Raw genomic sequence first — 66,191 nt, 5'->3', positions numbered from 1 at the left:
CCCACAGTCCCCAGCAGGCTGGTGCTGGCAGGGGTCGGCCAGCTGCCAGCTGAGCACGAGGGCCAGCTGAATGTGGAGCAGGTACCACAGGCGCGTCCTGCTCTGAGTCGAAGTGCTGTGGCAGGACAGCGTCTCCAGCCGCCCAGGGAGGAACCGAGCACCTCCTGGGGCAAAGCTCCGAGGAGGCAGCAGCTGAATGCAGCAGCTGCAGATGGTCAGGGCGCTCCGGATGATGACCCCTGGATGCTCCTGAAAGAACAAGAGGAACGTAAGAAATGTGTCATCTGTCAAGACCAAACCAAGACAGTCCTGCTTCTGCCCTGCAGGCACCTGTGCCTGTGTCAGGAGTGCACAGAAGTTCTCCTGCAGCAGGCCATCTACCAGCGCAACTGCCCGCTGTGCCGCCAGATGATCCTCCAGACGCTCAATGTGTACTTGTGAGCCCAAGGTGTGGGTGGCTTGGGTCATTTTCCCAGGAGGTCAAGGGCACCCCTGTCTGCCTCTTGCCGGGAAGCAGAACTTCCCAGAGCTGCCTTGAGCAGCTTCCAAAGAACTAAGGATGGTGCTGAAAGGGCAAAAGGCTGTTGGGGGGTGTCTGCTAGCCGCATTTGCTACGTAACTAGATTGTAGCTCTTGCTAGCAAGCACAATAACTGATCTCTGCAGCAGGCTGAAAGAGTTACCTTTTTTTGTTGACAACTTTTGCTGTTTAAGGGCCCGTTGCCTCAAGCCTGCAGCAGTCTGAGATCCAAAGTGGAGTGCAGAAAGATGCTCTTGTCCCTCCTAGCCAAAGCTGATGGAAAGGTTAAAGGCTGTGCCCTCTTGGGAATCATGGTGGTGCAAGGCAAGGGAGGGTTTTTCCCAAGGTCTGACCAGAAAACTACCTGGCATACTGCATTCAGGCCTCTGTTTCCTCCTCCCACCACCTAAGAGGGGGAGCTCCCTGGGAAGGGAGAAGTGTGCCCCTTTTGCAAGGCCCTAGGAGACCAATGAGCGCACTTGAGCTTTTTAGACTGTGCTTCCAGAGGGCTGAGCCTGGCTCTCAGCTGGAGAAGAGCAGGGTTTCTGGGGTACCTCAGTATCTCAGCCACTGTGGCTTTGGTTTTTGAGCTTCCTATTCCCCTTCCCAGGACAAAGAGGAGCTGAGATGAACGTGGGCTCCCTGCAGGCCAGCTGACTGCAGAGCTCAGTGCTGCTGCCGCTTCCACGCATCACCTATGCAAGACTAGCAAGCACACATCAGGTTTCTCACATGGGGAGGCTGGAGAGAGTTACTCTTTCTGCAGGGGCAGTGGTGCTGCTTGGGGAACCTAAGGGGTGGCTGGCCGGCCAGTGCTCACAGCCCTGGCAGCAGCAGCACATGTCTGAGCCAATGCTGGAGAATCCTCTCTAGGCAATACACATTTTCTTCAGGCTCAGCGTGCCATGGAACTGGGAGGTTCACACTAGTGCTTGCTTGCTGCTTCCCAGGCTGGGCTGGCAAGAGGGAATAACTCTTTGGGAAGAGAGGGGACACCCCAAAGCTCCTGGGAGCCCACTAAGACATTCCAGCTCCAGGCACAAGTTCTGCATATCTGTGCTGCCGATCTGCAGTTGTGTGCATGGAGCAGTGCCAGGACCACGGCTATCTTTGATTAGGGCAGGGTTACACTGCTGTTCTATCTTACTGTGTCAGAAATGTAGCTAGTTTTATTTAAAAAGTGTCCCCTGAAGTCTGAGGGCATTCCATCCTGGCTGGGGAGGCCAGAGGTGGCTCTTCCCAGCTTGGTCAACCAGCACCATTCCAAGAAATTACTGGGCTGCGAGAGGGCCTTACACTAAACAGCTTTTCCTTTTCCAGCTGCTTGCCTGAGGTCAGCCATGCGCCACAGCCAATTTTGGCTGGAGCCAGACTGGAAAGAGTCTTGACTCCTGGACTGCAAGCCAAGAGCCTGAGGGTGGCTGGCATGGTCTTCCTTCTCTATTCTCCTTCTTGATTAGTGATTTGAGCCAAAACAGAGGCAGCAGAGAGGCCAGGCCATGCTGGGAGACGCCTCTGCGCTGGAAACCTGAGCTGTGGCAAGATACTATCTTGCTGGAGAGCGGCTTTGCTCCGGGAGGCACTGCAGGGGCTGGTTGCCCCCCTGTTTGCTGCGGGCTGGAGGGACTCCCTGGGCCAAGCTGGGCTCCTGAGCACTAATGGGTGTTAGGAGGGCCTGGCCCCAGGGCTGTCAGCTGCTTCCGTCTCGCTTTGCAGGGATGCAAAGTTCCCTGCCCAAGCCCTGTTACTCAGCCTCTTGACCCTGTGCCTCCCCAGACACACACCACCCACGTTAATGTTTTCTCTCCAGCCACCTCTCCTGTGGCTGCAGCCAGTGACACTTGCAGTTGAGTAGCCAAACCTTTGCCAGAGCAGCAAATATGGCCCCACAGGCTGTGTTCCCCAGGGTCCAGCTTGTTGCAGGCACTTGCAGAGGTCCTGCAAGAGGAGTCAGGGAGCTGCACCCTTCCCTGGGTGTGCCTCTGGAGACACCTGGGAGCAGGATCATGGCCACGCTGCAGGCCATGTTTGGTTGGGACCAGCTCATGGATCTTGGGTGCAATGTTTCCTACGTGAATTACAGGGGGGAACGTCACCTCCCCAGGACTGCAGTTTCTTCCCTCAAACCCTTTTTCTATTATAGCAGTCATGCTTATTGTTTTAGGGTCTGTTTGTTTGCTGCCTGTTTATAAAAAAAAGAGGAAGCTTTGCCTTAAGTTTAACTCTTTGCACTATGGACTAGATACTGAGCAGATTAAAATTCCCTTTACCAAAAGCTGCCTGCTGCCTCATTCTTGGGAAGGGTTTTCTCTGGAGGGATGGGGTCTCCTCTGCCCCTGGGCTCCAGAGGAAGCCAGTCCATCACTCCCCACCAGGGGTCACAGCTGGAAGGCCACCACCACCAGCAAGCTAGGTGGTACTTGTCTGCAGGTGCTTGCACCCAGAAAAGCAGTGCTGTGGAATACCCTGGAGCCAGGCTGCTGCACAAGAAAAGCCTGGCACCCAGGAGATGAATCTACACCTGAAGACACAGTGGGTGGGCTTTCCAGGGCTGGCATCCCCCCAGCCCCTGCTCTGCTAACCCACAGCAAGAGAGAAGGTGGTTGTGGATATGCCGATGCACGGGGGCAGAGAGTGCAGCTTGCAAGGCACCAGTGCTAATGTCTGCATCTTGCCTGGAGATGCGTTTGGTGCCGCACCCTTTTCTGGTGCGGAGCAGCTGGGGTAGCTCTTGCTGGCAAGGGCCCAGGACTGGTGGGCATCTTCTCTCTACTCCTAACTCAGGTCACTTTGAGCTGTTTAGCACGGAGAGAAGCAACAGCTGCTTCGCAGAAGGGCTTGTACATACAGCTTCACCTCTTTTCAAGAGCAGTTCCTCTCTGTACTGGAGCGAAGGGATTCGTTCTCAGGTTCTCCGGAGCTGGAGCTCCCCAGGGCCTGAGCAGCCCAAAGCAGAGGGATTAGTATTTCCCAGGCTGGCAGGAACATGCACAGGGACATGTAATCCCTGCTTCCACATGACCTCGGCACCTCGATGTCCTGCTGCTCGCGATGGAGGGTGTTGGCAAGCCTTACTGTCCCAGGTAGGGAGGCAGCACCCAAAGCACTAGGAGTTGTGGAGCAGCAGGCAGCACAGGGCTCTGTCTTGCCTCGCAGAAAGGCTGTGGCAGGCTCAGCCGTGCTGGGCTACTGGTGAGCAGATGCATTTGCTGCACAATGAGTTACTCCCTGGCCATGATCTGAGCTCCTGGCAGGTTGCTGCGTGCTTTTAAACACCCTTTGCTTCTCTAGCATCCTTGTAAATGGTGTGGAAAAATGTTTTGGGACCCTGATGGGCAGAGACCCCAGGAGTTCTGGCTCACCCTGCCCTGAACTCACCTGCCTTGGCAGGGCCACGCCAACAAACTAGCTAATTTTAACCAGGATGAAAACCACAGTGGGGAGAGGGGGGGCTGCTAGGAGGCCAGAAAGAGACGGGCATCTGCTGCAGGAGTGCAGCTCTGCCAGCCACAGTGCAGGCACGGGAAGGAGGGCCATGCCGGCAGCCCGCCCAAGCCCTGTGGGAGTCTGGCTGCAGATGGGTGACAACTGGGGAAACTGAGGTACTCCTCAGCCTTCCTCTCTCTCTCTCCCAGGGTGTGTAAGCCGAGGCAGGCTGGACACCCCGGAGGAGGCTGCAGAGCTGCCCTGGGGCAGGGGTGCTGGGCCAGCAGGGGAACGTCTGCCATTCCCTGCAGGGGCAGGGTACTCCCAGCCCACCACCCCCTCAGCCAGACCCAGTGGGGGACTGAGAGGGTGTTCAGCCATCTCAGGCCACTACGGCCGAGCCTGCCAAGAGAGGACAGGATGTGAAGGACACAGCCTTCCCCCGGGAGCCATCCTGCACACACTTGGCTCACTCGCTGGCTGAGCAGCCAGCAATTACGGGAGGAAAATGCAACCACCTCCTAGCTAATGGGCAATGCATAGGGACCCCGAGACCGATGGTCAGCCATGCCAGACGTGCCTGCTCTGGCACTGTGGCTTTTGGTGCAGGGCTGCACTGCCTGGGGAGGATGGATGTCCAGCAGCAGCAATGCTCACAGACCAGCCCAGGGCATGAGATCTGGCGTCCCCGGGGGTACTCCCTGCTCCAGAGCTTGCTTTGGAGCCTCACGCATGAGCTGAGTGGGCTGGTCTCAGCCCATCACAACGCCAAGACACTTCTCCCTTTCTAGAGGAGGGAGGATCATGAGGCTGCTAGGTTACTCCAGTTTAGGAGCACTGGGGTGGTTGGGGCTGACAGCTTGCTGAAACCAGGGGCCCCCATGCCCTGGGAAAATCCCCGGGATCCCTTTGTCAGCCCAGCTGCAACACCCCAGCCCTAACAAGCCGCTAGTCCCAGCCTGGGGACAAGAGCCATCGTCTGCCAGACAGCAGGGAGCTGGCATGACAGACACTCGCTGCAGATGCGCAGCAGCATGAGCAGCTAATGATACCAGGCCGCCAGGGAGGGAGCAGGTGACGATCAGCAGCCGAACCGCGGGGGGCCTTTGGGCTGCTCCTGGGCACCAGCTTTGCTCCCTCATTAGCAGCTTGGCACAGGGAGCCACATTGGCTCCCTGAACACAGCAACAATCCCAGCACCTCAGAGGCACAGTGCTGAGCGTGGCAAGGCCTCGGGGACGCAGAGCGGCTGAGGCTGGCAGGGACCTCGAGATCATCCAGTCCCCTGCTCAGGCAGGGGCAGCTAAAGCAGGTTGCGCAGCACTGCGGCCAGTCGGGTTCTGAATATCTCTGTGGGTGGAGACTCTACTACTTCTCTGAGCAGTCTGTGCCAGGGTTTGATCATCTTCACAGTAGAAGGTGGGCAGCCCTTTGCTGGACTCTCTCCAGTATGTCCATGTCTTATATTGGGGAGCCCAACACTGCACCTAGCACTGCAGCTGTGCCTGATCGGTGCTGAACAGAGGGGAAGGATCACCTCCCTTGAGCTGCTGGCAATGCTCCTCTTAAGGAGGCTGGTGGCCTTCCTTGCCATGAGGGCACACTGCTGGCTTGTAGTAGCCTTGCTGCCTGCCAGGATCCCCAGGACCTTCTCTGGGAAGCTGCTTTCCAGTCAGTTAGCCACCAGTGTGTGCTGGTGGGTGGGGTTATTCTTTTCCAGGTGCAGGACTTGGCATTTCCTTTTGCTGAACTGGCCCTAGCCCCATCCCTGCGTGCTCAGACAGGCTCCTTATTCCTACTAGGTCAACACAGATAACCCGCCACCTCCAATTCCTGCTTGTTGGGATGAACTGCTTGAGTCTGGAGGAGCTGATCCTTGGTCCTTTTGGATACCCCTTCTCACCAGGACATGGGATTGTCCCAAGCAGATCCCCGAAGAGGCCAGTGTCTGCATTCCTGAAATCCAGGGTTGTGGTCCTGCTTTTTGTCTTTCCTCCTTCTTTCAGAATCCTGAGCTTCCCTGGCCAGTCCTTCCCTGACTGTGAGGCCCAGCAGAGCAGCTCTCCTCAATCACCCATGCCAACAAGGTGTTGTCAACAAGCTCCAGAAGCCTCCTGGGCTGCTTGTGCTCTGCTAGGCTGTCCCTCCAGCAGATATTGGGGGCATTCCAGTTGCCCATAAGAACCAGAGCCTGCTGACATGAGGGTTCTTCCAGATGCCTGAAGAAGGCAAGCTGTGTGCTGATCTGGTAGCATGTAGCAGACACCCACACGGCTGCCTGCTAACCCTGACCCATCACCCACCCCTCAGCTGCCACATCAGCCATCATCTCCAAGAAGCTGCAACCTTGTAAGTGCTCACAGCCCACTAGTTCCTCCCGTCTGCACCCCATGCTGCTTGCATTAGTGGCCCCACACACTTGCCCGCTTCCCAGCGGGCCATGAGAGCTTGTCCACAACGCTGTCCTGCAGGCACTGCCCTATCTGTGCCCCTGTGATGAAGTGACCCCACTTCAGTCCTGTTTTGTTGGTAACAGAGTTCCTGCTGTTCACATGCCCCGAGCCCTTTGTTTGCCCACCCCATCCCCACTTGAGTGAGGATTTTCCCCTCCCTTGCCGTTCCAAGTTTAAAGCTCTCCTTACCAGGTCAGCTGGCCTGCTAGCAGAGGTCACCTGAAGATGACTGGAGAGTGCTCCCTGCACCTCTCATCAGCAACGAGGGCACTGAATATACACCATAACAGCAAGCTTTTGGGTGGAGCAGAAGACATCCTCTTGCTGCCAGGAGTCACCAGGACAACCTTCACCATTGAGGGTGTTTCCACTTTTGAACCTGGCAGGTGCGTGCTCTGCCACCATAGTGGAAAGTTTGAGCTCTTGTAGGGTCTCAGAGATGATCCAGTTGATCTCTTTCATGCCCTCTCCAATGCCACGCAGCCTGCTGACCTCCTCCAGCAGCTCCTCCACTTGGCAGCACAGCTCCAAGACGTGTACAACTGCACACTTCTTGCGGGCTGTCAGCCAGGTGCAGCAGCCCCAGCAAGAGGCCCCAAGCACCCTCTGCAGCTCAGGGCTGGCCAGGCTGTGTCCTCCAGCATTGCAGGAAGAGTTGCTCCAATAGCTGCTGGGAACTGTGACCTTCATGTGCCAAGGACATGTGTGCTGCTCTGAGAAGAGGTGCTGGCAGTTTTTTGTTTTTTTTTTAAAAAAACCACCAAACCCACACAACCCCCCCCAAAACAGCTTACCTTTCTGCACAAACTGCTGCCTCCATCAGCTGCACTACAGTACCTGTGAGCTAAGCCTGGCTCTTATATAGGCTTCTGCCTTACACTGTCTAAGGGATGCTGGCCCCTCCCTAACCTGGGCTCAGCTGGAGCAGGGGCTTCAAGCACTCCTTCCTCAGAGGCAGCTGGCAGACCTCATCAGAATCAGCTGGAGCTTACTAGAAACTTGCCAGAAGTCAAGGTCTCCTGTGGCTCTCCTTCCCTTATCCTTGTCATTTCCTTATCCTCTTCCTCATCCTCCCCAGGTGGCAGCAGGCACACCCCCATGTTCCCCAGAGGGTTCCCAGCAGTCCCCCAATGGTCCCTGACAAAGTGTCCAGAAGACCAAGAGCATCTCAAAGAAAGCAGAGCCCAGAAACTGCTGTGCCAAGTGCTATGACTGTTAGCTGTGCTCCCCCACACCATGATAGGGACCAGAGGATGCTCCCAGCCCCCCCAACCTCTCATAGCCTTATCTCAAGAAAAGTAATTTTCCTCCTCCCGGAATAGACAGCGCCAGCCATCGATCTGCTCTGCGGCATTGTCTGCCCCCGGCCAGCTCCGCTTACAGAAAAGGCCATCGTCAACCCAAACAGACGCTTCCGCTGTAACCCAATCCTGCAGCTGGGGCTGGGAAGAGGAGCCTGCAAGGTGGCTAGCAGAGCCCCTCAGCACCCCAGGGGGGAGCGAGGCTTCACTCCTGGTCCCAGCACCTCCACAGGCCCTATGGGTTGGGGGTGGCTCTTGGTGCTGCTGGACTGTGCATCCCCCCCCCCCCCCAAGACCCACACAGCCAGGCAGGTTGCAGAGTGACATGCCCTTGGCCTCAGGTCCCTGCATGGTCCCCAGTCCTAGGGTGGGGAGCTGTGGGGCTGTGGGCAGCCCCCATGGCTGCTGCCAGGGTGCCCCAGCTCCCAGCCAAGGCAGGTGAGCAGGGCCACAGGATTTGGTCATCCCAGATGGGCTTGGCCACGGTCCTGGGGGCTCCACACAGCACTGCCTGGGGGGAGCTGGGGCAGAGGAGAGGTGGCTGGCCGGCCGCGTAAGGGGGGTCCTGGGCTGGTGATGGCCTGCGAGGTCCCGCTGGCGTGGCCAGGAGAAGAGCCCAGCCCAGCTGCCACCCCACGGCCGGGCAGAGCAGCCCGCTCCAGCAGCAGGGCCCGTTAAGGAGCTCGGCCCCGGGCCAAAAGCCCCCTCCCTGGCTGGTTCCCGCAGGGACCTATTTTGGGCAGGAATGAGGAAGCTCTTCATTCCCCTGCTAAAAATAGGGACCTTTCTCAGGGGCGGGTCACGGCGTTCACACTGGAGCGGGGGGGGGGGGCGGTGTCAGGCAGGAAGGGGTTCCCGCAAGCCCCGTCCCGGGAGCGCGGGGCCAGCACTACACCCCCGGGCCGGGGTCCCCGCCTCGCCCCGGGCAAGCCCGCTCCCACCGGGGTGGCCCTCGCGGCCACGGGACCCTCACGCCCAGCAAAGCGTCGGTCCTCTCCGTGAGCGTTATGTGCGTGTGTGGAGCGGGGGGGGGGGACGGACTGTCGCAGCGGCGTGCGCCCTCGCTAAGGGACGCCGATGCCTCCATCTAGTGGCTCCCGCTGGCCCTGCCGCCGCGGCGGAGACCCGGGACCGTGTCCCCCCCCCCCAGGCACAGCCCCGCCGGCCCCCTTCGCTGCTCCCGCGGGTCCCCAGCACCCGCGCAGCCCTGCTCCGCCGGCAGCAGCCTCCCCAGAGGGGTGCCGGCACCCCAGCGAGCCCGGCGCGGGTCCGGGTTCCCCCCCCCACCCCCGCCGCCCCGAGGAGCCGGCGGGACCTGGCACACACGCAGCAGGCACACGCGTGGCTGAGGAGCCCTTTATTGAGGGTACGGCCGAGGACCCCTTTAGTGAGGGTGAAGGAGGAGGGGGAGGCGGCGGGGCGGCCGGAGGGCAGGGAAGCGGGGCTGACGGGAAAGGCAGCCGGTAGCCCCGGGGCGTGCCAGGGCCGCGGCGGGACGGGCCCCTTGCCGTGCCAGCGGCCGGGTAGCCCGGGCTCGCCCCGCGCGTGGGAAGAAGCTGGCAGCGCGGGCCGGGGCTCCGTGCCCGTGCCAGCAGGGCTACGCCGCGGCCATGGCGAGTCACATCCGACAGCCGGGGGATCGCGGCTCCCTGGCGCGGGCGTCTTGCCCCAGAGCCGGGTGCCCGAGATAAGACTTGGCTCTTACGCAGCGCTGCTGAAGGGCTGCTCCCCGCCACCCCTGGGGCGGCAGAGGGGCCGCGTTCCTGCCCTGCGTGGGGCGGCAGCGGCGGAGCAGGGCGGGGGTGCCGGTGTCCCGGCTCCCGAGCGGCCGGACCCTGGCACCGCTCTCCCCGGGGCGCCGGTGGCTGGGAAGGGGCACGCGCCCTGGCCCCCCGCCGCAGCCGAGGGCAGCCTCAGGCGAAGACGGCGGAGTTTTGCCAGTAGGAGTAGACAAGGAAGCCGGTGAAGGTGCTGTCTGTCTTGACGCTGGCGTAGAAGCCGATGTAGTCCCCCACGCCCACCTGCACCCACACCTCGTCCTCGGGCTCCAGGCGGACCAAGGTGCCCCCCGAGAGCGAGGTGGGCTTGGGCCAGTTCCCGTAGTACTGGAAGAAGGAGGCGACGGACTGGCCGTTCTTCATGATGTCGAACTGGAGGCTGGCGCGGTAGACGGTGGCGTGGACGGCGAAGTAGTAGAGGCCGGGCACCTCGCAGGTGAACTTGCCCGTGGTGGGGTCGTAGTGGCCCTGCTCGTTGATGAGCACGACGTCGAAGCGGATGGGCTGATCGGCCAGCGGCGGGCTGCGAGACTCGGAGCGCTTGGCACTGAAGGCCGAGCGGGGGGCCACCGCGCACTCGCCCTGCGCCCCCTTCTCACCGTGCAGGCCATCCACGCCGGGGCTGCCCACCTCCCCGCGGGGACCGGGCGCTCCTGGGGCAGGCGGGAGGGGGACGGGGTTACCTCTAAGCCGTCGCCACCACCACAGCCCGCCGCCATCCAAGCCTCCCCCAGGCCCTCTGCCCAGCCCCAGTCCCACCAGGATTGCAAGCCTTCCACAGGACGCAGGTGGTGAATACCCACCACGGCCAGTGCTCTGCCTGGGGAAGCAGCACAAGTGGGGAAGGCTAGGTGCGCGTGATAAGTGGGCACAGTGACAAGAGAAATCCCCACGGGCTGGGAGAAACCCCAGCCCAGGAGCCAGGATGGGGACGATGCAGCCATATTCCAGGGACAGCTTGGGGGGCCCTCCTAAAGCGGGGGGTGGAAGAGAAGGATGGCAGTGGGGATGGGCAGAAATGCAGCTTTGCCAGTGGCGGGGAGCCGCTGCCTGTTGCAGGAGCACAGGGTCACCACAGACAGGACCGGAGGGGCGGTGGTGGCATGAAAGGGGCACTTTTGCACGATTCGCTCTTGGTTTGGCAATGTGGGGCTGTGCCAGCATGCAGGGCTCACCCCCTGACATGAGGGCATTCCCCACAGGCAGGGAAGAGCAGGTTCCCCTCCCCAGCCGGGATGTCTCCTTTCTTACCAGGAGGGCCCATCTCGCCCTTCTCTCCCGGCATCCCCATCGCCCCGTCCCGGCCATCTCGTCCATCTCTGCCTGGCAGACCCTGGGCCCCATGCAGGCCCGGGGTCCCTGGGATGCCCGGCTGCCCTGAGCACAGCCCAGGGATCTTGTTGTCTTCAATCTGCAATGAGCTGGTGATGAACCCGAGGAGGAAGAGGAGGAAGAACTGCTTCATCTCGTCTGCCGTGGAGGGGCTGGAAGGGGGCAGAGAAGGGTAACGGCTCTGGGGACCTCAGCGAAGAGGGCTGGGAAACATGCTTGCGGTGCTCAGCAGGGAGCGGGTGCGAGGGGTCAGCGGGGGACTGTTCCTCCCTTCTTTCCCCCTTTGCCTTTTCGGTTGCTCCCTACAGCAAGGCCTGACCGCTGGCCGCACCTGCCGCAGCATCCCCGTCGCCGGCTGTGCCGCCGCATCGTCCCGCAGCCCACCGGCGCGCCCCGCGGCGGGAGGGTTCGTGGGAGCGCTGGGGCCGGGGAGCTGGGGGGGAGCCGCGGCACGTGTGGGAGGCAGTAGCTCTGTGCGTGCGGTTGGGGGCTGTTCGGGGTGGGAGCTGCCACGTTGGCGGCGTGCCCGGCGATGGGTGTGCGTGGGGGTGCCGGCAGGGCACTGTTGGGGTGTCGGCTGGAGGGCAGCGGGTGAGCGGCAAGGCGGGCGTGGGGTGGGATTGTTGCGTCCAGGCAGCGCGCGGCCGGGCGGCAGCTCGGGGAGCGTGGGGCTGCGTCGTGGCCCAGCCCTTGGCAGCATCCCTGCTGCCGGCGGCTCCGCTCCACGCCCGGCCGAGTCCCTGGGGCACAGCTGTCTGGGGCTGCAGCATCCTCAGCAGTGCCGGACCACCCCGGTGCTGGGGACCACCCTGCTGCCCGGGCTGCCCCCAGCCCTTCCCACATCAGCACAGCGAGAGCGGAGCCCCGCGGCTGGCGCTGGCCCCCTCCCTGTGGCCTTGCCCCAGCAAAGCCGCTCTCTTCCCCCTCCTGGACGCGACGGCTGCAACAAAGAGGAAAAGGAGGAGAGAAGTGTCTCTCCTCCGCCCAGGCGCTGGAGCCAGGACCCCGGCGAGTCCCAGCTCCCCCCAGCGTGGGGCAGACAGAGCGGGGTAGCCCCACTCACTGCGATCCTGCGGCTCCTGCCCCGGCGCCTCGCTGCTCTCCGGCGTGGAAGGGCTGCGGCTCTTCCTGACCACTTCGCTCTGACGAAGGCCCTAGGAAAGGCAGCCTCTCCACCCCCCCCCTCCTCCTCACGTCTCTCCTCCCAAACTCCAAAGGAAATCAAGGGCCTTGGGAGCCAAAAGCTACAAGACAAGGGGAAAAAGAAAAATAATCCCATGGTGTCAGAAGTGCTGTAAGCAGGGGGAAGGGAGAGCGAGACAAACAGCCTGGCAAAGGGAGAGGAGGCACGGGCTGCAAGCCACCTCGGCTGAACACGTCTGGGCACCCGGGCAGCAGGACGGAGGGAAGGGAAATGGGAGGAAACAGGCAGCAGAGTGAAAGCGGAACAAGAGAAAGGCCGAGGGAGGGAAACCCGGCAAAGGCAGGCAGGGTTGGAGGAGCAGAAGGGAGAGGGGAGCCCTCGGGGCACGCAGGTCCCTTGACTGGCAGCCTCGGGGCTGTCCCTGGCAGCAGGGCTGAGGCAAGGGGTACAGCGGGGCGCACGCAGGCTAGCAGTGCCAGCCCCAGGAGCACCCACGGGGAGCTGCAGGAGCCAGCCGGGGGGTGCCGACGTAGGGCCCAGGGGCAGCGTGTGGGGCTGAGCGGGCAGGGATGTGCCAGGCAGCAGCAGGCAGGTGGAAGCGCAGGCAGAGCAGCACTGCGGCCATGCCGGGAAGCAGGGCTAGCCCTAGGTGACTGCGAGGCACGCGGCAAAGCTGGGACTGTGCCGGGGTTTCGAAGGCTTTCGAAGGCGCTCCTAGCTTGCCTTTAACTCGTTCCAGCATCGAGTGCGTCCAAGGGACACAGTCAGATGCCGGGCGGTGGGGCGGTCCTGTGGCTGGGGGGCAGTCCCCGTGCCCCGCAGCCAGCTTGCAGCAGCTGGGACATAGATGGAGCAAAGGAGCCGGGTGGGCTTGAGCTGCGAGGGCAGAGCGGTGCTGACCTGAGTGGGTCCTGCTCCCAGTAACCCCAGCCAGGCAGGGGCCTTTCCCATGCGCTCAGGGCGGCTGAGGGCAGTGGGAAGCATGGCAGCGCTGCTGGCTTTCTCCTCCCTGTGCAGGTGCCCGCAGCAGAGCGGGTGACATTGCCGGCTGAGCATTCCTGGCCCGGATGACCAGGGCCAGCCTGCGTGCTGGCAGGGAGCTGCCTGGCTTCTCTCTCCCAAGGTGTGAAGGGACTGTTATTTTTGGCCAGCTGCGAGCTGGTTTGTGGCCGCAGGATGTTGCCAGGCCTGTGGCCATCAGGGTGGCCTGAAGCCAGCACAGCCAGCTCAGGAGCAGGGCCACAGCCTTTGCTAGGGCAGCATCCCCTCCCTGCACCATCGGACTGTAAGCCTCACCCCCTCTGAGATCCATCCATCTCCCTGGGGCCCTTCAAGCCCCCCAGCCCACCGGGGGTACAGCCAGCAGCCCGTTCCCCCCTGCAGACAGGCAGTCTCAGCTGTGCCCCTCCATTCCTGCTCAGACTCCCCACCCCAGCCCTGGCTCCCCTCCTTTGGCCCATGCCTCATTTTCCACTGGGATCTGGCAGGACCCACACACAGACCCTCCTCAAATAAGCCACCTGCTCCATCAGGTTTGTCAGCTGCTCACGCTGTTTATTCTGCTGGCTTCAGGGCTGCGGGACATGGGCAGCCCTGGGCTCTTCTGCCTGCAGCCTGGTTCACCTTGGCCCAGCCTTGCTCCATTTGGGGAGCATTAACCCCTCCCCTGCTAGGCTAGCAACTGCCTGAGGGCTGTGAGAAAGAGGCCATGCACAGCCTGGAGAGGCTGAAAGAGAGAAGTGGGCTGGGAACTATGCACAGCTCTGGCCAGCACGCCCAGGGTTGGCTAAGGATGGGGAGGCAGCGCTCAACTCTTTTGCCACCGTCCTGCTGCTTGGCGGGGGGACTTTGTGTGCTATTCCCAGCACAGCCCCAACCTGTGGGCACAGCCTCTCCAGCGCAAGCCTTTCCCTGTAGCAAGGCTGGGAAGGGGCACCGGCTCTCTAAGGACTTGGTCCTGTGAGGGAGCCCCTGGCATCTGGGCACTGAGCTGAGCGCTGAGCAGAGGGGCAGGCGAGGAGCCAGGCAATGGGGTGCTGCTGATGGGGGCCTCCGCAGCAGCTGGGTATTTGCAACAGGAGGAGGATGGGATGGACATTTGGGGTGGAGGAGCAGCTCTGGGCAGGCTGCTTCAGCCCCTGCTCCTCTTCTCTTGCTGGGTCAGGGCTGGAAGCACTCTACGGGGTCGTTGGAGTCGGGCAGGATGTTGCAGTTGATGGGCCAGAGGATGCCGAGGAGGCCAAGGGACTGCTGGCACCGCAGCTCGGCAGCCAGGCACACGGCTCGGCAGGGCTGCAGGACACCCCCATCTGGGGTGCACTTGGGCACGAAGAGGCTGCAGATGAGGAGGCGGAGGTGCTGGTAGCAGGCGAGCTCCATCAGTGTCTGTGGGAGAGTGGCAGTGAGCATGGCACCGTGTGGTGTGGTGTGGTGTGGTGTGGTGCGGGCAGACCCACGTGCAGCCCCCAGGCAGCTCACCTGGTAGTCCTGCAGCACCTCGGCAGCTCCCTCCTGGTCCGGGATGGCCAGCCAGATGTTGGGGAAGGAGGTGGCATTGTAGCCTAGCCCCAGGCACATCTCCACATCCACAGGCTCACAGACAGACCCTACCACAGGGTGAGGTGCTTCACTTATAGCAGGAGGGATGCCCATGGGGCAGCTGCCAGCATGTCTCCCATGTCAGGTGGGCTCGGGGGGGCAGGGGGTGAGTGCTGAGTGGAGCACCAGAAGGTGGCACTCACCAAAGGCCGGGTAGGAGACACCAGTGCAGTTCAGCTCATCGGTGCCGTCAGGGCAGTCATGCCAGCCATCACACACAGAATCCAGCGCCTGGCACTCGCCATTTCCACAGGAGAACTCTGCGGGGCTACAGGTCTCTGTAAAACAAGAGGGGCCAGCGTGGCAAGGCAGGGGCTCGGGCATGGGCACGGGCAGACAGGAGGCTGGCCGTGGCCTCGGTCGTGCCGATGGTGGGTGGCCTCCCTGCTGGGAGTCAGCCTGTTTCCATGCTGACCACTCCTGTCTCCGCTCTTCTTGGTCACTGGCTGGGGGACATCCAGGTGAGGGGTTGAGAGCAGACACAGCTGATACGTGACCATCGCTGGCCCAGCTTAGGGAGATCCCAAATTCCCTGAGTTTTTTTGGGGCAGCCCTCAGGTGATGGATCGTGCCAGGGTGCAGGTGAGCCTTTCCAGGGCACATCCCCATGGCTGGGATCAATAGGGTTATAGGGTAATTCAGGTGAGAAAGGACCCCAGCGGCCTGTAGCCCAACCTACTGCTCCAGGCAGGGTCAGCTATGGAGCGAGAGTGGTTTTTTCTAGGGCTTTATCCAGTCTGGCCTTGAAAACCCCCAAGGATAGTTACTGCACAGCCCCTCTGGGCAGCCTGCGCCCCTTGCTTGGGTACCTACTCTCTGTGGCATTGTGGGCTTGGTAGGTGGCGAAGAACCCGTTGTCTGCTACTCCCTCGTCCGCCACGAAGAGGACAGTCATGACATGGCGTGAGGAGGTCAGGGTGGGTGGCAGCTGGTGGCCGCAGAACCTGCCGGGGTTGTGGGGAGCAGGATGGCGTCAAGGTGGGCAGCGGGGCCGAACAGCACCTCCCCAAACCCTCTCCTCCGGTGGGTCCTCCTCACCAGCCTGCCCCGTGCCTCAGTTTCTCCAGCTGAGCCACGGGATCCCAATGCACCCAGACTGGTGCAGCAGGGCCAGAGAGATCAGGGGTGTGCCTGTACCTGCCCATGAGGCTGGCAGCCCCCGTGCCTGCGCTGTCGTGCACCTCCACGAAGTCGAAGCTGCAGTCCTCGTGTGACTCCAGGCTGAAGTTGTGGAAGTGTAGGTCGATGACGTGGCCCACGGGCACTGAGATCTGCCAGAGGCACAGCTGCAGGGCAGGGGGCAGCCGGCAACACCTATGAAGCCGGGCAGGGGCACCCCCAGCTCTCCCTGGTGGGGGGTGTTGCCTTCCTCCCTGCCCGCCCTCGCCCTCACCCTCACCCTGCTCCCGCCTCCGTCTCGCTGGCATCCCTTCTCTCACCTGCTGGTGTGGGTATGGCTGGGGATGGCTCGGGGTGGAGAAGTGCCCCTCCAAGGTGGTCAGCGGCCCCCCGCACTCTGCAGGGACACACACACATGCAGCTTTACACCCTGCCCCTTTCCCTTCACCCCACCTCCCTGCTCGCCCGCCCCTGCCTCCCACTGCCCGTCACCGTGCCCTCTGGCCAGGTGCCACGGGGGCTGCAGGCGGCGGGACTGGCCCACCTTTGTGTTTCAGGCTGCAGTTGGCCTCATCGCTCTTGTCCGCGCAGTCGTGGAAGCCGTCGCAGACGAAGCCCAGGTGGAGGCAGAGCCCCTGGTCACAAAAGTGCTCATCCCAGGCACAGCTCTCTGCAGCGCAGGCAGAGATGGCCAGGCTGGCGGTGGTGTCCCACCAGGCACCCCCCCCCCGCCCCAGTGCCCCGGGCGTTATGGGAGACCGCCCTGGCACTACCCACTGCCTGCCTGCAGCGAGGAGTCCTGGCTGTGCCCGGGGGCGGGGGTACTCACTCTCACTGGGAGCCACGGCGCGGTAGCGGGCGCTGAAGCCTGGGGCGCCCACGCTGCTGTCGGAGACAAAGGTGACGCGCAGGTGGTTGGAGTTGGTGTTGAAGGTCGGAGGGGCCACGTTGCCGCAAAACCTGGGGGCACAACAAGGGGCGACAGTGCTCACTCCCGGAGATGGTGCCCCCTCCCTACTGCACCGCCACAAAGCCCGGGTGCGAGGGGCCCTACCTGGATGGGCCCCCCCGAGCCGGGGCAGGATCCGTGCCCCCGGCGCCCTGCTCTTCGTAGAGCTCCACGCGGTCAAACAGGCAGGAGGCGGTGCCCTCCACGCTGAACGTCTCCATCTTCAGCTGGATGGCGAGGCCGGGGCCCACCTCGATGCGCCAGATGCAGAGCGCGTTGGGTGGGTAGGGGCCAGGGTAGTTGGGAGAGCTGAAGGAGCCCTCGGGGCCCCGCAAGGTCCCGCCGCAGGCTGCACGGGGCAACAGTGTGGGCATGAGCTAGTACTGCGGGGCACCACTGTCCGGGCACACTACTCCACTTGGGACTTACCCGGTGCTGCCGTGCCGGCTGTAGGCAGCCAGCTCTGGGTTGGAGCGGCAGCTGTCTTGGGGGCCGGGGGGTCCCTTCGGATGGGTGCTGTAGTGATGGCGGCAGCGCCACGGGCGGGCAGGGCTGCGGCTGGAGCGCCGGGTGGCTGCGGGGATGTCAGCTCTGTGCCCAGGGAAGAGCAGGGACAGCTCAGCCCCAGCAGGGAGAAACGGCTGCAGTGCAGGGAGGGGGTTTAGGAAGCCCGGCCAGCCCCACGTCCTGCGCTCCCACCCTACCCCATACGTGTGCAGGTCCCAGGGGGATCCCACATAGCTCTCAGAGGGCGCAGTGACCTTGCCACATCCCAGGGAGGTGGAGATCCCCCTTGCTCCTGTGCATGGGAGCACTCCCTCCCCACGATGGGCAGACCCTGGGAGGTCCTGTGTAGGATGGATGCCCTCACTGTGCCCCCCTCCTCCTCTGAGCTGGTTCTGTGTCCCCCACCCCACGGTCACAGCCCGTCCCCCATCCCTCCCTGCTTGGGCACTCACGGTGGATGACAATGCCCAGCAGGAGGGCGATGAGGAAGAGGAGGATGGCACTCATCAGAGCCACGCAGAGCCAGGTGAACTTGCAGTCGGTGCGGTACCGCCAGCCTGCCTGGCCCCAGAGCTGCCGGCCTGTGGGAGGGTGAGGAAAGCGGGCAGAGCCGGGGTGCTGCTAGCCATACCCCTACCCTGCCACCTCCCTGCACAGCCGGCTGACCCCTGGCTGGGCACATCCTGACCTCTTGTCCCCGGGGTGTTAGTGGGTCTCCTAAGCGGCCCCAGAGCCCAGCGGGGAACTTGCCCCACCACCCCGCTCCCAGACCCACAGCTGCTCCTGGCAGCCCCACAGACAGGGGCGTGCGTACAAACCCCCAAGCTGGTACCGAGGCCGTCCCGGGGCGATGCAGAGCTGGTCCCATCTTCATCCGGCGGGTTCTCGGTGCTTAGCGCTGCCTGGGGCTCCTCGCCCTCGAAGACAGGATTGCAGAACTCAGTCTGCAGGAGAGCAAGCGTGGGTGGCACCACGGGGAGTACGCCGCGGGGACCCGTGGGTGTCTAGGCGGGGACCCCTAAGTGGCACCCACACCCCCAGCCCTACCTTGCTGTGGTCCAGAGCCTCAGGGCAAAGCGTGATTTCGGTGAAGTCTTTCATGGCAGCGGGCGATTCCCAGCGCAGCCTGGCTAAAAGCCTCCCCGGTGTGCTCTGCCCCCCAGCACAGCCGCCTGCCCCACCACCTGCCCGTCCCCAGCTGCCCCCATTGGTGCCGGGGCGGCGTGGGGACCCCCGCTCCAGGCACCGGGGCAGAGGCGGTGGCAGCGCCAGCTGTGCCTACACGTGCCACCCCAGCACCGGACCCCCAGGAGCCCCGAGGGCCATGCCTGCGGCACCGTGAATGCGGGGAGCCCCGGGAGACCTGCGGCCCCAGTCCCTTCTGCAGGCCCCTTCCCCCTCGCCTGTTAATCCAGCTCAGCTGAGGATGCCGAGGTCAGGCTCTGGCACAGAGAACCAGCGTCTTAAAGGGGAAGGTGTGCTTGCACCCGTCCCGCCGGGAGCCCGTCCCGCCAGGGACCCTGCTTTTGGGTGCATGGCGGCACCGCTGGTTTGCCTGCTTCTTCCGGGCTCCCCACCGGCACAGGGCGGCACTGAAGGGGCTGCGCTGGGGAGCCCGGGCTGAACGTGTCCTTCCTTCCCTTGTGCCTCCCCAGCACTGGGCATCTGCGCCCCACCACCTGCACTCCCGCTGCCCCTTAATGCCTCGCTGCCCGTCTCCATCCCTAAGCAGGGGAGAAAGGGGCCATTGTTCAGGGGCTTTGCGGGGAGAGCACAGGCACTGGGGAGCTCCGCAGGGCTGGAGTAGGAGGAAAGGCTCCCTCTGCCTCCGGGCCCCGCAGGTTGCTGGAGGAGAGGGACTGCTGCCTGCACTCATGTCTCCCTTGTTCCTGGCAAGCCCCGGGGCACGGCTGCTCCTGGGCCTCTGGAGCCAGGCACGGGCAGGCTGCTCCGGCACCGGTGGCGGTTTCCCTCCCGCTGCTGGAGCCACAGTCCTTCGTCTGCGCACCCAGAGACAAGCACACGTACACAGCGCTCTGTTCAAGCTAAAATTTATTCCTGCACGAGTCTCCCTTGTACGAGACACTTCCCACCCATCTTGCTTACACAGTAAACAAGCCACCTGCCAAGCAGCAACGCTGCCCCAGTCCGGTACCTGCCGCGGGCAGCCCCTCCATCCTGGCCTGCCCTCCCCTGAGCCCCGCCGGGATGCCCCAGGCTGGGCGGGATGCTCATGGCGCGAGAGTGCTCAGCCTGTGCCCGCAGGGCCAGTGAGGGCGAAGCAGGACGGGTTGCTGGGTGGGATGTAGCTGCCTTGCGGGCTGGGGCTGGGATTGTGCTGGGTCAGGCCCATCTCTCCTCCCATTGCACCTCAGGCAAGGCAGGACGGGGAGGAGAATAAATTAGAGAAAAGGCTAAAAAGGCCACTGGCATTTGCTAGCTGGAGGATAGAGCAGCAGGGCGGATGGGGACGCGCATCCCCGGGCACCCAGGGGGGCTCCTGATCGCAGGAAGAAAAAAGCCCCAATTGCAGATGGTCCCGGAAAGCCACTGTCCTCCCCTCCCTCTGCTCCACAGGATGGACATTCCTGTGCAACCCCAATGGCATCCCGCTCCCCTAAATGGTTTAAGGCACCGTCGTATGAGGAGGCAGGTAAAAACCTACCCAAAGCATCCCCCGGCACAAGTCCCTGGCGAGCCAGGAAGCGGTGGGGTGCTCCAGGTTAAGCGAAGTCCACTATAAATACATATAAATTCCACAAAATGTTTTCTTCCCTCCTGTCCATGAGTCCGGGCCTGAACTCAGGCTGCTTTGAGGAGTGTGCATGGGGCAGCTGGTGGGAATGTGCTGCCTGAGATGGGACGGAGGCAACTGAAGGGCTGGGGTCCTTTGCCAGGAGGTTCAGGAGTGCCGGGAGGAGGCTGGGAGCAGTTCACGAATCCTCTGGGACAGCCAAGCAGAATGGGAGTGCCAAGAGGCCAGGAGGGATGTGGGAGGCTCTCCTGGGTTCCCAGCTCTGGGTGCTCCGCCAGGGGAGCAGAGGTCCTGGCTGAGTCAATGGGGCAGGCAGTCCCATGCCCGCAGAGTCCCCTGCTCAGTATTTTTATTACACACCAACAAAAAAAAAAAAGAAAAAAAAAAGAAAAAAAAAGGAAAAAAAAAGAAAAAAAAGAAAAAGAAAAGAAAAAGAAAAGAAAGAAACTAAAACGTACCCCAAGGTAAAACCCAAATGCCAGCGACCAGGAGGTGCCTGAGCTGCCTGGGCCCTGCCCTGCCACAGGCTGCCCTCCTCAATTCAGAGTTGGGGTGTCCTTGCCTAGGATCTGCTCCTGGCTGCCTTCAGCCTCCCACTGCAGCCACCTCAGGGTCTCTCCTCTTCACCTCCCTCTTGCACCTGGGGGGGGCAAATGGCCGAAACCTGGAGGGGCCGGCTCTGAGGGGTGGTGCAGGGGGTCCCCAGGGAGGCAGGGCTGGCTACATGCGGGAGGATGGGCTGGCCAGCTCGTAGAAGAGCAGGTAGGCATCGCTGCTGCGGACGTGGCTGGATGACATCGGGGTAACACTGTGGAGATGGGGAGATGTGCTGTGATCAATGGGGATGAGGCACCAGGATGCCCTGGGCAGGGAGTCCCTGCTCGCCCCAACCCCGCAGACGCCCCTGTCCCACACGCAGCCTCACCGGGAGTCGTTGAAACTGTGCCACTCGCTGGAGACGGGGCTCTTGCAGTAGGCAGTGTAGTGTCCCCCCATGGTGGTGCCCGAGTGGTTGGAGACGGCGTAGAGGTTGTAAACGGCGTGGTCTGTGGGGAGCAAGGGTGGTGCTCAGCCGTGCCAGCTGCTGCCCCGCTGCCCCCCAACATGCCAGCATGGAGCTGGGACCAGAAGGGACCAGCACCCTAGATGTCTGTGGATCCCACCCCCCGTGCCTCTGCCCCCTGCCACAGGCTGCAGCACGCTGGGGGGCACGAAGGACCCAGCCAGGAGCCTCCGGGAGCCCAGGGCTGGGCTGGAGCCACGCAGGGCCTGGCACTCACTGCAGCTCTGCGAGGCAAACTCCCGAAGGTCCAGGTCCTTCAGCTGGAAGTTGACGAAGGTGGTGAGCTTGCTTGTTCGTATCCTGGCCTCTGAGAAGCGCTTCAGGTCTGGGGGGTCATGTCAAGGAGCCGAGGGACAAAGAGGAGCCCGTGAGGAGCCACCTGCCCCCCCACCAGCACCCCCTGGCCCTGGCCCTCTGCCTGAAGGATACGAAGCACCAGGATCTTGGGGAACTTCTGGATGCTGAATTTCTTTGTGCACCTTGTCCTGGCTTTGCAGCGACAACATGTCTGCGGGAGACAAACAGCACGAGCAAGAGAGTGACGCCAGGCCAGCCCCACCGGGCACCGAGCCATCAGTCCTGGCAACACAGGCATGGGAGGGAAAGGGGCCCAGCCTGCACCAAGGCAAGCCCACCTGCCCCCGTGCCCCATGCCCCATACCGGTTTCTCGTCCCCATCCAGCACATCCTCTTTGGTGAAGAGCCGTAGGCAGTCCATGAGGGTGACCTCCCCGTAGCCTTTCTGTGGGAGCACAGCATGGGTCAGGGACAGGGTGTGCGGGGGAGGGAGTTGGGGGTTAGTGGGGACCCCTTACCTTGGGGATGGGCAGGGACAGGTCCCAGAAGGGGTCAAAGGCTGTGGAGCAGTAGCCGCACTCGCTGCAGGTCAGCGAACTCTTCAGCTGCCCAACAAAGAGGTCTGGTGGGGATGGGACAAAGCAGGGTGAGACCCGCGGTTCACAGCCCCACTACCAGTCCAGCCCTGCCCTCCTCTCCCCACGGCCCTGCTCACCACCAATGCGGCTGTCCTCCCTCTCCTGGTACCTCCTCCACATCTGGCGGCTCTTCTCATCGTCACTGCAAGAGATGGGGAGACAAAGCGGTGCTGAGTGTGGCCTGGGGGACACCAGCTCTGGTGACCCAGCCCAGAGGGACCCGCGTGGTCACTGTCCTCGGGCTGGGCTCGCAGGCAATGAGCTTGTCTGTGGGGCTCGTCCACTGCCTCTGCCCCAGCCAGCACTTACGGGAGGTGGTCCAGGGTGTCCGTGCTGGCCCGTGGCCGCACCAGCACACGGTTCACCTCACTGTGCAGCCCATCAAGGAGGAACCGCAGGAACTCCTGTGCATCCTGCTGGCTGCAAGACACGGGGCATGGCCAGTGAGCAGTGGCAGGGGTCAGCTTCCCTCTGCCACCCCTGCACCAACACCCCTTACTTGTAGCCAACAAAACGGGGAGCATATCTCTGGATCTGTGTCTTGAACTCGGAGGGGCTCACGCTGTCATTGGGGGACGAGGTCCAGAGCAGCTGAATCAGCTTTGCAAACTCTGTGGGCAGAGAGGCAGGTCAGCAGCACAGCTGGCCCTGGCCAGCTCTGGTGGCATGGCATTACTGTGCCCTCCAGGGGAGAGCTCAGCACCCCACCCTGGGGTCCCTGTGGCCAGCCCTGTGCCCTCTGGAGACGGGACCTGATCCTCCCACTGGCTGGGCACCCACAGCACAGCGCCTGCCCCAGCAAGGCTGGGGAGAAGCACCGACCTCTGGGTGGGCATCCCCCAGGACATGGGGTGGCCCGGGGGGCAAGGATGTGCTGCAGGGATGTGCTGCAAGGAAGCCCACAGGGTGTGGAGCCAGGGGCTGGTGACTGAGGGTTACCTGACATGAGTGCAGTGCGCATGCGGCTGTTGTTGTTGAGGTCCCGCAGGTACTGGTTCTGCAGGCAGTAATCCCGCAGCTCCTTGGTGTTGCTCAGGCACTGCAGGATGGAGTTCATGAAGCACTGGAGGAGGCAGAAGAGAAAACCATGGCAACGGGAGGCAGAGGGAGGCAGGCGGTGGCAGGGGGACACCTGGGGCGGGTGGGCAGAGGATAGGGACGAAGCAGTGCAGAACACGGGAACCTCTTCCTCAGCCAGCACTGTTGGGAGTGGGGTGCAGGGAGCCGCCAGGGTGAAAGTGTGGGTTCTGGGGGCGAGGTGAAGGGACAGGGCTCCCCACTGCCCCACAGATGTGCCTGCAGAAGAGCACGGTGCAATCTGGGGCCGCGCAGCCAAGTACCCGGGTAAGCACTCACCGTATTGCCGAGGTTTCGCAAGCCGGTCAGTCCCTGCACCGCCTTGGAGCTCTGCAGAGAGAGGGAACAGGTCTGAGACAGTGCCTGGCACAGGCTGGCTGTGCCTGTCGGCAGCCCAGTGAGGCCACGGGCCACGGACGTCCGTGTGGAGCAGACCCTCAAGTGCAAGCAGAGGCGCCATCCCCCTGTGAGCACCACGGGCAGAGCCAGCACCATGGCTGCTCTCTGCACCAGTTGTATGCAGGACTGTGGCCAAGGAGCCAGCGGGAAGCCACGGCTGGCCTACCCCATCCTGCTTGCCTGGCTGCTGCTGCTTGGCTCCCTGGCCCAGGGCAACACAGGGGTCAAAGTTCTCCCCGCCTGGCGACACTGCTGCCCCATGCCCTGGGCTGCAGGCCAGCCCAGCCGCTCCTGCTATCTCCCCTTGCCAGCCCTGTGGCCCGGGAAGCTGGGGGGTTGCAGTGCCCCGTGCCTGCCCCATGGCTGCAGGAGGTGCATGGTGCCCCACTGCTGCCCACCTTGTCCACACCGGGTGTCCTCTCCAGGACACCTGGCACAAGCGCAGCACAGACTTTGGCACAGCTGTTTGACGGGATGAAGTCCACCTGGGAAAGTGCAAGCCCAGCCCTGCGGCAGTCAGCCCAGGGAACGGGGCTGCATGCCCAGCGGTGCCCTCCCAACTGCTTGCTGGCCTGGCTGGGCTGCGCCTGTGCCATGGGGGTCTCTGAGGTCCCCAGCTACTTCCTGAGCCAGGCAGGCTCACGCCAAGCAGAGACAGGCACAGGCAGCTGGGCGCTGGGGCAAGGAGGCATCGCCACTCTTTGCTGGAGAGACCGAAAATGCAGAGGGGTCTGGGGAGCCACAGGCCTGCTTATCCCTCTCGCAGCATGGGGGACCGGGTGCTGGTGGGGATGAGTGGTGGGAGCCCAGGGGTCCTGCTCCCAGCCTTCCATGTGAGCCCAGCACAGAGAGTAGTGGTGGGGAGAACGGCCCCGGAGCTGTGCCTGGAGCAAGCTGAGGGAGGGCAACAGGGCTTGCAGGATCAGACCGCTGGTCGTGCCCCCCCAGCTGCCCAGGTTTTAAGGATCCTCAAGCAAACGCCCCAGCTGCCCACCCCAGGCGTGAGGAGGGGGAGGAGGAGAGGAGGGGAGGGGGCCCAGCAGCTCTGAAATAGCAGCAGCTGGTGCGTGTGTGGGAGGTGCTGAGCACCCAGCCCTGACAGCAGCCCAAAATAACCCAGATCCAGTTACACGTGCTCCTTAGCGACGGTGCAGGCATCACCCACCGCAGGGGGGACCAGCACCAGCGGGGACTCGGCCACCCTGTGTGGGCGCACGTGGCTCTGCCGGACTGACCGGGTACCCTGTGTGCCATGCGAGTGCCCCTGCGCAGCCCAGCGCACCGGGGCTGTCTCCATGCATGGCCGGCCGCGGCGCTTAGTGCCCAGGGGGTGCCACTGCAAAAGTGCCAGGCAAGCCCACCACTTATCCCCCGGCAGGGACACCCAGGCCACAGAGCAGGCTCAGCTAGGCAAGGGGTGCCAGCAGGCCGTGGCGGGTCAGTGGCACGCCATGGCTGGAGGAGCTGGCCTGGCTCTGGTTCCTGAGCAGATGGGGCCGAGCAGGCAGCAGGAGATGTGGGTCTGTGTCCCAACAGCCTACATCCCTTGAAGGGGCCAACCGCCCCCCAAGGGCTTGCTGCTCACGTCCCCATGCCTATTGCAGGGAAGGTCACGGTGCCGGGGGGTAGCAGCAACTTCTGGGAGCTGCCCCAATGTGCCCCAGCCACCCCCACCAGGACGCTGCTCATCCAGTTGCCCTATTCGGGCAGCTCCCGCTGTGTGCCAGGAGGTCCCGGAGTGTCCCGCCAATGTGGGTGCAAACCTCCCCATGGACCTGGCATTTGCGTGCTACCTAGGCTGCCCTCGCAGAGCCTGGAGCAACCCAGGGGAGGGCCAGGGCTGGTGGAGGGGCGGGGGGGGGCAGGTGTTCCCATACAATGGCACAAGCCTGTGTGCACTGAGGTCTTATTCTCCCCCCACCCCCCCCAGGTTTTCCCTCCCCTGGGTGACTCAACTCCAGCTAATCTCCCTTGCCCATCCAGGGCTTTATCTAGGACACGGCGCTCGCTGCTCAGAGGCGGTGAAGGAGAGCTGGCTCACGCGGTGGCGGATGGGGAGTCCCCGAGGCTGCACTGCAGGAGGGGAACGAGGGACAAGGGATGGGGACAAGGGACAAGATCTGGACTGTCCTGCCCCATCCGGGTCTGCATGCCAAGTGCCCGGTGGGGCAGCCGGAGAGCCCGGGCAACCAGACTTACATAAGTGCCCAGACCCTGTCCTCCCTGCCGCTCGCCTCTCCTGTCCCCGCGGGGGGAGATCTGCCCCAGCGCTGTGGCTCCGGGGACAGCCACGCTCGGTCCGGCGACACTGCCAAGGGGCTGGCATGGCCAGGAGCCCCCTTCCTGCGGTGGGCAGGCTGGGGCACAGGTACCTGGCCAAGGTCACCGCAGGGGCAGGGCTGGGAGAGGGACCCAGGTGTCCTGACACGCGCTTTCACCTGCTCCCCACCCCTCCCGCGGGACACCGCAGCACCTCACCCCCGCGGCCAGCCGGGACGGGCACCCCATCCTCTAGCACGGGGGATGCCGCGGGGTACCCCGCGCTCCCCGGCGAGGGCAGGGGCCGCCCCCTCCCCGCGCCCCTTTCTCTGCCCCCCCGAGCCAGAGGGCAGGGGCCGCAGGGCTCGTACCTTGGTCTTGTTGAGGACGAGCCCGACGAAGGTGGAGACCAGCAGGGACCCTGGCATGGAGGTGCGGGGACGCAGGTCCTTGTGAAGGTCGGGGAGCGCGGGGGGCTCCTCGGGCAGCGTCACCGTGTAGGAGTCCCTCATGACGGCCCTGGCGGGCACGGCCGGAGGGCGAGGGCCAGCGGCGGGGAGGGGGGTGCCGGGGGGGGGGCGCCCCCCGCCTCGGGCCGGCTGAGGCCTGGGGCACGGGGTCAGGTGCCCGGCCTCGCCGGAGCCCCGCCGCGCTCAGAGCGTGCGGTGCCCGGAGCCGGTGCCGGCTCTGGGGCTGACGGCACCTGAGCGGCTCTGACATCAAATGGGCGGAGGGAGAGGCGGCAGCCGGGCTCCGTGACGGCCAGCCCCCGCCGCACCGCGTGGTACAGCCGAGCTGGGAGCCAAGGGGGCCCGCGAGGGGCGGCTGCGCCCGTGGGCCGCGCTGCCGGCGCGCCGAGCCCCTGGCAGCGGCGGGGCCCCAGCACGGCGGGGCCTCTGGGGAGGGTGCGGGCGGCAGCCCCGCTGCAGCCCCCTACCGCCCCCCCCCAGACCCTGTCGGCAGCTCTCGGCAGCGGCGCTCCCCGCGCTCCGGGGTGCCCGGCCCCCAACACCCCGACACCGGCGTCGCGGGGGCAAACGGGGCGCTCGGTGGCAGCCGGAGGGGCGCCCGCTCCCCGGGGGCTCCCCCCCCCCCCGTTCCTGGGGACCGGGGCTGATGGGACCGGCTCCCCTGCCCTGGGCGAGCTTGCTGCCGGGGCTGAGCTGCGCGGGTGCTCGGCACGGAGCGGGTCTGCCCCGGCTGGGGGTCACTCGCCGAAACGGGCTCGGTAAAACTGGGGCACGGCCACGGCGTGTGGGTGCAGGGGGTGCCTGTACCCGGAGAGGGGCTGAGGGCTGACTCAGAGGGTTGTGGGGCTCCCGGGCGTGTGGCTTCCCTGCAGGGCCGATGCCGGGCCCCCGGGCAGTGCCATTTTGGGGGAACTGAGCGACAGCAGACCGTGCATAGCCCCCTCTTCGGGGGATGCATTGGTACTGAGCTCAGAGGGTATTTCAGTGCCTTGCTTCCTTCGCTGGGGGAAAACTGCCCCCAAATCCTGTGTGGAGCAAAGACCCCATCTGGTGTCTCCCCTCCGAGCGCTGGGTAAACCGAGGCATGGAGCGGGAAAGGCTCCGGCTCTACTCCTGCAGCAAGGGCAGATGCGGAGGCTGGCAGGGAGCCCGGGCGTCCTGCGTCCTAGTCCTGCGTCTCCCTCTGCTTCACCCCTCTGACCGCAGCAGGGCGAGCGACGGAGGCTTGCGACTGCTGTGCGTGCCCAGGTGTCTTACCCGCCCGCTCAGGGAAATTTCCATGGGCGACCGAGGCAGGGAGTGCAGTGCGCTCAGGCTGCTCTGAAGACAGCCAGAGCCTCCAGCCTCACTGAGGCGGCTGGAGGCACCGAGCAGAGGCTGCTTTCTTCCCAGCCTAGCCCCCACCAATACACCCCCAGCCAGAGCCAGTAGCTGCTGTTTGAATCCTAACTGCTGCAGATGCGGACTCCCCTGTCCGCGGCACAAGCTCTGCACGGCCAGTGGAGGGGCTGACTGGGGGGGGAGGGAGGGAGACTATTTTTGGCACCAGCAAAAATATCTGAGGAGGCATCTTGCAGCGTTATTCATCTGCAGGGCCAGGGCTTTTTGCATCACAACAGGATGCTCGTCGTAATCCCCGCTTGCTTGTGCGCACATGTGTATATATATACACACCCCGCAGTGTGTACACCGTACACACACAGGGACACAGTGTGCGCACGGGGGTGCGCACCCCACCAGCCTCGCGCAGACGGTGTGGATGCCCTGCAATGCGCTCCCACAGCCCCTGCAGGTCACATCCTGGGCCCTGGGGCCATGGCACAGCTCCCCAGTGCGTGTACCACCATAGCAGTGCTGCACATGCCAGCCAGGGCTCCTGCCACCCTGTCCTGCAGCCTGGCGGGTGGCCCGGGGGCAGGGCAGGGTGTACCCCAGTGCACAGCCTGCCCCGAGCGCTGTGCAGGGTGCTAGTGCAGCACTCTCCATGAGGATGCAACTGTGCCAGCAAAGCCGGTTCCATGGCAAGAGGGGTGGCATTCAGCCACATCCCCTGCTGAACCTTGTGCCCCGGTGACATCGGTGACATCGGGTGCCCTGGGCCAAGGACCAAATTCGCCTCCAGCCAGAGCGGCATGCAGGCTCTCAGGGCAAGGCTTGAGCAGGAAAGAGAAGGGGAGCCCCGGTGGGATGGCATCACTCAGAGCCAGCTCCCTGCCCTCATCTGTCCCCTCTGCAGCGGTGACCTTCTGCCACGGGCAGAGGTTGCCACAGGCCCGGTTGGCACCGTGAAGGCAGGCAGGGCCAGGACTGGCTGCAGGCCAGAGACGTCAGCTGCTCAGGATGGGACTGCGGAGAGCTGCCGGCGATTTTGTGGGTGGCTCTGGCCTTCTGACCCTATGTTCACCCAGGGTGGTTAATGGGGCGGCACAGCCCCAGTCCTGCCCCCCACCAGCCTGCCCTTCCCGGGAGCCAGCACGGCCCTGCGCAAAGCCAGCGGCTTGGCAGGCACGGCCACACGCTGCAGCTGCACGCGCCTCCCTTTGCCCTGCGGAACGGTAAACTGAGGCGCAAAGTGATGGTGTGGGTAGGAACAAATGTGGGCACCCTCGCCTCCCGGCTGCAAACTCCTGTGGATGATGGTTCGTGTGGTGCAAAGGCAGGAGGTGGCTGGGGAAGAAGGGATGGGAGGAGGCACTGAGCCAGCCCCACCATGCCCTGGCTCCGGCGGGAGTGGGTGCTGCTGGCACTGCCCTCAGGGCTGGGTAATGGGGCAGAACCGATGGCAGTGCCGGGGCTGCAACATGCACTTGTTTCCGGCACCTGGCATGACTGCAGGCACCCAAGTCTGTTTTACGATCGGTACATTTGCTTCCCGGCTTGGGAAAGGGAGGAAAAAAAGCACAGGAGTGGAAAATAGCAGGTGTGCTCATCAAAGCACCAAGGAAACCTAAGCCAGTGTCACTGATCCAGCCTCCCTACCTGCCTGGGCACGGGTGCCTGCCCCAGCACCCTGTTCCAGCTGCCAAGCCCTGCTCACTTTTGCCACCCATCAGCCCTGGCTGGAAAACCCCTGGCTGCGTTTGCATGAAGACCACAAGGCTGCAGTTTGGGAGTAGCGCAGCCCCTGCTGCTCCATGGCCATCCCACGGCAGCAGGCTGGCACCCACATCGGAGTGGTGTGTGGGCACCCGGGAGTGGGGACCCGTGCCCTAGCAGTGGTGGCAAGGGCTTCAGTGAGTGCCCGTGGCTGCTGGGTCTCCCCTTGGTCCCCCCTACCAGGCCCTGGTGTGGGAGGGGGAGGCAGGAATTCCCTTCCACAGCAGGGCTCCTCCACTCACCCAGGCCCCCCAGCTTGCTCCCTTGCCCCAGGGCTGGGGGCCAGGGACCAGGTAGATTGGGCACAGGGGGTCCCACACCAGGGCAGGGTACTGCTGATGCCGCATGTGGTGCAGCTGGTTCTGGGGTGGAGGGTGCAGAGGAAGGGGCAGGCGAGATGCTGGCAGTGGGCCGCACCCCCTCCATTGCCCCCGCTCTTGTGCCTAGGGGCTGAGGTGGGTGTTTAAAACCCAGATGAGCGCCAGGGAGAGGGAAGTGGGGAGCCAGACCTGCCAGAAATGGAACGGGCGGTTCTGGAGGGACAGGGGGGAGACCTTCCCGATTGAGCCCCAGCTGTGCGCATGTGGCGGGCAGGAGCGGCCACCTCTCCTCCCTACCCCATGCCTCCGGCTGTACCTCCCCAGTCCACGGGCATGGGCCAGACCTCCCGGCTGCTCCCACAGCCCTTTTCCCAGGCCCTTGGGCACAGGGAGGGATGTGGGGGCACTGGCTGAAAAGGGAAAGAGCTTCCTCTCCAGCCTGCAGGGAAGCAGAAAAGAATCCCCCAGCCCTTATCCTCCTTGTTTGTTGGGCGATGGTGGGACAGAGCCGCAGGGAAACAAAGGGCAGGTCAGACCCTGCGCCAGGGCAGACCGGCCTCCACCATGGGTGAACGAAGGCTGACTGGAAACGGAGCGGGAGACAACGCGGGCAGAGCCTGCCCAGATCTTGGAAGAAAACCTGAGTGGAAAATTACCAGGCTGCTCCCCTGCGCGCCTGAGCCGGGCTGCGTGCGTGATGCCTGCTCCCGGCCTGGGCTGAGGCTCTGGGGATGGTGTAGCACTGATTGATACCTGGGGCACGGAGTGCCTGCCACCGTGTGATGCTGTACGGAGCAGCCACTGCCATGGAGAAACTGCTGCTTCCCTGGCTGCCACGACCCATGCTGGGGGCTGGGGCACAGGGCCCCAAGATGGCAGCAATAGACCGTGCCAGGGATCAGGCATCAGAGGGCACTGGTGAAAAACCTGACTGACAGCTGGGCACTGAGTCACTGTGCCAGAGCCAGCACCGGCCAAACCAGCCCTCCCAGCTGGGTGTCTCCAGCAGGGCGAGTGCCCAGCCCGGTCATGTCACCTTCTCCAGCTGGGACGAGGCAGCAGGAAACCCTCTTTGGCCCTGCGCTGGACCGGGGCTGGGAGGGAGCAGAGGGCAGGGGTTGTGGGCGCAGCCAGCTGTGTGGGAACACAGCTCACTGTGTGCACCCATGCAGGTTTGCACACACGGGGGTGTGAGTTTGCCCGCGTGTGCCATCACCCGCTGTCACACACGCATGCAGAAAGGTGCGGCGCACGCGCTCCTGCCAGCACATGGGCACCCTTAGCCACAAAGCACCCGTGGGGAGCCGCGGGAGCTGTGCTGCCAGCAGTGCAGGCAGCGAGGAGCACAGCCCCTCAGAGGACACCTGCCTGCCCGCACACGGCTGTCTCAGCAGCTCTGGCGCAGGACTGCTGTGCCAGCAAGGGCGGCTTGAAAGGTCAGCAGCAGCCCTGCATGGCACGAATGCAGAAACTGAGGCACGGAGCAATGCACCGAGATTCCCAGGGAGAGCGTGCAAGGTGCCTCGGTCTCCCTGGCTCAGCGCAAGCAGGCATGGTCCACATATGCCACTGCAGAGCAGCTTTGTCCCCCATCCCCAGCAGGCGCCACGTACCGTGGGGTCCCGGGCGGGCATGTCGCAGTAGCCATCGTTCCTCTCGCAGGGCTGGCTGGCGCAGTGTGTGCCTGAGGGAGGCAGGGCAGAGCTGAAGGAGGCCTGTGAGGGGCTGAGGGGGCCTGTGGGGAGGCTGCCGTGGCTGCTTTTCCTCCCGTAGCTCTCCAGGTAGTCGCGGACGTAGTCGGAGCGTGTGGCAGCCTGGTAGAGACCCTGCAGGGTGCCGAGTTCCTGGCGGCCCCGGGTGCTGAGGGGGCCGAGGGTGGGCGAGTAGGCACTGTCCGAGGTGTGCAGCCCGGAAAACTCCCGTGCCAGGTCCGAGTGGCTGACGGATTTGCGACGGCTGAGAGGTGCTGCGGTGGGCAGGTAGCTCGGGGGGCTGCTGGGGGCCCCTGCGAAGGTGTAGCATGCACCCCCGCTCAGCCCGCTGCCGGGCGGCCGGGTGCGAATGTATGTGGGGCTCAGGCAGATGTTGGAGTCGGGGTACAGGGGCAGCCGGCTACTGTCATAGCCACTGGTTGGGGACAGTCCTGTGTGGCGGTAGCGGGGGGAGCCCAGGTAGCTGGTTTTGAAGCCGATTTTGTTGCTGTCCGCATAGGATGTGGCCAAGGTGGATCCATAGGAGGTGTACGAGCTGTAGCCGCTGGGCACCTTGCTGTACGTGGTCTCGGCATAGCGGGACGAGTCGACGTACCTCTTCAGGGTGGAGGAGAGCTGGGACATGCTGGAGGCTGGGGCTCAGCGGGCTCTCCTGGAGGCATCGACTGCAAGAGAAGAGCCCGGGGGTCAGCTTCCACGGGGCCATGGTCAGCACTGGGGCATCCACCACCAGCATTCACCCAGTAGCTCGCTGGCTCCTGCCTTGCCTGGAGACCCTGGGAGGGGGGTGCAGGCAACAGTGGGAACCCAGGGGATGAAGGGTGCAGGGGGGCTGTGGGTGCAGTGTGGCCATGGCTCCTGCCACCTCCCAGCCCTCCTGGAGAGCCTGGGACAGCAGAGCCCAGCTGGCACTGCCACCCATGTGCCTTCGGGCACCTTCTACCACAAAAGTGAACCCTGAGGCACAGCCAGAGGCACCCAGCATCCTGGCACCCACGGTCACCGAAGCCAAAGGACTGCAGCGGACACCTCTGCCCTGGCCCTGGCATCCCTGCCACACCGTCCCGAGGCTGTCCCACTCTTGAGGCTGGAGAGATGTCCCCATTGCTCCTCCAGATGGGAAGCAGTTGCCTGGTCATAGTTATGATGCTTAGGCCCAACTCTGGCTGAGATAGGCAGGCAGGATGGACCGATCCAGCCAGCCCAGCACCTTCCCCTGGTTATTCAGAGTGAGCGCTGGGGCTTGGCAAGGGGCTGCCATTTCCAGCTTGCTGCAAACCCTCACCATTGGCCTGAGAGGGAAACGGAGGCAAGGTCAGGAAGTCAGCATAGGAGTCCTAGCTGTCCATCCCTGCTCATCACTTGGTGCCCGGCACCAGGCAGTGGGTGAAGACCTCGGTGCAGCCACGACCACCCAGGGGCCTTGGGGTACTGTGCGGACAGCCAGGGATCCCCTCATTGCAGAGGCCTGACCACCTAAGCAGCCTGCCCGTCTCCCTGCTGCAGCTGCCCCCTGCTAGCCTCCCATCAGTTATTCAAGCCGATGCGAGTCCTCCCAGTGAGGCGGCTGCTGTGCCCTCACCAGTCAGGCAGAGCCAGCCTGTAGGGGTGGGTGACAGCCCAGCACTCGGTCCCCACAGGGAGCTGGTGGGTGGCTTCTGCCCCATGGCACCTGCATGGGGCTGGAGAGGAGCATGCGGGGCCAGGGACAGAGGCGCCCAGAGCATACGCGGAGCCAGCCTGGAGCTGGGACAGGGCAGCGTGGCAGGCAGCAGCCTCCAGTGCCTGCAAATGCAGGCTGTCTGGAGCCGGGGGAAAGTTTGCTCTTGGCATGCACGCTGGCAGGCTGATGGCTGGTCCCCTACCTGTCCTGGGGCTGTGGCTGGCACTGGGGTGGGCAGGACCCCAGCCGAGTTCCTCTGTCCTAGTGTTGCTGGCGCTTCGCTCCCCGGGTGCCTGGCGTCCCTTCCCTGGCAGGACAGTGGCTCATGTGGCTCCGAGAGTCTCCAGTCACCCAGGAGATGACCCTGATTCAAAGGCTTTTCCCAGCCCAGCCGGGGCGGGCTCTGGCCCGGCTCCAAGCCAGGAGGTGACGGAGACAGTGCCTGGTCCGGCCCTCGGCCCTTGCGCAGCCCCAGCAGCACGCAGAGCACATCCAGGCTGGGGACAGGCACTGGATCCCGGGCAAGAGAAGCCACCGCAGCGTCACTCCCTGCCTGACCCTGGGGGGGGGACCCATGCTCCTGCTCAGAGCCCAGGAGTCCCCAGGCATACCTGTCCCAGAGGGACCCCCTGCCCAGGGGAGCCGGCAGCATCCCTCTGCAAGTGTTACCCCAGGGACAGAAGCCACGCTGAGTCTCCCTGCTGCGGCCACAGCGCGTGTGCCCTGCATTTTCCATGGCAGGCAGCCTAAAGTGATCCCCATGAAACTGGAGTGGCAGAAGGGAGCCATGCATTGAGGGGACAGGCCCCCTTGGCTCCACACACACTGGGGCAAGGGGTGAGGTGGCTGCGGTGTCAGCTCCCCGAGCCGTCCCTGCCCATCTAACCCTGGCACGGAAATGCCCTGGGACTGCTTTTGGGAGATGGTGGTGAGAAGCATCATCCAGCCACCATGGCCTCCTGGCCAGCAGCCTGGCTTTCTGGCCAGCCGGCTGCATCCCGGTTGCTGTTGTTATTGCCCAGGGAACAACCATCCCACAATGGAGAGGAAACTATTTACAAGCAAGAGCAAGGTGGAGTGCACAGACCTGTTTGGGAATGGAGGCTGAAGGGTGAATAATCTGCTCCCAGGCAAGGACTCCACGAAACACCCAGCTCTTCCTGGCCAGGCTGCGGTCACCCTTGCCAGCACTGGGAGAGCCCAGGAGTGGTTCTGCCAGCCGGGATTTGACACGCACGGTGGGGAATTCTGCTCAGAGGGACACGGGACCCCAGCCAAGGGACTGGCACCCACTATGGGTGCCAGAGTGAGAGTAATGGAGCCCCTCGGCTCCCAGGGAGCACATGCCTGGCTGCCTGCCTTGCTGGGACACGGAGCAGCCTGGTACAGGGACCCTCCGTGGGCTGCTCCTGCTCCCCATCCCCCTAGCCAGGAGAGGTGATTTGGGCTTGGGACAGGTGCCTCAGTGCTGGGACAGCCCCATGCCATCGCCCACTGCCAGCAGCGCCTGTGCTCTCCAACGGCACCCGGTGCCATCGCCCACTGCCAGCAGCGCCTGTGCTCTCCAACGGCACCCTATGCCATCACCCACTGTCAGCGATGCCCACGCCCTGCCGCTGTGCCGTGCCCCCGCCGGCACAAGCGGCGGCTCCCCGTGGGTGTGCGCAGGGTGCCTCTGTCCCCAGGAGAGCCGCTGGCTCGGGAGCGGGAGGGCAGCAGGTGCTTTCTGGCAGCAGGACAGGTCTCCACAGGGCAGCACGTGCGCTGGGGATGCGGGGGAGCTGATGGAGGGATGTGGGGCCCAGGAGGGGGGACCTGCCCCAGACACACCGGCTAACCCGTTGGCATTGCGGGAAGAGAGGTCTTACCACGGAGGACTGCTGCATCTGCTAGGACCGCCTGCGCTGCGGAATCCCCATGGCGCATCAGAGCGGACCCAAGGGCTGCGGGAGAGCGGAGTGTGCCAGGAGCCAGAGGAGCTGAGGGGGTGTGAGAAAACCCCGGTTCCTCCCATCGCTTCCTGGCCCCTCCCTGCCCGTAATAGTGCTGAGCTTTCCTGCTGCCTGGCAAAACCCTGGGGCTGGCATGGCTGAGTCAGGCCTCCTGCACCCTCATCATCCTCGCGGGGTGTCAGGGGAAGCTGAGGCACAGGAATGTCCGGTCCACCATCACGTGGCCGGGCAGCAGCCAGCACCAGAGACCCAGGAGCCGGGACACTGTGGGGCTGCTCGGGAATCCCGCCCCGGCCTCCAGCTCCGGCAGCCTTCCCAAAGGGAAGCTCAGCCCGAAGCTGGGAGGCAAACCCTCGACCCTGGAGGCAGAGGAGCAGAGGCCCTGCTCCTTCTCCAGCCGCTGTCCTCTGCCGGAGCCCTCCTGCCCGCGGCCCGGTGGCAGCTGTCCCCCTCGGCAGCCGCGGAGCCCCAGAGCGGGCTCAGCTTACGCAGCACTGGCTCCATCCAAGGTGTTACGGCACAGCTGCTTCTCGCTTACGCAGGCTTGGAGCTCTGTCCCCTGTCCCCTGAGACACAATGTCCCAGCCTGGAGGTTACATGGGAGTTCCCAGCCCTCCGCAACGGTGGAGGCAGAGGAGGGAGCCTGTGTGAAGTACCTTGCCTGCTCCAGCCTTCAAGTGGCTTGGGGTGGAGGGGCTCCACGTCCAGCAGACAGTGCTGGGGGGGGTGGGACGGTCTCCTGCCCATTCCCCGAGGGGAACCCTCTGGGTATCTGCATTTCCCTCTAGGAAGGGTGGCCCCGAGCAGCCCTGGGAGGCATGTGCTACAAAGTGTTTGCTCCCTGCAAGGGGCCAGAGTCACCAAGGGGTGTCCTCGGTCAGCAGATAGAGACCCCAGTGCCCCGGGGCACTGCTGGCAGCCCTTTTCGAAGCCCTGCTCCAGCACTGCCCCCCCCCCCCATTCTTGCACACCCCAGAGTGATGGGACCTGCCCGAGGTCACGCGTGCAGCTGGGGCCAGCCTGGCCAGGGCCCTTCCCCTACCAGCCACTGGGCCTGAGAACCCTCCAAACTCATGCCATGCGTGCTGGCTGGGAGTCATCATCCTGGACTCGCTCTGTGCTGCTGACACATACCCACCCCGCTGCAGAGCCTGCTACTCGTTGCTCCCGGGCCACCCCCCAGGCAGTAAAACCGCAAACCCACAGGGAACCTTGACTTAAGACCCAGGGCATGTTATTGCTTTGAGGTCTGCGGGTGGAAAAAAAGAAGGGACCCTGGGGAAGTGCCTGGGCACGCAGCTCTGCCCACGCTGGGGGATGAGGAAGGTGCCAGCGAGTGCGTCTCGCTGGTGGAGAGCTTCCAAGTTTTTGTGCGTGAACTCTGAACCTGCTCTCTGGAGATGTAGAGACTACAAACCTCTCCCTCATGGTTTTACCCAGCCAAAGGAAGAGGGGGGCAGTTTTGCCGCCACCTCTGAGCCTGTGACGCCGCAGCCCCCTTTCCTGGGCCCGGCGTCCCCGCGGCACCCCTTCCACTCACCTGCGTGTTGGTCGGCAGGACAGGTGACCGGCAGCTGGTCAGGGGCGCGAGACTGGCATGGTGAGGGGCGAGCGGCCGGTCATGGGGTGATGGCGGCAGGGCTGAGCGCGGGGAGCCGATCCTGCCTCCTTGGGGCGCTTCCCCTGGGGCCAGAGGAGAGCGAGCGATGCGAAGGGGCCGGCAGCACCCGAGCCCTTTGCAGGGGACAGGCCACCCCACGGCTCAGATCCTCCACCCTGCAGGGAGCGGACGCAATGGCCAGAGGGGGCCGAGCCGGAGGGCTGTGGGGCCACGTAAAAACGCCACCGCAGAAATTCAGGGCTCAGGTTACCGGCTAGATAAATATAGCGTCTTTATCTGACCTCACAGGGCGATGAAACGCTCCTCTCGCATTCCAGCTTCGGGAGGCTTAAAGGGGACGTGAACCTGAGGGGGCTGGTGGCCCACGGCAAGGGGGTGCTGGGTGGGGAGGCTGCGGAGGCAGTGGGGGCTGTGGGAATGAAGCTGGATGACTGAGGGTAAGTGTGGGGAGGGGAGAGATTCGGGGAGGGAGATGGAGGTCCACGAGGGAAAGGAAGGAGTTAAGAGAGTGAGCGAGGTGGGACACAAATTGGCGTGGGGGTCAAGGCGGCAGAAAGAGGGGGTGCCCGTGGCTGCCAGCAAGGTCTGGAGCAGAGCATCAAGGTGAGGGGAAGGGGTGCTCTGGGTTTTGCCCCCCTTGGGGCAAGCCATAGGGAGAAGAGCCCCCTAAGCCTGCAGCAAAGGTGTGCACGGGGCAGCCGGCGTGGCTGTGTGGGCAGAGAAGCACCCGCCCCTCGTGGTTCCACGGGGATACCGGGGCACCCACCCGGCACCGCTCCCGGACGCCTGACCCACCCAGTGGGGCCTCATGGTATGCTGGCACCTGGGTGGCTGTGACTCAGCGAGCACCTGCTGAGCATAATTAGCAGGGATGCAATTATGGTGGCGTTTTCCTCCCTCCTGCCTGGCTCCAGCCCTTAAACAGGGAGGGCCACACAAGGACCGCGTCTGGGTGTCACTCTGGGAGGCTGCTATGGGGTCACCAGCAGTGTTAGGGGGGTGGTGGCAGGGCCCTGCTCCCAAACCTAAGGGTGAGCATGCCCAATGGTCCCCAGCTCCCAGGGCTGCATCTTGACCCTGGGCAGGGAGCCGTACACGGCTGCTCCGGCAGCTCTAGAGGACGTGGGGGCCCTCGGCCGCCCCACAGGCAGCGTGCAGGCACGGGCGCGCAGGAGGGACCCTAGCATGACAGGCACACCGCCCCGGGGCCAGGAGGTTCAGGACGCATGCACGCACCCAGACCCGCTCCCGCATGTGCTCCCGGCCCTGGCAATTCCCTCCCCGGAGGATGGCGGGGCCAGGACCAGCTCCAGGGTGCCTGCTCGTACCTACCCCGCTTTGCCTCCCCGCCGGCACGGTGGGCAGCCCTGGCCCTGAGCTCACAATGGGGTGGGGGGTGGGGGGCCTCCGAGACGGAGCAGGGGGGATAGGGACAGGGATGGGATGGGGATAGGGGCAAAGGGCCTGGGCGAAGGGGTCCATGCTCCAGGTGGGCAGGAGGGGGTCATCCTCCCCAGGGAAGGCAAGTCTTGTCCCTGCCTGCTTCTCTCCCACAGGGCTCGGGCTGCTGGAGGCCCTGCGGGACGCAAGGTGGGGGCTGCTCGGGAAGGGTGTCCCCCCCAGCAGGGAGGCTGAGGGCACAGGCTGTCCCTGCCCTCACCGCAGGCTGGAGCCCAGCCCCGCCACAGCCCCTCGCCCCACCGCCGCACACACGGGTGGCCGTGGCTCCAACACACAACCTAGGGTTTTATTGTGCAGACGGAGGAACACTCCCGGAGGATAGGTTTTTTTGTTGTTGCTTTTTGTAGGGTTCTTTTTTTTTCCCCCTTAACAGAATTTTTTTTACGACAAGCTGTGGAAACAACTACAAATGTTCACAAAAAAATGAGACTCGAGACGCATCCGCGCTCTGCCGGCTGGGCTCTGCGCCTGCCCCGGCGCTCACCAGCAAGCCCAGGGAGCTGGGCGCAGCCAGACCTCAGCTATACACGGCCTCAGCAGCACTAGACAGCAAGCAAGCAGGCAGGGATGGGCAGGGAACCGGCGTGGGGGTAGGAGGCAGCTTGCGGTGTCTGGAGAAGAGCAAGGAGTGGGGAGCAGCTGCTGTGAACCGCTCTCAGCCGCGGCGGCACAGCCCAGGCTGCGGGAGTAGCTCATCGGGGCTGGGGCTCACCCCATGGACCCAGATGCTCCTGCCTGCATCTTCCTCTGCCCCCGTGCCGTCCCCTGAGCAAGGGTGCAGCAGGGCCAGCCTTCTGGTCTCTCTCCCCACAGGCCGTCTGGGCTGCTCCTTGCCCGGGAGCTGCCAGGTTTCGGGGTGTGGGGGGGGCTCCTCCGGGTCCCACGGAGCATCAGGGCAGGCCTAGGCTGGCGGATGTGGGCTGTGCTCGGCGTCCCTCTCCCCACTCTTGCCGACCCCTGGGAAGGTCCTGGCCTTACTGAGGTGGTGGCCAAGAGCTGGGCTGCCCTTAGGCCCTTTTCTGCTCTTAAATGGAGACAAGGAAATGCTGAAAGGGAGGAGGGAGAAGGGAAGGGGGCACATGGGCTCTTCCCAGCGGCATGGTGGGACTGGAGGAAGACTGTGCTGGAGGAAGGCCGCTGAGCCTAAGCAGGGCCAGGTACTGGGAGGTGTGCCATGAGGAAAGATCGGGGCCCCCAGATGTTTCCTCGGGGAAGACAGGGTGACAGTGCAGAGGAGTCCCTGCAGAGACCTTGGGGTCACAATCCCGTAGGGGAGCCCCCTCCCCACCAGCCTGCCTGGATTCAGCTCCGGGCATCTCAGGGAGGGGAGCAGGGGCGAAGGCAGGGCTGTGGCTAGCTCAGAGAGGCTCTGCTTGCCTCCACTGTGAGCGGGTGTTGGCAGCAGTTCTCTCGTCACAGCTAAGGGCTGGTGCCCAGGGAGAGCAAGTGGTGTCTCGTGCTCGGGCAGCCCAAAGGTACCAGATGATGTCTGGAGGAGGCCTCCCTTCCACCTCAGCTGTAAAAAACAGATTAGGAAAAACTTGTTGCCAAAGCACATTTGCAGTGAGTCCCCTCCCAGGGCCCCAGAAGAGCCCAAAGGAGGCAGGGGCATTTGACGGGCGTCTCCTAGACCTGCTTCCCTCTCTCCTCCCAGCCTGGCCAGGCTCAGCATCATCCCGTGCCTCCCCTGCTCCCTCTGTGTCTTCCCTGCTTGCTCTGAGACGTGACTTGCCTCGTGCCCCCTCCCAATCACGGCAACTCGGGGTGACTCAGGATGAGAGGAGCAGGCTGAGAAATCAGGAAGGCACCTGGCTAGTGGGCAGGGCGGGTTGGGGACGCCGGCAGCCCCCTCTCCTCCAAGGGCTGCGGGCACAGCACCCAGCACAGGGACCCCTCCGCATGCTCTCGCATCATTTCTCTCTTACCTGCTAATCCAGCTGTCTTTCCCCAGTTGAGAACAGGCAAACCCCAAAAGTTAAAGGGATGGGAGAAGCGGGCTGTGCGGGGCTGAGGCTCCAGTGCTCCCAGCATGCGCAAACCAGTCAGCCTACCGAGCGGGGAGGTGCGATGGGAGAAGCAATGCTGCCTAGCGGAGCCACCATGCTTCGGAGCAGGGCATGTGTGCGTGTGATGGTGGGTCTCGGCACAGGACGGTGGTTAGCGTTAGATATACGGCTATATAGAGATAACACAGAGAGGTTTCACTTGTTCCAAACGGTTCAGCTTCTCTTTCCAAGGGCTGCGTTCTGGCGGGGGAGGCGGGTTTGCTGGGGTATTCGGTGTGTGCGTGCGTGAGTGTGTGCGTGCGTGAGTGTGTGTGCTTTTCCTTTCACAGGGACACGAAGTCCACGGCTTGCAGGAGAGGCAGGGAAAGGAGAAGCAGCAGGAGCCACGAAGTGTTCTGGATCAAGAGGCTGAAGCCGGCGCATTTCTCCAGTTTGTCTGTGAGGAGAGGGAACAGGGAGGGAGAGAATAGCCGCAATGAAATCCCTCAGGAACAGAGATCAGGCCGGGTGTTATAAGGGGTGCTGGGACTCAGCTTCTTGCCTTTTCTCTGCCACAGAAATGCAGCAAGTCTTATCCTGGCCCCTTGCTTGTTTCTCCTCTCACTTTGTGCCCATGTAGCGGCAAAATTTTTGGGGGCACAGAGACCCTGGAAAGCATAACCCCGCCTGTGCCTGACTGAGGTGACAAGGGGATGGGCACCTGGTAAGATGAAGGGCTCTGCAACTGGAGGACTGCTCCTGTGGGATGCATGGAAAATCTCCACTGTGCTCCTGCTCCGGACCACATACCCCTTCAGTCCTTCACCAGCAGACTTGTTCCCTCTGCTGGGACTGACTGTGAAGCATCACCTATGGGAGGACACCTGGGCAATGCACCCGAGGCAGGGCCCGAGAGAGGCAGGGCTAAGCCGTCTGAGATGGGGCAGAGCAAGGCCATCTGTGGGGCTGACTGCTCTGCTTGCAGTAGGAAGGGCATGTAAGGGTTGGGAAACATTTATGGGGCTCAGGGAGGGTTTGGGGATGCCATAGGGGGTTGTGGATTTCTCTGCTGGCCCTGCCAAGCCAAGGAGCATCTGAGAAGGAGGGAAAGAGACCAGGTGCCGCTGCCCATCTCACCTTTGATGACAGTGATGTTCTTTATCTGGTTGCCGGTGTAGTCGTTGGTGGCCTTCAGCTCGCACATGTAGACACCCTCATCGCTAGTGGTGAAGCTCTGCAGGTAGAGGCACACCAGGTTCTTGTGCATGGTGACGTTGGCTCGGCTCCGGTAGATGTTCTCGGAAACACTGATGGTGCTGTGGATGACGTGCTTCCTGTTGTCCTTGGTGATGCTGAACTCATAGGTCAAGGGGTTGCTGGTTTTGTTCTCATAACGGCAGTCCACCCGGAGGCTCTGGCCCAGCAAGCAGGCACTCAGGTCCTTGATCATCTGGCAGTGGGCAGCCTGGAGGACTGGGAGAGGCAAGCAGGGGTTGGACAGGGAACAGCAAGCACTGGGGATGCCCATGCAGCCTCCTGGCCCTTGCCTGGCTGCTCTGGGCTGAGCTCACTGGAGAGCAGGGAGGGGACGCATGTCGGCCAGCTGTACCTGTCAGGATGACAGCGATGCCGACGGTGGGGTTCATCTCTCTGCTGAGGTGCCCAGCGGCGGCTGTCACTGAGAGGGGAGCCTGGGCAGGGAGACGGAGAGGCGGTTAGCCAGGCCATTGCCCCAGCGCACAGATGCAGGCACTCGGTGGTGCGGACATGGGCACACGTGGCACAGGTGGGCAGGCTGCCTCTTCTCACACAAATGATGCTCTATAGCCTGCTCCTCATCATGATTCACTGCACAGGGACCGGCTGGCCCGGCAACAAGCTAGAGAATCGGGCACTGCGTGCCTGGCCAGCATCACCTTTCCGTATCCCCAGGCAATGCCGGCCAAGCTCTCTTTTCCCTGTCTGGCTCCCCCAGGCCAGACATGAAATGAGCGTGGCACAGACCTGCAGTTGCCTGCAGCGAAGCCTGCGTGCGCTGCCTTCCCCTCCTTCTACCCTGTGCCCAGACTGGGTGCCCAGTCAAAGGATGGGCAGGAGAAATCAGGATGCGCCCTGGTGTCTGCACATCATGGCCGGAGGGCTGTGTCTCACGACCCTCCCTCAGCGCCGGCAGGCGCCAGGCCTGCCAGCTCCCTTGCGGCTCCAGCGGGTGAGCTCAGCAAAGATGACTCATTGCGATGCAGTGAGGGAAAGGGGCCAAGAGCAGCGAGGAGGGACACGGCAGCTGGACAGGGAGCCAAGACTGCCAAAGGATGGCACCAAGTCTCCAGGGGCTGAGCCGAGCCTCCCCGGCCACAGGGTGGAAGGGTTTTGGGGTGGCAGAGTCCACCCTCTGGGTCCCTGGCCCGGTGCCTGTCTCTCTTCAGGCTGCCTCCTGGTCTGTGTGGGTAAGGGGCCTGCAGATGTGCCATCAAAACCCCAGGGCTGCTGACAGTCCAATCCAGCTGAAAGGAATCAATTACAGGTTTGCAGCTCAGCCAAGCAGCCGCACAGGGAATCCAGCCGCAGATATGCGGAATGGAGGGAGAGGGTGGGGGAGCAGCAAAGCAGACACGGGGGCTGAAGGACACACCGAGCGCCCTGCAGTCGGTCCTCCAGGCTGGGGATGCAGGGCCAGGTCCAGGAGGGGGAGGTAAATTATCACCCCTTTGGGAGTCCAGGCTGGCAGAGGGGACAGCAGACCCCCAGTTTGCTCCCTCTGAGCCTGGCTAAGAATTCAGGGAAAAGCTAGGAACTGCCTGCACCGCAGCCAGCTGGATTTTTGTTTTTAGCATTTTTTTGGTCTTTCATATAACATTCTAGGAGGAAATACCAAAACCATTTGCTCACTCTGAAGCTGTGAAAGATCTCTGTATCTGCAGCCCCGAACCCTGGCTAAGAAGAAAAATTCCCTTCTGTTTAGTCTTGCCAACCAAGAGGTTGCAAATGGGGGCAGAGGCATGATGGAGGAAGTCTCCTCTGGGTTCCTGGAAACTGGCCCCTGTCCCTTGCTTTGTCATTTCTCAGCTCTGACCCACCCCTCTGAATGTCCTGGGATGCTATCTAGGTCACACCCAGGCTTTTCTCCAGAAAATCAGTGCAAATAAGCTCCCAGAAAGGGGGAATTCCTCCTGTCTATGTGCAAAAGCACTCAGATCATCTAGGCTCTGGGTTTGGGAGCCCTCGGCTCCCTCGTACCCCTCCTCTCCTCCTGACAGCGGTGCTGGGAGCAGAGCTAGCCAGGTAACTCTCGCTCCGGCGTGATCCCAGGGGCTTTGTATAGGCAGAGGACTCTCGAGGAGGGCACCATCAGAGCGATTCCGGCTTTTGCAGAGCAAAGCTTTCCAGCGCTGTCTCTACCACCTGCTCGGGGCCACGCCATGTTGGTACCCCTGTGCCCGTCACCGTGACAAGCTCAGGGTGACAAACAGGCTGCGGGGATGGAGGCGGGGGGGGGGTGTCGGGGAAGAAGAAAGCCGGACCGATGGGCTGGGAGAAACGGAGAGCCCCAGGAACCCGGCTGCGCTCGGGGGTGGGGTGGGGGGGCTGCCAGCAAAAAGGGGGTGCACGGGGGCTGCCGGCTGCGCCGTCCGCGCAAGGAAGAGCGAGACGGGCCCTGCGAGGGGGGCGGGAGGGGTCGGGGCGCGAGCTGCCTGTCCGTCCCGTCGCCCCCCGCCCACCTGGCAGGGAGCAGGCACGCGTGTGGCAGCGCGTGGGAGCCGGCGGCGCGGGGCGAGGCTGGCGGGCGCGCGCACAGGCGTGCCCAGGGAGGAATGCCGCAGTCCCGATCCTCGGGGCGGGGGGGGGGTGTGTGTGTGTGGGGGGTGTGTGTGGGGGGGGGCGTGTTGGGGGGCACCAGCATCAATGCGAAAAAACCGCAGAGCGTCTCCCTCGGTGACCGCCGCCCTCCGGAACCAGCCTCTCCCCGGCGGGCAGAGCATCCCGAGCAGGGGCGAGAGGCTCCCTCGGCCCCGCACGCCGCCACGCCCGAGGGCTGCCGACCCTCCCCGCGTCGTCGTCGTCGTCGTCCCCCCCTCCGCCTTCCCCGGGCGGCGGCGCCAGCGACGTGCCGCGCTCCCCCCCCCCGCCCCCGCCGCCGCCGCCCCTCCCGGCCACCGATGCCCCCGCCGGCGGGGTCCTTCCCGCGGGGCCGCCCGGTCCGCGGCACGGCAGAACCGAGCGCGGCGGCGGAGCTGCCCGGGCCGGAGCAGGGCGGGGGGGGGGGACAGGCCGTGCCTACCTACCTGCCCGGCGCTGTCCGGTGCTGCCCGCGCTGCCGCCCGCGGGGCTGCCGGCGCTGTCCGGTGCTGCCCGCGCTGCTGCCCGGCGGGGCTGTGGGCGGCGCGGCGCTCCCGCAGTTTGGGAAGGGCCGGGCGGGCGGCCCCAGCAAATCAGGGCCGGGCGGCGTCACGCAGGCTCGGCCCCCGGCCCTGCGGCGCCGGGGGGGGTGGGGGGGGTGGGGGGGGTGGGGGGGGGAGGGGGACCCTGCCTCTGCGGGCCTGCTCCCGCCGCCGCCCCGGGCTGCGGCCGCCCCGGCCCCCGGGGGTTCGGGCCAAGGCCGGGGCGCCAGGTGGGGTGAGGGGGGCTGGGGAGGAAGGAAGCCCCCTTGGGCGGGGAGGGGGGCAGGGGGGGTACCGCCGAGGCGGCCCCTCAGCGTGGCCCGGCGGGGACACGCACCGGTGCAGGGGGCCCCGTTCGGACACCGCCCCCCCCCCCCCCCCCCCCCGGTTCCCCTCTTTCTGCAAGGCTAGAAAGGGCAACAGATCCCCATTGCTATGGGAACATCACATTTTGCGGAAGAGCTGCCAACCCTCGTCCTCCTCGGCAATGTGGGAGTTGTTTTTCTGGAAGAGGACGGTGCTTCGGAAGTGGAAAGAACTCAGCTTGGGCTTTGCTGAGGAGGGGGGAGGTATTCCCCCTGCCCAAATGAGTAGGGCTCAGGTGCCCGACGAGGCCAGCCTGCGCCAAGTCACCAAAGACCCATGGAACGCAAGTCTCTTCTGCATGGGAAATGGTGGCGGGAATGGCAGGGGACACAACTGAAGCTCCATCTGTGGTGCCACTGGCCACAAGCCTTAAGTTTTAGGCCCAGGGCTGGTGGCAGTGAGGACAACAAAGAAGGGCTTGCTCCCCACAAGCTCCCATCGCCACGTGGTTGGGAAGGGGCTAAGCAGAGCTGCCTCTGCATAGGCAAAATGTCTTTGGGCCCAGAAAGCAGCCTGGCGAAAGACCTCTTCCCTGCTTTTAGGCAAGGTGGACATAACGGGAGAGGAGGGCAGCATCAGGGAGCTGCTCTCCCTAGGAGTTTGGGTCCCAAGGCACCCTAGGAAGGAGCAGAGGCATGCAGGATAGCCTGCCCTGTCCTCACCTCCTCCCACATGCCCTGGCTGGGCTCTGCAAAAAGGGCTGGCGCTGTGAAAGTTGATACAAAAAGTCCTATCTGCTCCAGCAGAACCTGATCCCAGGTGACATTCGAGTGCTGAGGTTTTGCAAGCTGGCTCTGCAGAGGGGTTTTGCTAATTCTACAAAACCTTGGCTCTGCCTGCTTGCTCACTACGTGAGCCCCCCCAAACCGGGACAGACATCCAGGCTGGCGGGGGGCCCATGACGCCCAGGGAGCGTGCGGCAGGGTTCCCAGTGTGCTGTCATGAGGAGTGGAAAGGCCTGACCCTATCTGTTTATGGCAGCTGGGTATCGAATGAAGACCGGCTGTGGGGTCACACACAGCTGCATGTGCACATCAGCACAACTACAGTGGTGAGCCAGGATGGTGCAGACTGACCGTGCTGGCGAGGGATGGGATTAAAGGCATGGCAGACTGACACAGAAAGCAACCACTAAGATGACTGGAAGCAGATCGATGCAAGGCAAACAGACAAACACAAGAGGTGTGTTGCCACGTTGTCAGGGTGCAAAAAAATGAATGCAAGCACAAGGTCTGCATCCAAACACAGCTGTGATGTGGGGCAGCACACACAACCATGTGCGCACACACACACACACACACACACGCAGGTCCCTTGTACATCTAGCTCCACATCTCCACAAGCTGTGTCTCCCCCACATCCCCACCCTTACCCCCAGCTATGTGAGCATAGGCAACCAGGGAATTCCAGCTTGAAGGACTAGCTTTTGGAGGCATGCAGATGCCCAAGTCCCTTTGCAAGAGATTTCAGCTCCCTTTAAATCTCTGGCTGGTGGTGCTGTGGAGGCAGGCATGATTGTGCAGTTTCTGGGCAGTGCTAGCAGCAAGCGTCTTGCCTAGGTATTTGCAGGAGGCTCCTTGCAGAGGTTCTCCAGCTGGATAGTCCCTTCACTGCAGATTGCAGTCTGGCTGCTATCCATAAACCAGAGAAAATCAGTCCCCAAGTTGTACCTAATGCAGAGGCCTCCAGATAGCGGCCAAAGGAAACGGGTGGGGAAGAGAAAATCTAACAGTGACAGACAGACAAATGGAGAGGGGGGACAGGCAGCGTTTACAGTGGCAGGTGTCAGACAGAGAGACAGACAGACAGGCATAAACAGGGGCAAGGAGGTAGCCAGTCACAGTGCAGCACAGCAGCGCAGATACCAGCAGACATGGGTCGATGTAGCAGGGCAGACGGACAAGCAGGCAGAGGCAGGGCACAGACAGCTCTGCTAGGAGCTCAGATCAGCTGAACTGCCCTTAGCTCCTGTCTGGAGAGAAAGCCAGGGCATGTGGGGAGTCTTCTGCTCTACTGGAGTGTGTCAGAGGCATCACTATTCCTGGTAGCTCAAGGACCGTCCCCAGTAACTGCAGGAGGCAGGCTGGGAGCCGAGGCACTGAGGGGGACCATGACTCGGGTGTCTGGTGCTGCTGCAGGAATTAAAACCTGGCCTTGCCCCAAGGACATCTTGCTGCAGGGGATGCCCTTCTTCTAAGAGAAAGGTGGGTATACATCCTTCCCAAGAAGAACATCTCTCCCCTGCCCTCAGCCTACCCCAAAACACGGGAAGAAGAGAGAGTGTCTCTCCTCCTCTCTCCTGCTCATGAATCACTGCACAGCAGTACACTCTGGGTCCTGCTCAAAACGTGACAGCAGGATGCCCACGCAGCAGCCGGTCCCTACCAGCAACCATTTGGTCCCCCACTGCTAATTGCTGGGGAGAGGAGGCATGAGATCATGGCCAAGAGGAGCTGGGAGCAGCACTCCTGGGGAGAGATCCCTGGCATCCTCTCCAAGGCTATTAGAGCTGGGGAGTTACGGGATGGAGGAGTAAGGGAGGGCATCCGAGAATCAGTATTATCGATCTGGCAAAGATCGCAGCTCTAGGCTTGACTGACAGAAACGCTCACCTGCCCCTGCGCATCCCCACTCTGCCTGGCAGGCTGGCCAGGCCCCAGAGCTCCAGCTGACAGGAAGGCTGCAGAGGATTCATGCTTCTCACTGCACTAAGCCAAACCCAGGCCCTTCCCACCCCATCTTTGAGGGACAAGAAAGGGAGGCTGCAGAAAAGCTTTGCCCTTGATTGAAGAGACAAAATGGCCCCTGGGAGCCCAGCGAGGCCCCACAGTTGCTATATGTAGCATGGCCCAGATATGAAGCCCCTGGGCTTTGTGGCACCGCTGCACAGAGCTGGGGTGGAGGAGACTCTGCTCCCCTCCTTCCTGCATGCAGCACACAGCCACGGAAAACAGGGGCAGGCAGGGCTCCTGCTGCCGCACTGGCCTGGGGTCTGCTGTGCTTCAAGCAGCCACGTTAGCCTAGCAGAGGAGATGGCTGGCTGGCACAAAGCCCCAGCTCTGCCAGGGTGGTTTGCCTGCAGTGTGCAGGGCTCCTCTGTGGTAGCTTCTACCTGTTTTATGCCTTTGTCCTGGGTACAGAGAAGCCCCAGAGACCTCAGACCTCAGTCTAACAGTGAGTGATCCAGGGCTAGGAAGTGCCAGTGAGGAACAAGGTCCATTCCCTGCACTGATGCATCCGCAGGAAAATCCCTCCTTTCCCTCTGTTCCTCTCTGTTTGTCTGCACGTTCTGGCTAGCAGGGAGTCCTGGCTCTGTGCTCACACCCAGTCATGGAAGAGTGCCCCAGAATGGTGATGTTATACCTTCTTGCTTGTTGTGGTAGCTTGCTTTGAAGGGATGCTTCTCAGGGAGGCTGCCAGCAGCGAGTATTCACTGGAGTGTAGGATCCCCCCATAGTAAATCCCTGCTTCATCTGATGCTGCTGCCTTTCCACCCAACTGAGATCCAGGAGCCACCAGGCAAGATCCCAGCAGTGCAGCTCTCTTGCCCAACCAGAGCAGAGCAATTCTTGCAGTCCGGTGTCCATCTGGAAGAGTGGGTGACCATCTCCGTCTGCCTCTAGCCCTTCCTGCCCAGGGCCACTAAAATCTTCCTGCAGGAGGCTTGGAAATCCTTGTGGGAGCCAGCCAGGACACTAGGAGCCAACTCAGCCTGGAAGAGGGGGTTGACCAAGGCACAGAGCTATCAGCTTGCTCCATCTGCTCCCCAGACTGAGTGGGAGTGGTGCTTGGCTGCCTGCTCCAGCCTCCTCCTCACTGCCTCCCATGGCAGCCAGCGAGGCAGCCTGATGGTGCTTGGCAGGGGCTAGGTTTTTTCCCACACAGCTACTGAGATGGGAAAGCTGCTTTCTGCACCATGATCTCTGCTGAGCTTAGAGGGAGACTTGTCCCTGGGGGAAGGAGAAACATCGCTGCCAACTAAACCAAGCAGGTTTAGCAAATAACACAGCTCCTAGCTCAGAGTTTGCAAATCTATGTCTCTTACCTGCAGGGTGAGTAGCCAGGGGACCTGTATTCAACCTCTTTGCAATACTGCCACATCCCATGGGCTCTTCATATGAGAGTTAACATGGAGAGAGAGTTAGAATTGGGAAAAGATACCACTTCAGATGGTAAAACTCTCCTCCTCCACCTGCTAAACACCTTACCCTGTGACACACTACCGCCCCCCACCCCCCTTAAGGTAGCAATCAAGGGGAGTACCTATGGGGGCTGATGCCAGGTTGTGCAGCATTAGAAGCCCCAGGCAGGCAGCCGATTGCCGGAGCAACTTTAAACCCTTTAGTTTTGGAAAAATTTACCTGTGTTGGAAAGGAGAAGCTCCTAGGGGCCTCCTAGGAAGATGCTGGACAGACAAAGGGGCGTAGAGCACAGCACTGCTTCTGCTCCCCACCCCCAGCCTAGCTTTCCCCTCCTTCTCAGGAGAGATGAATAATGCAAGCTACAGAAAATGGAAATAGCTTCCCTGAATTTTCTCCTCCTACCTCCTGGGCCTTAAGGAATGGAAACTGTTTATTAGCATTCCTTATTTAGGAAGAAACCATCAGGCCAGGGCAGTTAACTCTCACCACACAGGTTCCTGCGGATAGTTCTCCAGAAGAAGAGCTGCTGGAAGCAGGTGGCTGCAGGGTTGCCCCTGTGCTCCAAGCCAGTGAGGAAGCTCCTCACGCTGGAGAGAAACAGGTTAAAGGCAGGCAGGTTTGCCCCTTTCAGGCACAGAACAGAGCTCAGTCCTACATCGAGGCTGGAGACTGCCAGGAGGCCTGGCTCTCACCCTGGCAGCACTGGAAGGGCAGGGGCTGTGGCTACAGCACACACAGTGCTTCCCTTTAGCAGCCAGCCAGCTGCTCCCTGCACTTGGGTTTGTGTCATCAGCTCCAGCGCTTGCTCATCTCCCCCATTGTTAGCGGGGACAATGGGAGCATGTACCCAGACTGAGTGAGGAAGGGCTTCCCCCTGCGCAGCCAGCGCCCCTCCTTAGTCCTCCAGCCCCAAGGACACCCAAGCACCTGGGCAAAGGGGGAGACAGCACTGCCAGCCCAGAGCCTGACGCCAGCTCTCCTCAGAGGCACTTGGCAAGCCCTGCTCTCTGCATTACGCTTCTCAGCATTGAGCCGCAAACACCAGCATCCCTCCAGCCACATCTGGTTGCGCAACCAGACTTGTGCGGTACTTAGTCACTCAGCGGTTCCTCCCAGTCCATAATGACAAATTGTTTGGAGCAGAGTGGGATTTTTCAAGGGCTTCCCAGGCAGCTTTTCACCCATTGTTGTCTGCTTCTGCTTGCTTAGGAGGCTGGAGAACCTTGTGTTTCTGGGCTCTTGCAGCAGAGCTAGGAAGCCGGAGTCCCCGGTCCCCATCTCTTCTACAGTCTCCTTCAGGGACAGGAAGTGGGTCAACTGCCTACCTCTGTGCATCAGTTTTGCCACAGAAAAACATTTCCTGAAGAAATTGCTTCCTTTTTTTTTTTTTTTGTCCAGGCCAACCCTCTGATTTGAAATACTAGTCTCTAGGAGACAGATTGCAGATAAAGACAGCACAATCAAAAAAAAATCACTGAGCTTTTGTAAAGAGAAACCCAAAGCCATGGGTAAACGTTAGAAACGAAAAGGAAAGAAAAAGTCTTGATTGTACCAGTGGAGGAGTTACCCAGGTACCCACTAAAGAACTATGCTGGTGTGAGTGCTTTTCAATATACTCACTGAGTTACTACAAGCACCAAGACAGCAGTCAGTAGCCCTCCAGCAAACAGTCACAATCACTTCATTTATGCTATAGCACAGAAGATTGTTTCTAACAGTGGTACAACATCAAATGTCTGAAAATGCTGTTGCCTTGGGCTTTTTCCATCCTACTGTCACTCAAGGCAGACAAGAGGACCCAGCCTTAGCCCAGCATGAGCCTCTTGCCCTGTAATACAACAGCTCTTATTGAGATCCTCCCCCAGCGGTTTCTACACCTTTGGAGCACCAACAACAGGCACTTGCAGGAAGCCAAAGTTTGCTCAAAAGTGGGGTTCTGCCAGGGAAAAGCAACGCTCAGCCAGGGCTCTGGCCCTGCAGGCCAGGAGCAGCACAGCCTTCGTAATTCAGCGCTTAACCAAAGAGAGAGAAGTGGAAGGAGGTTTTTGCCCAGCTACAGGCTTGCTTCACATCCAAGGTGGTAAAGCAGACTAAAGGAGTCTGTGTCTAAAGGGCCTGCCTTTTATCAGAGGCTAGAACTCTCATGTTGTGACAAACAATGTTAAATGGGCCTCAGTTGTCCTCACGAAGCATCCTTTTGAGAACATCGCCTGTACTGAAAGAGCTCAAGTCTCTGGAGCTGAATTATCAATAGCGGACAGTTTTGGGGAAAGTTTAGTTGGAGATTTTGCATAAGCATAATTCATATAATGCTGATAGTAACCTTAAACTTAGGAAACCAACTCCAAGATGAACTTTGAATTCTTCTGAAAAATGTCAATAAAAGGTATTTCCTCCATAGTCAAATCTGAGGACCGCCTTTTGTATTGAGTGCATTTTGTCATTTACAAGCATAAGTTGACAGCAAAATCTTTCTTAAGTTTCACCCAATCACCACCATTTCCCTAGGAAGATAAACCTTAAATGCAGTTTTGGTTTGCATGTTGGAAAGATTAGGTCCCCATCACGATCTTGTCATCTTTCAGAGGTGCTTTATTTAAAAGATCGGTAACTGAACAAGCTGAGGCCATTCCATTTCTGGTACGTTTGAAGTTTGGCCTAGTAGCACAACATACATAATGAGAAACAGAAGAGCACCCTTCTCACTTCGAGGACTTCATCGAGGGACAAGAGCACAGGTGGTAATTACTGTCTGCTCTATAACCACAAGCATCGAAAAAAACCAGCTTGAAAGGAGGACATCACTGGTGAGACCCCCATGGAGAAAAGTACAATCGGTACCACAGCCACGCTGGGCAGTGCTGTCTGTTCTGCACCAACTGCTCTTTCTGAGATCCCACTTCAATATTGCAATAGCTGCCAATTTACTCCTTTAAGTGACACCAAAAACCTCTCTCCAGGAGGATCACATCAAAGCTACCACTCTCTCAGAACAGCAGGTTTATTCCAAACCCTTCGTATTTTCCAGGGCAAGGCAGGGACACCAGATGCTTGGGACAAGCATAGCTGCTCTGTTTAGAGGCCCTTTTCTCTGGTACTGACAGATGAAGAACTGTATAGCTGTGTACCATTACTAGAAATAAACAAGGCAACGCATGAAGAATAAACCTCTGCAACTTTTAAATGTCTTTATTAGAAAAAAGTAAATGCCCCCCCGCCTATATTTACTGAAGAAATCTCTCTGTGTGGCTTCAGATAGCTTGAGCATGTTCAGAATCAGAAGCTACAAACCACTTGGCTAAACATTTATTCCTAACAGAGTTCAGGATCTCACCAGCCAGCATTTGATTACAATTAACTTACTCTCCTATTCTTTTAAGATAACGTACATGGTTTATTAATCTGTGCATTACTTCTAACAATTTAACAATATCTGGTATGTTAAATGCACACCTTCATATTTTTCTGTAAACAAACCACCTGGAAACAGGCTGCGACACTGTCAAAGTTGCAGAACCTCACCTGCCTTTTAGTGTGTTCAGCCAAGCTCTTGCAAGCCACTGCTCCAAACCCCCAAAATACTGCAGTACCACTGTGCAGCCCCACAAACTCCCCATCACTTCACTGCCTGCTTCTCTGCTCTAGTATTTCTGTGAGAATAGGCTTTGAGAGCTATCTACAAGCAAGTGCAGAATAAAACACATACATAAATACAAAACCCCAAGTGGAGCAGCGCTACCTTTTTTTTATGTTGAAAGGAATTTGTGCATCCTCTTGTTCAAGCAAAACCTCTGCTACACTGGGGACAGGAACTCCCCCCACAGGGAGAACCACTTCCAAGACAGACCAGCTGCCCAGCAGCTTGGTGCGTAGGGCCAGGCCCAGCACACGAGTTGCAAAGGGACTGCTGTGCCTCTGGCCACCCACCAGCTGTCCCAGAACTCTGCCAAATAAAATGTCAACTGTAGTACTGCAATGCCACTTAATTGAACACCACTTCATGATACCAGAGATCCCACAAAGAAGCACCTAGGACAAATACACAACAACCTCATGACAACAATAGCTGCAACCACTATTACAAAGGTAAAAAAACCCAAGCCAACATTTAATACAAACTTATGACCATCAGTAACACAAACACAGAGTTTGATAAAGCATTTCATTGAGGACCCAGAACACTGAGTAATGGCAAAAACGGAAGTCACAAATGCTGTTAATAGAGAGAAGGACAATGTTTTTCCGGATGCTGAGATCCAAACGCTTCCTCCCCTGGGAAGATAATGCAATAAAAGCAAACATATTGAGAAACAAAATCACCGCAAAATCTCTAATCTAAAGAATGGCAAACAGCCTAAAAGAATAGTTCTGCCAGAGAAAAAAAACACCATTACACTGCGACACTCCGTTCCCCACAGCTGCATATGTGTGCAGAAACAACCTGCAAAGGAAGCTCTCAAGAGAAACTCCCTGCACTGGAGTAACTAATGACAATCGCACCATATGAGAAAAACTTCTTGTATCCCCTCTTCAGCCCAACACCACTCCTCTTCTCATTCACTCTTGCCTCGCCGCTCCACACGACGCCTCTTCTTTCTTCTCCGCCAGCTGCTGCCAAGGAAGGAGGACACAGGCCTGAAAAGCACCAACTCCTCCACCTGAAGGAAACAGGGATCCCTACATCCCGCGAGGGAGCTCCCCAAGGCACCACCCGGCCACCACCCACCCGCCCGCAGAGCCCCCACCTCTGCAAAACCCTCCTGCTTCACCTTGTCTCACCAAAGCGATGCACAGCAGAGTTCACACCGGTGCTGGAGCTGGGCTCGGAGGCAGGCACCCTGGGCAAATCCAGCTGGACATGCAAGGCAGCGGCCAAAGAGGCTGCACCCCTGCTTACAGGGGGCTCGAGCCGCTGCCTGAACTGCAAAGCGCCTGGGACTCCAGGGCACTGGCCAGGCCCTCACTTACAGGGCAGCCCTGGTCCCAAAGGCCCACGGAGGCTCCTTCTCTCTGATTCAGGGGCACCCTGACCCACACCCTGCTAACGGGGCGGTCACCTCACACAGGCTGCCAGCTGAGCACAAAGGCTCCCAGACCCGCACCCTGATTACAGGCAGGTTGACACCCAGGAAGCCAGAGAGCTCGGCCTTCCCCCGCAGCAACAGAAATGAGACTCGACAGCCAGGCAGTGGAGCTTCACGGGCAAAGGCTGGGGGGCTGGGGCCCCAACCCCGAGGACAGGGAGGGCACACGCCCGGCCCCACATATCCTGGCCCCATGCCTCTGAAAGGCCGAGGCCAGAGATACCCGCCTGATTACAGGGGGTCCCTCCAAGCACCTCCTACCGAGCGCAGGGGGCACACACAGCCCTGCTTACAGGGCAGTCCCCCGCGGCTCGGCACACACTCCCAACAAGCCCCACGGAGCCCGAGGCTCCCACTTGCGCCCCAGTTACGGGCTGGCCGTCTTGGCTGCAGCACAACACCATGTCTTCAGGAGCCCAGGGAGCGACCTCGACCCCAACTGCGGGGAGGTCGCCCCAGCCAAAAGCAGCGCCAAAGGCGGGACTGCGCCCTCCGGCACAGCACATCCTCAACCTGCACCCTCTAAAGGGCGAGGGAGGGCTCGCTCCTGGTACCTGGCTAGGGCAGCCTCCCCAGCCCTGCTTACAGGGAGGGCGGGCTGCTCCTGGGGACAGAGGGCTCCACGGCTCGTCACACACGCCCCGAGTACAGGGCTGTCACACTGGCAGGTCACCAGCAGGACAGGTAGCCAGGCAGGCAGAGACCCAGGCCCGGACTACAGGCAGGTCGCGCTGCCCGCGCTACGACAAGGCGGCTTCGCTCTGTCCTTAGAAAGAAGGGGCAAGCCCGGACTCTCCCTCCACTCGCGGGCTCAGAGGGGACCCCCCACTGCTGCACAGAGCCCTTCTTTCCCTCCTGGGAAGCTTAAGCTAAGCTAAGCTAAACTAAACTAAGCTAACCTAAGCTAAGCTGCAGCGATTTTAACGGGGGCCTAAAGGACAAGCTCACTCGCTCACTCACACCGACAAAGACAAGGACACACAAAGAGAACTTCCCAGAAGAAAAAGCAAGCTCTGTGCAGTCAAGCTCTGGGGAGCCATCCCTACCCCCGAGCAGGAGAGGAGAGCCTCAGACCTGCCCCCTGGGCTGCATGGAGGCCAGAGGAGCCTCAACATGCCAAGGGGCTTCACGGGTGGCCAAAGGGCAAATGCCATGACACGCCCCAACTCCGGGGGGGGGCTGCCAGCAGGCAGAAAGCTGCTGGGGCCAGAGGAGGGGGGCATGGGGAAAAAGCCCTCCCCTGCTTACAGGGCAGGCTTGGGGTCCAGAGAGCTCCATTTCCCCCTTGGGTGCGGAGACGGTGGCTCTCACCCTCCTTACAGGGTTGCCACTCTCTCTGGGCAGTGAAAGGAGTAAGACAGCAAAAGGAGGGCACAGTTAGGGCTGAAAAGCACCAACTCTTAACTGCTACACCTGAGGAAGTAGTGACTCTTAAGAGTACTAGTCTTTTATTTTTGTGTTCCCTGTTCAACCAATATCAAGTGCAATTTTTGCTTCATGCATCCAGTTCTCCTTTCTTTCCCAGCCACATTCTCTCTCCAGTTGCCTAGTCCATTCACTGCAGGTATACCTCTTGCTGAACTTACCGTCAAGTATTGGTTGATCCTTCTGCTCCCTTCCTCCAGGAAGTTTACGTCTATGAATTTCTGTTGGATCACGGCTTCAGAACTCTACATAATGGAAAATACCATTGTTAAGGTATTATTTTGAGTCAATCCCTAATTGGATGAGGTTTTTTAAGAAAATCCCTCTCCATGACCATCTTTTCATCTGTCCTGCACCTTATTGCCTAGTGCCAGAACAACTACACAAATAAAAAATGCTCATTCAGCATGGCCTTCATCCTTTCTACTACTTTCACCATATTGCAACATCAGAGCTTCTCCCACAAAACTGCTGCGAATGTCTTCCCAAGGTACTTCAGATGTTGTTCTCAAACGTGCTTACCCCGTGCTATCCTCATATTACTCTGATAAACGATGGAGCGCTCCCCTATAGCTTTCCCTATCCTCTCAGTTACCTTAACCTTGCCTGTCAAAAATACTGTTTCTGTCCCCCCTTAAAAACCCTAAGCCTTTCCCTTGATAATGCTTACCCTGTCCATTCTGAGGTGCCTCAGATTTTCTATAATAATAGTCTGGTGGGTTCCCTCTGAATCACCTCAGCTATTCCCTCCAAAATCCCTCTGTCCCCTCTAGATTACCTCAGATTTTCCCCACAAAAAGGTTTCTTTAATCCCGTCTAAATTACCCCAGATTTTCAGCTAAAAATGTCACCTCTGCCTCCCCTAAACTATCCCACATTTTCTGTCAAAAATGATGCCTCTGTCTTCTGTGAGTTATGGCTGACTTTCCTTCAGAAATGCTCATTTTTCCCCCCAGAGTGCCCTAGATCCTCCCCTCCAAAAAAGGTGATTTTGTTCCCTCTAAATCACCTCGGGTTTTCTGTCAAAAACATCACCTCTGTCCCCCTTTATTTACCTCAGCTTTTCCCTCCAAAATGGTCACTCTGCCCCCTACAGACCACCTCAGATTTTACCCCCACGACGTCCCCTTTCTGCCCCTCCTAACTTACTTCAGCTTTCCCCCTGTGAAGCTCACTCTGTCCCCTCTGAACTACCTCAGCTTTTCCCTCAGAAACTCCACCGAAACACCGAGCGGACTTCCGAGGCAGCTGCCCGGCACTCCTTCAGCAGCCCGAAGTCCGCCCCAGGGCGACTCCCAAGACCCACTAGCAAACCCCGTCTCGCCGAACGGCGGAGAGGGCCAGCCCCCGCGGTTGTAAAACCCGCTGAGGCGGAGGGAAAGCGGGCCGCCCGCCTCTCAGCGGGGGGGCGGCCGGGCACCCCCCTCCCCAGCGGCGCGGAGGAGCGACCCTCGCAGGGGCACCCGCCACCCCCTTTGCGACCCCCGGAGCCCCCTCTGTTCCGCCCACCAGCTGTGTGTCCCCCCCCCCCACCCGCGTCGTGGCACAGCATCTGTCCCCGCTCTGCGCCCCCCCCCTGCTGCTGCCACACCTGCACGACCTCCTTCCCCGCCAGCATCCCGGCCCCTGCACCTCTCATCTCCTTTCCACCTGTCCTTCCTAGCTAGACCCCAGCGGAGTCCCTCCGTTTTGCTCCAGCCAGGCAACAGGCTATTCTAGAGCTTGGCTTAACACAAGAGGCTCTCTCGTTTCCTTTTTTTATTTTAGTAAATCAAAATAAACATTATGTGCTCTGATGCGATTTCCCCAAGTTTTCAGCCACATGCACCCAATTTAAGATGATTTTTACATAAACATATCCATTTTAATCTTTTCCACATTTGTGCCGCTGTTTTCTCAGAACAAACATCTTAGCAGCATCATTCCTCTGCCAGTAATAATTCCAAAGGGAGTATGCTACTTTGCACTGGAACGCATGCTCAGAAAGAGCTATCAGAGTTAAGGAAATAAGGCCGGTTCCCTATGTATTTTTAAGCATTTCTGTTACAGATCTCTCTGATCTTTCCACCTGCACAGGGGTTCTCATGGTTAGCAGGAAAATGTACATTTTCCTTTAGACAAAGTCCTGGATCAGATTGCAACCCTGTTGGTAATCTCCCAGGGATCCTACCTGACTGGGCAACTACTGCAGTCATTTTAAGGGGTGGGGAAAACTGCCCAAGATAAATGCCAGCAACCTCGAGTCAGCAGAGGCACCAGGGCTAAGTGATTTCCACCTATAAAACTTACTCAGGACTCTCTAACACCACAGGGCTTCCTGCTGGCCATACCCTTCAGCTTACTCAGGCAGCTAGAGAAGGGAAAACTTTGAGCATTGAGTCGGTGTACTTGGAATATCAGGGTGGCATTCAAGTCCCCCTACTCCATCACATCTCTCAGCACAGCGGGTGGGAAAAGGGATTGCACAGAAGCTTTGAAGACCAGACTGATGGCAATAGGCAAAGGGCAGGCCAGGATTATATTGCAGCCTCACAGGTGAGGTGGTGAGCTATCTAGTTCAGCTGAGACTTCGGTTTCCAAGCCTCAAAAAGAACCCCTGAGCAAAACAAAGCAAGGCCCCCATAGCTGATTCATGAATTATCTTCTCTAGAGACTCTTGGCATTCTTACAAGTTAAAGGGCTGATGTTTATTGGAACTGCAAACTCACATCCAGGCCTTGGGTGCATGCTACCAGGTTGGAGATACACTGATTCAGCATTTCACGTTGGCACAGTAAGTTCACTCTGTTGCTTCAGGTGTGTTCCAGTATATTTTTTTTTTTTGAAGGAAGCTTTGTCCCAGCAGGTTTATGCCAGATAGGCTATCATCTGCGCTCCCACAACTGACACAGCAAACACAAACAGCTCTGCATGTGCCAGCAAACGGGACTAAGATCTGTTTGTCCATTGGTCTGGGCAATGCCTTCATTGCCAGGTGATCCACCAACATGTGGATACGGTACTAATTAATACAAAACAGCAGTCTGCTACAGCTATACTCTAAAAAAGTACTAGAAATTGTGTTGAAAGGGAATAGTCTCAAGGCAGGGGACAGCTTCATAGCAGGCAATACACAAATACCAGCAGTGACATGCAACGCCAGGTCTGGCAGAGCAGCTGTCTCTCTCCAGTTGTTTTTCTAGGCTTTTCAAGGCATTATTTTGTACCCAGTGAGCCCCACAAGAGATGCCTGTGCCCGCAGCAGTTGAAAAGGCCCTTAGCCAGGCAGGCTGCCTGGAAAGTTCCCAGCCCACACTCCAGGGCAGCCCAGGACCAGCCTCCCACCCACCACTGGCAGCCCCTTATGGCTCCAGTGCTGCTCAGGAAGGAGAAGAGGCAGCACATGCAGCACAGACCTGACACCCAGCAGAGCGTTCCCAGGAAGGCAGGGGCTCAGCCCCCCCACACCCACTCAAGCCTCCAGGGTCAAACCACTGCAGAAGGTTGCACACATTTATCCCAGAGTAAGCACACTGAAAATTGGTCTAAACAAAGCCAAAGCAAGCTGCTAACACAGGCTTAACCCCAAGGGGCATCTCAGTGCTGCAAAGTGCCTCCCCCCTACCCCCAGATTAGACTCTGCATCCCCCAGGACCATTTATATTGCCTGACAAATCTGATCTAGAGAACAGGCCACCAGCATACTCCACAAACTCAGAGCAGCTGCTCCCCCAGTCTTACCAAGCACAGGGAAGATTTATCATCATTGTCTGTTGCTATGTTAAAGTATGGGGCAAACCAGCCTCCCTTCAGCAGTCCTCTAGCCTTCCCCAAGGCCCCCAAAGATCTCCCTAGCCAGAAAGTGGGAACAAGGCTCTACGAAAAGGTCCCAAAGCCATTCCTGAACAGTGATCATCTATGATCTTTTTCAAGCACCCACATTTTCCCAGGCAACAAGCCATCTGTTTTTTGACAGCAAGCACCACATCACCCAGGCTAAGCTAAGGCTAAAGCACCACCCCTTCTACTCTTTCCATGAGCTACTCAATTTTCCTGCTCAGACACAGCTCCCACTTGCATTACAACACTTCCAGGACCACCCAGCCTCACTGACCCTCCCTCACCATTATAATGGTTAACTCAGAGCTAGAAAAAACTTGATGAATACGCCCCCCCCCCCCAGTAACCACTTATGTCAAATGTAAGCTCATTATTAAGTCCACAACCCCCAAAGATATTTTAGGAACTCTGACTGTTTCTGAAAATATCTACATCCAACCTCCAGCCAAATACCTGTGTCTGGCTGTTTCTCTCTGAAGCTTTAAACCTGAACACATTGAGGACCCTTCCAGCACCTCTCAGCTCCCTCACACCAGGCTGCAGTACAAACAGAAACTTTTACCTGCTGCTGGGAAGCTACTTATAGAGATCCCAGCTGAATTCCTGGAGTGCTGGGGGCAGGAGCCCTCATTGGCAGGACCTGAGGGGCAATTAACAGCACACAGGTGCAGCCCAGCCTGATTTCTTGAGCAAATCCATTCACCCTTGCATTTATATCATTCTGGACTTGAATTCTAAACAAAATATTTTAGACCCTTTACAGACAAAAATACTATCACTGTATAGTATATGACCAGGAAGTTATTGCTATTTTTCAGTGGTCTCCTTGGTATTTTTTAAAAAACAACTTATCAAAAAGCCCCCCTTCTCCACCCTTCCTGTACAACGGCAGGAAAAAATGTGGAAAAAAAGATTTATGCTATCTCTTTCTAGTTCTGCTTTTCAAGCCTGCATCCTTCCTCTCCCTGCAACTGAATTTGTAATTTTCATTGCTTTGAAGTTTCTGGATACAAAGCACTGGCCAGCCTGAGTATCGCAATATTCTCCTAGATTGCTGAAACTGAGCCCTCTGACATGTTCAAACCCCTGAAACAAGATTATAAAACATGAGATTATAAAGCTTATAAAACAAACTTATAAACATGAGATTATTAAAAAAAAAGAAATTGCTATTTAAGTTTGTACGCTGCCTTAGAAACCTTTTGAAAAAGTATGTTTCTCAGGTTTTTATTGCAAGGGTAAAGTCAATCATTTGATTTCATTAACTATGTTTATTTACACACTTTATTTACTATGTTTATTTGCACAGTTCTTTACTATGAAACCAGTGGAGGGTGTTTGTGATGAGTCAGTCATAACATAACATGTCATTTTACTCTTTCCATGCGATAGATTAATTTTTTATGTTGTGATTTTTTAATGTTGTGAATCTCTGTTTTGAAGAGATTCAGATTTCAGTCAAAACATGTGTTGGGCAAGATACCCCAAAAAGCAACGTTTAGGATCCTGACCACAATCTAGGCAAAGGCTAGGAAGTAGTAGAGAAAATATATTCCTCAAAATACATGTCATTGGAATCTATGCAGCTATTACCCAGGGGAAATATGTGTGTTTCTATGCATCTTACTCGATAAGATTCCTTTTCTTTCTTGCTATTTCTTAACTTGAAGGAAGTACTTACAGGTATTTCTGAGGCCACACATTAGTTAACTCAAAAAAACCCCACAGAACAAGTTATTTGCAACCAAAGGAAAACCAGAAAGTTCTGCTGGTGAAAATCAGAAGCAGGGACAGAGAGATGGGCAAAATGAGAAAGATAGGGAAAGAATTAGATGAAAAACACATATTGTCAGAGGAAAACATTGTTACTATAATCATGCATGCACAGACACAGGGGAAGGCTCTACTTTCACTTACCTCTACTACAGAAGGCTCTACTACACACTTAACAAACAGGGGGTTTATTAAGTATCACAAACAATGTAATCTGCTGTTTACTATAAGAATAGTAAATAAACTCTAGAAACCAAACCACAGCCTATTTTTATGTAATTCCTGTCTGTACTGGCAGGCCAGGACTACATTTCTGAAAATATATTAGAAATAAATCACAAAAAGCTCCATCCAAATGAAGCAAAGCTTTGTAAATATGAATTAATCAAGTGTGAAGGGCCAACAAAGATTGCCCTGAAGCCTCCATGTGCCCTCCTCATGCAAAGCAATGACCTGATAGAGCTAGCTTCTCCCTCCATTCCCCTTGATACTACATGAATTGCTTTTGCTGTGGAGATACATGAGGGAATTTTCACTGAAACCAGCTGAGTCAGAAACAGCTTTAACAGGGGGAGGGGAAGAAAACAGCTCCCTGGCCTGCACAGGTGAGCGTGAGCACAGTCCCTTGCACCTTGCTGCATGTGTTTAATGACTTTCCATGGTGAGGGTGGTCTGTGTTACTGGGGTAAGGGGGTGGGCCAGTCAGCATCGTTGGTCTTCTCTTTCTAGTGTAGTATCTTAGGGAGTTTAGGGTGCAATGGCTTTCTCAGTGATAAAGCTGCATGATACAGGTAGGTTGGCCTGTATGGAGGGATGCGGGAGAAGCAGTGTGATGTTAGCATCCCTGGCTTGCAGCCCCTGTGCTAGCTCTGTGTGTAGTGGGCAGGCTGGTTATTTTGCTAGGAAGCACCAGAGGGTAGCATTGCCTTTTGCTGCAGCGTGCTTGTGGGAACCAGTGTAGTTCTGCTGTTTTCTCTAACTGTTATGAGGCTTGTTGGGGTGGAGCAGGCTGGATCCTAAGGTCTTGTGGTGGTCTGTTCTTATGTGTAAAGAGAAAGGCATTGTAGAAGCCAAAAGTCTTATGTTTTGTTTATGAACTGTAGTCCATTGATAGAGTGGGTTTTGATGGCTTTTTTTTTTTTTTTAATGATCTTTGGGTTTTCAGGCTTTAGCTTTGTCTTCCCTGGTAGGGTAGACAGGAGGGATGAAAGTGAGCTTTACAGACTCGTCTTGTCATGAGTTGTACAGGTCTATTTCGTGTATATGCTAGCAGGCCTGAGTTACTGAGGCAGGGCTTTACTGGAGAAGCAGAGATTTCAGTGGGGAGGAGTGCTCCTAGCTGTACAGAAAACGGGGAGTGGGAAGAAGTTAAAAAATGCTGATCTCTTAGATGCTTACTAGAAGAAATGGTTAAAAGTAATAGCAGTACAACTTCTGAATGCTGGCAATGGTGTGTATGGTGTCTGTAATGGGTTCCACAAAGCTGTACAGTTGCATCAAAGGGGCAAGGCAGACTTTGGTGGGGAGTGCTGGCAGGGAGAGAATTATAGCACTGCTGAAAAGCCAGACTGGTAGTGTCTTTAAACAGTGTCAAAGTCTACTTCTCTGTCCCAGGCTTTCCAAGGCCAGCAACATTGCTGGCATACCTGTGTTTGGTGGTAAGGGAGCTAGGAGCTTAGATTGGGAGCTCTCCTGGATTGTCTTTCCAGGCCTGATGTGTCCTTCTTCTGCAGGTATGGACCAGGCTGAGGAAGGACTCTGAACCTGCCTTGATGGCTGTAGATCTCGGAGCTGCACAGTGCTGCCTGCCTGGCTGCAGCTCAAGCTACCTTGACCTATAAAATCATTTCCAGCCTCTTGCTAAACACAATCAGTAACTGTTCTTTGATCACTTAAATATTTTCCTGTCCCCCACCTAGCCAAGCTCAGTCTCTTTGGCACCATTTACAACTAAGAAAAAATTCAGGCAGCAGAAAAAAATTGTTTCCTTGTTTGCAAAATAAAAAGGAAGTAACACTTCCCCGCTCAAAGGGTATGGGCACCTTGTTTGCCATGCTTCAGCCTGGAGCGTGTTCTTATGGGCAGGTTATAAACCCCTGTACAGCAAGCTCTGTGATGTTGACAGACCATTCAGTGTAGCTGCTTTAATACCTCTGCTCTGTCAGCAGCAACACCATGGATCTCAGGGGATGGGATCGGAAGCAGATGGACATTTGCGGCTATTGGCAGGCTTGTGTATACTTCACAGAAGCATTTGTCTTGCTAAGCAAGTGGAGACCTTTCAGGGCATCTTGATGGGGAGAGGGGAGGAATTCAACTCGAACAAGGCAAACCCATTCCAGTCCTGCCAAAGCTATCGTTTTGCTCTAAGTCTCTGTTGCCTGTAGCAAGGACTGCTGCTCTGTGCTATGGGTTAGTCACAGTGTCCTGCTTCAGAGGTAGCTGCATAATTTTCTGCCTACAGCAGAGCTGGGATCTTTCTGGCATTAATGGTATATAGGCTAGAGCTTAACAAAATGTTGGACACCTGATTTCCCATGCAGTTTAATGGGATGCAGTAGCCTACCTTCACCTAAGTATTGCTGAGGTGTGGTGAACACCTTCTCATTTTGCCTCCTACTTGAGGCATCGTGGAAATACCGTAGCTTTCAAGGTCACTCAGCAATACTGGCCGGTGGCCCTGGGGTGGGGGAAACAGGACCTGACTTCCCCCTGGAGAGGGTCTGGAGAATCATTTTGGGAAGGTAAGGGCTGCAGTATGCCATGCTCAAGTTCTGTATTTTTCTATGAGGGAGACTAAGGAGGGATGATGTTGGGAACAAGCAGAGGTAGCTTGGACTCTGGAGTCCCATCAAGATCTATTTTGTACTGTATGTGTACTATGGCATTGCCTTTCTCAGCCCTTCTAGTTTCCAGCAGTGTTGGAGTACCATTACTTCAGTTTTAGTGGTAGGGAAGCAGAGTCCCTAACAGACCATGCTCAAGTAAGGTCACACTGTCTTCTGCAGACTTGGGGTTGTCTAGAGTTTGCAAGATGGAGGCAGGCAGGAGACATGCAGAGCCAGCACAGTGCCTATTTGCCCCAGCTGAATTCAGTCTCAGTGGTGAATCCTGATGGAGGATGGGGGTCTGGTACCTGGCTCAATATGGAGAGCAGGACCTTTTTCGGTGGCTGGCAATTCAGATCCCTGCTTGCTGGAAGCTGAGAAATTTACTCTACCTGAATTCCCTTGCTCCTGGCAGCCTGCTTTTAAACTTTCTCCACCAAGATACTTGAGGCAGAAACTTGGTACAGTATGTAATGGAGAAGCAGCCAACAGGGAGTGATTTGGTGAACCTTGTTCTAGAGCTGTCACCAGCCCAGTGTCCGGTCACTAGTGTCATAGCACTGAGGACCTGCAAACACCCCTCTATGTTCCCTGTGCCCTCTGTCTGGCACGTTTTCTTCTGCAGCCTTTGGTTCTTCCTTATTGTAAATCCTGTAGGATTTAACTTCTAGCTACTGATCCTTTTGACAGTAATGGACCATTAACTAACTAGACATAAAATTGAAAGTGTAAATCCCTCTCCCTTGGGGAATTAGAAAGCAGGTTTAGGATGCAGGCCATGAAATGCAAGAGTTCATTGTAATCACAAACGAGGCCTGATTAACTCTGCCTGCCCGGCATCCCCAGGTCTGTGCCAGCTGATGAACAAGAAAGCAGGAGCTGAGGCTAGTACTGCAGAAACATTTGCATCTGCCAGGGGAAAGCCTTTAGTCTCGGTGTTTGAGCTTGTTTATCCCATTGCCAGGGTCTTCCCTGTAAGACAGCGAGGGGAGTCTGGGCTGCTAAGGAATGATCTCCAGAGACTGGTGCTGTCTCTTGGTGTGTTTTCCTTTTTTGGGACAGTGTGAGAAGGGAAGACCGGGAGCTTTGCTCACATCAGAGCTGAGGGGGAAAACACAAGATGCCTCTGCCCCAGGGGAACGGCCCAGACTGCTCCCACCAGAGAGAAGGATGAGATGATGCAGTGGCTCTGCAGGTTGGTGTGTACCAAGTCCAGTTCCCAGCACTCTCCCTGGGGTCTCCGGTAATGTGGCAGGGCTCTGCTAGGTATCTGTGGGAGTGAGTCTGCTGCTCACTCTGTTCTCTAGACCTTGAGATCAGTGCCCACTGATTAAAAAAGTTAATTACCTTCCTCTTGTACGAATGCCTCTACTTTCAAGGTCTCCCAGGCCCTTAATCAAGCATCTTCCTTTGGAAGAAGTTTTGATTGAATTGCAGTAAGCCATCATTAGAGCCAGGATGGCTAGGTCAGAGGGAGATGAGTTCAGAGACCTAACTGAGCTCTGCCTGTGGTGAATGGAGTGGTCCCAAACTTCTCAGGAATAAGTGACTGAATAGAAAGAAGAGGGGGAAACAGCTGCAAAAGCAGTTTAGCTATGCAGGAATTAAATATCTTGGGCAGTCTGAGTACCACCTGGAAATTATACAGGTGGCAGTAGAAAAACTAGATGCATATATGGAGGCTAGTCAGCATGGGAACAGTGTAGAAGGAGAGGACCTGGCCTAGATTCTCACTGGGCTATAGATGCAGTTTTTACAAGATTTGAGTGCTAAGTAGTAAGTAGTTTGAGGCTTTCTCTTCTCTGTGCTATGTTCTTTTGTCAGGCTGTGATTTGCAATCACAGAGTGAGAAGATAACTTGCTCCCCAGACACAGGATTCTCCAGTAATCGCTCAATTGTAGCAGCTGGGCTTTGGGAGGAGCAGTGCTGGCAGGGGACTAGCAAGATGCTGGGTGGCCGTGTGACCTGCCCTCCCTCTGAGCCTTCGATATGAGGGATTCCAGGCATGGTGCTGATGGCAGGCAGGGCTGGGTGCCGTCTGTGTCACTGCAAACAGCATGAGCCCTCCTGGGAAGTGAACTGCCTGGTGACTGCCAGCCAGTGGCCCCTGCACACCTGAGCCAGCCCCACCACGTGTGTATGCTCTGGCATTTCCCTCCTTGCCTCGCAGCCTGTGGCCATGCTCTTGCAGCCGAACTGCATGCTGGTGCCCAAGCCATTCATCATGCCAGCAGCACAAGAGCAACTGGAAAAAGTGTCTGGAATTTATCACCCGTGGCAGGAGCTTTTGTGTGTAATAAAAAACATTTTCCCCCTCCTCTCTTCTAGTGCTTTTCCCTTTCCCTTCTCTCATTATTATTATTATTAAGAAGCTTAATGCCATATGTCTTGCTGTTTCATAAATAACCCCTGTAATCAAACAGCACTGGGTAAATGGGCAGTCCAGCTTGTGCAATTTGTTTGACAAAATGAATCCAGAA

The 66,191-nt window shown here is 59.5% G+C and overlaps 5 protein-coding genes across 9 annotated transcripts in view; 1 reads left to right on the top strand and 4 right to left on the bottom strand.

The window, feature by feature from the left end:
• Positions 1-2,794, top strand: part of RNF26 (ring finger protein 26) — a 3,883-nt gene extending 1,089 nt beyond the window's left edge. The window contains exon 1 of the mRNA XM_075035063.1: positions 1-2,794. This exon is cut by the window's left edge and continues 1,089 nt beyond it. Coding sequence (XP_074891164.1) covers positions 1-441 — 441 coding nt within the window. The 3' untranslated portion in view covers positions 442-2,794.
• A 6,227-nt stretch (positions 2,795-9,021) lies between these two features.
• On the bottom strand, positions 9,022-12,023 carry C1QTNF5 (C1q and TNF related 5). Its single transcript, XM_075035070.1, has 3 exons — positions 11,873-12,023; positions 10,729-10,961; positions 9,022-10,130 (listed from the first exon to the last, which is right to left on the bottom strand). The coding sequence occupies exons 2-3, from the start codon at positions 10,940-10,942 to the stop codon at positions 9,613-9,615; spliced, it is 732 nt and encodes a 243-aa protein (XP_074891171.1). The 5' UTR covers positions 10,943-10,961; positions 11,873-12,023; the 3' UTR covers positions 9,022-9,612.
• A 1,464-nt stretch (positions 12,024-13,487) lies between these two features.
• On the bottom strand, positions 13,488-18,491 carry MFRP (membrane frizzled-related protein). 3 transcript variants are annotated; one of them, XM_075036730.1, is made up of 13 exons: positions 18,174-18,491; positions 17,941-18,070; positions 17,579-17,707; positions 17,049-17,210; positions 16,725-16,968; positions 16,500-16,630; positions 16,215-16,340; positions 15,991-16,067; positions 15,689-15,837; positions 15,365-15,495; positions 14,695-14,829; positions 14,432-14,559; positions 13,488-14,338 (listed from the first exon to the last, which is right to left on the bottom strand). In XM_075036730.1, the coding sequence occupies exons 1-13, from the start codon at positions 18,225-18,227 to the stop codon at positions 14,114-14,116; spliced, it is 1,821 nt and encodes a 606-aa protein (XP_074892831.1). In that variant the 5' UTR covers positions 18,228-18,491; the 3' UTR covers positions 13,488-14,113. The 3 variants fall into 3 exon arrangements, with proteins under 3 accessions (XP_074892831.1, XP_074892832.1, XP_074892833.1); XM_075036731.1 differs by having other exon boundaries at positions 15,689-15,822; XM_075036732.1 differs by having other exon boundaries at positions 17,959-18,070.
• A 1,373-nt stretch (positions 18,492-19,864) lies between these two features.
• USP2 (ubiquitin specific peptidase 2) lies at positions 19,865-36,610 on the bottom strand. 2 transcript variants are annotated; one of them, XM_075035061.1, is made up of 13 exons: positions 36,368-36,610; positions 31,114-31,877; positions 23,236-23,286; positions 22,819-22,942; positions 22,379-22,490; positions 22,189-22,299; positions 21,957-22,021; positions 21,760-21,863; positions 21,606-21,686; positions 21,374-21,452; positions 21,162-21,269; positions 20,807-20,927; positions 19,865-20,689 (listed from the first exon to the last, which is right to left on the bottom strand). In XM_075035061.1, the coding sequence occupies exons 2-13, from the start codon at positions 31,834-31,836 to the stop codon at positions 20,602-20,604; spliced, it is 1,767 nt and encodes a 588-aa protein (XP_074891162.1). In that variant the 5' UTR covers positions 31,837-31,877; positions 36,368-36,610; the 3' UTR covers positions 19,865-20,601. The 2 variants fall into 2 exon arrangements, with proteins under 2 accessions (XP_074891162.1, XP_074891163.1); XM_075035062.1 differs by lacking the exons at positions 31,114-31,877; positions 36,368-36,610 and adding an exon at positions 25,986-26,549.
• A 1,564-nt stretch (positions 36,611-38,174) lies between these two features.
• Positions 38,175-44,282, bottom strand: THY1 (Thy-1 cell surface antigen). Of its 2 annotated transcripts, XR_012651550.1 has the most exons (5): positions 44,178-44,282; positions 41,504-41,585; positions 41,032-41,367; positions 39,835-40,351; positions 38,175-39,425 (listed from the first exon to the last, which is right to left on the bottom strand). XR_012651550.1 is itself a non-coding variant. In XM_075035059.1 (4 exons), the coding sequence occupies exons 2-4, from the start codon at positions 41,538-41,540 to the stop codon at positions 40,239-40,241; spliced, it is 486 nt and encodes a 161-aa protein (XP_074891160.1). In that variant the 5' UTR covers positions 41,541-41,585; positions 44,178-44,282; the 3' UTR covers positions 38,175-40,238. The 2 variants fall into 2 exon arrangements, 1 of the variants encoding a protein (XP_074891160.1); XM_075035059.1 differs by having other exon boundaries at positions 38,175-40,351.
• Between the last annotated feature and the right edge of the window lie 21,909 nt (positions 44,283-66,191).

Source organism: Buteo buteo, chromosome 9 (assembly GCF_964188355.1).
Source record: "Buteo buteo chromosome 9, bButBut1.hap1.1, whole genome shotgun sequence".
Taxonomy (NCBI): Eukaryota; Metazoa; Chordata; class Aves; order Accipitriformes; family Accipitridae; genus Buteo; species Buteo buteo.
Note: the sequence above shows the minus strand (reverse complement) of the source record. Positions and strands in the feature narration are given on the sequence as shown.

Excerpts from the sequence above, each read along its gene's own strand:
- C1QTNF5 (XM_075035070.1), bottom strand. The coding sequence starts at position 10,942 with ATGAAGCAGTTCTTCCTCCTCTTCCTCCTCGGGTTCATCACCAGCTCA. Across the intron at positions 10,131-10,728 it reads GGGCGAGATGGGCCCTCCTG|GAGCGCCCGGTCCCCGCGGG; the intron begins GTAAGAAAGGAG and ends CGCCTGCCCCAG.
- MFRP (XM_075036730.1), bottom strand. The coding sequence starts at position 18,227 with ATGAAAGACTTCACCGAAATCACGCTTTGCCCTGAGGCTCTGGACCAC. Across the intron at positions 16,969-17,048 it reads AGCCGGCACGGCAGCACCGG|CCTGCGGCGGGACCTTGCGG; the intron begins GTAAGTCCCAAG and ends TGCCCCGTGCAG. Across the intron at positions 15,838-15,990 it reads AGCCATACCCACACCAGCAG|CTGTGCCTCTGGCAGATCTC; the intron begins GTGAGAGAAGGG and ends CCTGCCCTGCAG.
- USP2 (XM_075035061.1), bottom strand. The coding sequence starts at position 31,836 with ATGTCCCAGCTCTCCTCCACCCTGAAGAGGTACGTCGACTCGTCCCGC. Across the intron at positions 23,287-31,113 it reads TGCCCGCCCGGGACCCCACG|AGCTCCAAGGCGGTGCAGGG; the intron begins GTACGTGGCGCC and ends CTCTCTCTGCAG. Across the intron at positions 20,690-20,806 it reads CACAGTTTCAACGACTCCCG|TGTTACCCCGATGTCATCCA; the intron begins GTGAGGCTGCGT and ends CCATCTCCACAG.
- THY1 (XM_075035059.1), bottom strand. The coding sequence starts at position 41,540 with ATGAACCCCACCGTCGGCATCGCTGTCATCCTGACAG. Across the intron at positions 41,368-41,503 it reads CATCGCTGTCATCCTGACAG|TCCTCCAGGCTGCCCACTGC; the intron begins GTACAGCTGGCC and ends TGCCTCTCCCAG. Across the intron at positions 40,352-41,031 it reads GAACATCACTGTCATCAAAG|ACAAACTGGAGAAATGCGCC; the intron begins GTGAGATGGGCA and ends CTCTCCTCACAG.